This window comes from Gossypium hirsutum, chromosome D04, assembly GCF_007990345.1.
Source record: "Gossypium hirsutum isolate 1008001.06 chromosome D04, Gossypium_hirsutum_v2.1, whole genome shotgun sequence".
Lineage (NCBI taxonomy): Eukaryota > Viridiplantae > Streptophyta > Magnoliopsida > Malvales > Malvaceae > Gossypium > Gossypium hirsutum.
Window position 1 is genome coordinate 31,545,818 of NC_053440.1, and position 72,089 is coordinate 31,617,906.

The window sequence follows — 72,089 nt, forward strand, 5'->3', positions numbered from 1 at the left end:
TAATTCAATACACGTTATTTTCAGAACCATCAATTAAGTTATTTCCATAACTAATCATTCAACCACATCCATTTAATTTAATTAGTATTTCACAAGTATTTCTAAAGAACTAACTCACCTTATAATCTTACCATATGATGCAATGTTTATATGCAACAATTGAAATAATTTAGATTAAAGAAATACAAACCGTGAACTTCAAGCTATTCGTCGACAACCTTTTCTTTTCCTTTCTTTTTTGAGGGATCCGAATCGAGGTTAGCTACAAATTAAAACAAATAATACATTTCATCAATACACAGCCAAATCCACATTGAATTTCTAATTTATGCAACTTTTTCATTTTTATTCAATTTAGTCCCTAAAATCGGGACTAACATAACTTTCACAATTAACCTCAAATTTTTATACTAATATCACTTTAGACCTAATTTAACTCCCGATTTCTCATTTCTATCCCAAAAATTTTGAAATTGGTACAATTTAGTCTCTATAGCAAAAAATCATCAACTAACTTTACATTTTAGTCCTTTTCTCAATTCTAAACTTAAAATCTATCTCAGTTATAAACTTAAAATCTATCACTTTAACCCCTAAAACATCAACTATCTCCATCAATGGCATCATCTTCAATATTTAACTATACCGAAAAATAGGACATGGGTCCGCTAGCTTAAACATCCGAGATTTTAAAAACACAAAAATTACAAGAAAAGAGACTAAATTGACTAAACCAAATTAAAGCTTGAAATTAAAAGCCCTAAACTGTGCGTTTCTTTTTCTTCCTTTTCTTCTTGTTTTGAAATTGTGGAAATGAAAATAGAAAAGAGTTTTCTCTTTCATTCCACCAAGTTATCATCTTTTTACTTAATTAAAATTTTAATTCATTTATTATATTATTAACTAATGCTTTATAAAAGTAAGATACATACCACTAACTTAATCGACCATATAAGCACATTCACTAGTTATAATTCTCATTTAAGCCCTTTATACTAAGTTCTAATTATAATTCCTTAATAATTAAATTTTTGACACTTTTATGATTTAGTCTCTATATCTTAATTAATCACTAATTCGACAAAATTACGTAACCAAAATTCAATTCACTTCTAATATACCTCTGTAAATATTTAATAAAAATATTTATGAGTTCGATTTATGAAAATGGGGTTCTGAAACCATAAATTCCAACAGCACTAACTTTTGAGTCGTTACAATTTATATATTTATTGCTTCCATTAATATTTGTATTCTATTTTTACATCATTAATCTAATTATTTATATTTTATCATAAAAATTATTTTTTTTGTTTTTATATGCTTATTAAAAAATAGAAAAAACATAGCTTAATTAATTAATTTTTTAATTAGATCCTCACTTCAATGTTGCCCCCAGATGTGGACATGTTTTCTTAATATGCCCTAGGTTCCTACAAGCACTACATAACCTCGGTTGGTCTATCTTTTCCTGAATTTTCATTTTGTTGCATATCCGAATAGATTTTGATCAACCTTTTGGCTTGCAACGCAACTCAATATTCTATAGCAATTCAAATAGAACGTTCAAAACAAACGACCATCTACCTTCATTTAAGACCGATGGGAATTCAGACTTCCATGCTTTATATATCTATTTTAGTTTGTACTCTTCATCAACATACTTCATGCAGTTTAAATGTGTTAAGGCACATGCAGCAATTACATGTGCACATGGAAAATGAAGTACTTGAAATCTCCTCCAACCGTAGGTCTTTTGTTTTAGGTATACACAATACAATCCCCTGATGATACCCTCGTTAGGTCTATGAAACCTTGTAACCCGAAATATTTCATTTAGACGCAAGTGACCTATTGCAGACATAGAGTTTGCTCTTATTGCATTTTCTACCATATCTTTCCTCACTTCCTCGCACCAAATGTGTATGCCCTTTATCTATCAAACACATTTTTCCGCCTGCTTTGGAAACAAAGCTAATAAGCAAAAAATATATTTCTTTGACCACCGACATTATTGACAAATGATGTGTCCCCTTCAATATGGAATTTATGAATTCTGCTAGGTTTATTGTCATATGTCTGTATCATAGACCTCTATCATATGATTGAGTCCATTGTTCCTTGGGTATCCCATCGAGGTATTCATCATTTTTTTATTTATTGCTCACAAATTCTCCAACATTTCATGGAATCAATGTTGGATGAACTCGTACCCTATCAAAGAAAATAAAGAATATATCAATGAATGCAAATAATGTATATATTAAAGCATGATATAAAATATAATATTTACTACGTACCCATGTTAATAACTGACCTGCCACCAAATGTAGTAGTCAAGTCTGGTCAATTTCGCACTTAAGGACCTTATTTTCTAAGCAATTTGTTATTTTATATTTTGCTTTTAGTATTTAGGCCTTAGGATAGAATATTAATAAAATATGTGTTTTTTAACACATTTTGTAAGTATTGTGACCCAATTGAGTGTATAGAATGAAAATATAAAGGCCCAATTGATGTGGAAGCAGAGTGATGCATAAGCTTCCAAGGATGTCAAGGCACAAAGAAAAGACACAAGGCAGAATTTTGGTGTCGTGTCGCACTATACAAGGGATGTGGCGCAACATACGTTAACGTGCTGCCCAAGTTTATCAGGGCTATTTTTGTCCGCTCAATCAAACTTATATGAAGACCTGAGACATGCCGAAGACCTAATTTGGGCTGCCAACACTTCTATAAATAAGACATTAGGGGTTGAATTTAACTAAGTCGTTCTATACGCCTACAAAACCCTAGTAGTTTAGAAGTAGATTTAATTTATTTTCTTTTCAGCTTTTTAATACTATTTTGTTTTTCCTCTTGAAATAAGTTTTGATTCAAGAGTTTGCTTATTCAATTCAACTATTTCAATTTATGTTCTTTTGCATTTTTTTTATTTCTTTATTCCAATTGAAAGATTTACTACTACGTTCCCCATTCGAGATCAAATCCACGATTATTCAAATCTCTTTTCTCCTTCGAATCAATTATGTTCTTCACATTATTTATTCAATCAAGATAGAGATTATGAATTAATGTGTAGATGGGGATGTGATTAACAGAGGATTTAAGGTTTATTGATAGGGATTAGTTGGTACGAATTACGTGTGCTTAAACTAATAGGCTTGACAACCCTAAGAAGTTATCATAGGCAAGACGAGGTCAAGAGATAAGTCAAACCGAGTAAATTATCATTTATCCTGGCTCAGAAAGTGAGTTCGAGAGATAAGTGACTATCAACCAATCGATTAGTTAATTAGAGGTTGAGAGGTAATAATTGGTTAATCGATAGCTAATCCATCCTAAAACCCTAATATAAATTTAGTTACAAACTCTAAAGCGAGTTAATCTTCCTAATTGGTTTTTTTTATTTCTTTTGTTTATTTTTCTTTCTTTATTTATTTTTATTCTATCAACTTATTTATGGTTTATCGTAATATAGGAATCAACTACTACTACTTAGATTTATTTTTGTAAAAAGGTTTTCATTATTTACTCCATCCTCCCTTGGGTACGATCCTCAGAATACTTCTAAAGTATTTCATTGTACTAAACTATATTAAAATTTGACATGTGCACTTGCAGACATCATCGTTCTTAGCTCTTATATTTTTGGTGTGATATTTAACTATAAATGATAACTTATCAACGCATTGTCAAAATGTGTATGATTCTTCCGAGATGTAATTTCCTGAGTAATGTATAATTTATTCTTTTGTTGGCATGATGCATTTGTAGGAAAAGCCCCTCGTGCCATATAGTTTACAATACCAACATTCCATGGCATCCCATGTGTTACGTGTATTACCTGGCCTTGCTCAATTCGGAACAGCTACTCATCGATGAATTTTTCATTTATTGTCATTTCCCTTTCTTTCTCCATATCTGTTTCTAGCCTTGAGAGATGGTCTGTAACTTGGTTTTTTGTCTCTATCCTGTCTAAGATTCAAAGGTCAAACTCTTGAAATAGTAGTACCCACCTTATTAATTGGCCTTTTTTTCTTCTTCTTCATAGCATACATCAAGGTCGAATAATTAGTGTAAATATATACCCGATTCGCCATTAAGTAAGGCTAGAATGTTACTTACAACCATCAAAATTACTAATACATGAACCAAATCAGAAACACTTGGTGGGAAACAGGAAATGAAAATCGGCCCTTTTGCAAGAAAATGATATTAATATCAATACAAATTCAATAGGTCATCAACACAAGCAAAGCTAAAAATTTGACGAAGAGAAAAACACAACTAAACATACTTGTGAGGAAGGGGAACCCTCAAACAGCCAGCTAATCTTGAGTATGGAACAGTATCTAAGCGAATTAGGAGAAATAGCTTCACGAGAAATTACAGAACCAGTTGAGGAAAGGGTGGTCGAACAAAAAGATCAATCTTAGTTACTACAAAAATCATCCAATAGACTTATAACCCAATTTGCAGAAAAACCCGAAAAATTTTGGAATCAGAACTCAAGTTATGTGGTAAATAATAACGTTATACCCTCCATAACATTATTCCTGTTTAATGTATTATTTAAAAATGTTATGCAATAGCACTCCCTAAATCTATTGTGGAACAAAGACTATAAAAAAAGGTCAAGGTGGTCACGTTACTATTTGATTTTAAAAGGGACTAATCGTTACGATCTGTGGAAAGAATTGCTAGTGATCATTATAGGTCGAAAGGGTAAATTCAGATAGCAAGATAAACGAACAAAGGTAGAATGGCATGACGGATATTGAAGTAATACCAATAGAAACAAAACATGTGAGGTGTTCAAATGCACATTAATTGAGTTGACGGATGAGTCTCATAGCAAGACCTGACATCTTTAGTTAACTCTAACTTACTGTATATTAATGTATATTATACTAACCAATTAGGTGAAATTTTATTGACAGCATGCCCTAACCCCGAGGATTATGTAAAATGTTAGAAAATTATAAAGTGAGCTATTTAAGCCTAGTGTGAGTACTAACTTAAGTAGCAACATACATTTCTTAATAATTGCAAAATTTATATAACAACTCAATTTCACAAACAACAGTATCCATGATGACGTCAATACACAACTTTTTAGAAATCAGTTCAAAGTTTTCAGAAAAACGTTCCTACCTAACTCTGCTGCACACCATAAAAGAGTTTCCAAAACTCGTCCATCTAATAACACACCAATAATGTAGACAAGCCACTAGAAAATATAGACAAGCTGCCAGATACAAATATATATGGATAAGCCACCAGAATCGCAAATAAACTGCCAGAAAATATGGTTAAACCACTAGAATATGCATATCATTAAACTGTCAGAATATTCCCCTTTTCAATATCGTCTCAACCCCATGCATGTGATATGGCATATAGAAACAAATATTTTTAGTGGGCATGCTTAACATGCGAATCAAATTTTATTACGAGATGGTACAATGGCATGCTTAACATGTGAATCAAATTTTTATAACAGAAATAGTGGCATGATTTATTTTTCATGCTTATCCAATAATGCCATAAAATCACATAAAATGAGTGTCAAAACATAAACATGATATCTCATTCATCAATAAAACATACAAACACATTCATATCATCATGGATTAACTAGCTCAGAATCATTTACTTGGAAATCATCCTTTTTAATGGATTTATGATCCCTTTTGAATACATAGTTTATTCACATATAATCACATTTAGAGTACTTATAAAAGTATAAATCATATATATATATTACTTAGCAATTATTCATATAATTTTTGTATTAAGTTAGACCCATGTAAACGGAAAAATATATAGGATTTTTCCTATGTAATTTATCACCTCTTTACTTAAATCCATTGTTAAAACTAAGTAATTGTTTAATAAATTAATGAAATAAGTGAAAATATGAAATTAGGACATCGAAATTATTAAAATGTGATTTTATGCTTTATTATATAATTTTCATGCAATAAATGACTTATTTTAATTAATTTGAATATATTATTTTTTTAAGACATAAAGTGGGCCATGCATGATTAAATTAAATAATAAAATATAAAATTATATTTAATAATTCATTTTAAAATATTTCATTAATAATTTGGGTTTTAATTAATTAATTAAATTGGATAAATTTTATTCTTTGGTCCTCTAACTTGTTAATTTATTCTGGATAGGTCTGATAGCTTTGCTGGATTACAAAACCGTCCAAATTGGAGACCAAGTCAACCCAATATTTGGCTACACATGGCTGTCCATTTAAACCATTCTTTGGTTTAACTACACAAGGTCCTTGCAGTGTTGAAGAAATTAGAGATTTGCCCGAAGATTTACGATTGACCGAGTCTCAGTCCTGAGTTGTGTGCCATCCAAAATTACTTTAAAATCAAGCAAAAATCAAGTCAAAAGACACTAAGCATGGTCGACCACAATTTGAAGAGATTTGAAGAGGTTAACATCCACTATTTTTAGCAAACTATCCCCCTCTCCTCACCTATAAATAAGACCCTCTTATTCCTTCATTCATCATCCCTCAAGCATCCCTCAATCATTCCTCATCCATTCTCATCATTCATCATTCTCTCTTTTCTCCAAATTCTCTTAGTTTTTTTTATTCCCATGCCTAGCATCATCTCTTCATAGAGATTTTAGCAATTAAGCCTCTTAAAGAACCCTTGGTCGGCCACCTTGGAGAGCCATCAGCAAAGGAGCAAAGCAAAGGAACGAAGGAGCCTCCTCAGTTAGAGTCTTGGGTGACAGCCACTCTGAATTGGGTTTAATCTTTCTTTTCTTTAATTTAATATAAAGATGTTTGCTATGTGTTCCTTGTTCTTGTTTACAACAATTTTAGCTTAATTTTATTTAAGCTAGGATGATTGCTTTGATTAAATAATATTTATTTGATTCATGCTTATAATGTTTGTGCCTTAATTGATCATGTTTTCAATTAAAATCAAGTCTGTATTTCATTTATACGTGATTGAAATGCACCTAAATTAGATGAGAGATCCTGACCAGACGACGGCTAATGGACACATAATTGAAATATGCATGCTCAATTTAGATCCTGACCCGATTAAATTGTACGTTGCATAACAACTCTGACCAAGCTCTGTTATCTGAATAGTTTTTAGATTTATGTGATTAAATTGTTTCAAACCTGACACATCCCTGTTACCTCACATGAATGCTAAGAAACCCTTAGTAAATAAGGATCAGTAAAATGCGTATTTACTAAGTAAAGCATTCCGAAAGGACCTAATGTGGTTTCCAAACTCATGAAAGATCGAGTTGCCATAGAATGTTTTTCCAAATGTTATTAAGCATGTTGATAATAAATTGAGTTTAATTAAAGTAATTGTCCCAGTTTATTTATGATATAATTGTTGTAAATTGTATTTAATTTTACTAAAATTTATTTCATTCATATAGTTTGCATACTTAGGATAATTTGCATTAGGGATCATTGCATTTAGTTTAATATATCTTAATCACCACTTCTCAACTATATTGTGTTTTTATTTACCAAATTGTTAATATAATTTTACAAATTAAGTGACTTAGCACAAATACAATCCCTGTGGAGACGATAACTCGATACTTACTTATTACTTGATAACGACTGTGTACACTTGCACAAACCTACGCGTTACAACCCCCACTTGAATTTAGTAGACCAAATGCAACACTACACTCCTTCGAACACCCACTCTCATATCTAATTAAATCAATTACAAATTTGAGCGTGAAACAACAATCCATCAATAAAACGTTATTTTAGTTATCCCATTTTAATAAGAGGCAGTTTAATCTGGATTTCTAATCCCGCACTTATGCTTATATAACCAGAATCGGAGTCGTGATTCACTTAAAAAGTCAAGGGTGGTCCAAGTTGTTAGCAATCAGTGTTTCATCACACGAATAATACACGAGATGTTAATATCGAAGAAAAATGATATCTAATACTACTACTATATTCGGCCCTTAATAAAAATAATGGGAAAGAAGTGATGATTTATACCTGAATCATCCCATACCTAATACGATTGGGTTAGAAGGATCGACGGTTCATCGGGGTCTTGATTCGAAGAAGGAGTAGAGACTATAGGAAAATCATCATTAAAAATAAAATAATGGGTATAGGATTTAGTAACAATTTAAGAAAAATAAGAAAAGAGGAGTAGAATTTCGATTACGACTAGAAAGTTGAAAAATGGAAAATGAAGAAAAATAATGACCAACAATGGTGGTGGTGCAGTAAGGCAATGATAGCGGTGATGGTGGTGGTCCAGAGATGGTGTAGTGGTGGTCCGGTGGTGGTCCGGTGGTGGTGTGGTTAATAATTGGTGGTGAAAAATGGAAAAACTATGAAGCAAAAGAGGTGGTTTATAGGCTAAAAATGAAAGAAAAAGTGAGAAAGAGAGGAGCAATGAGGAGGAACGACCAAGAAGAGAGGAGGAGAAAACAAAATGAAAAAAATGAGAATAATGGCTACTATAGTAGGGTGGATGGTTCATGTAACACCCCTAACCCGTATCCGTCGTCAGATTAGGGTTACGAGCCATTACCTAACACAACACAGTCTAACACAGTCATTTATCACAATTCATGTCTACTAATCATATCTCATATACAAACCATACTTATTTTCCACGCAAACCAATTTCACAATACAATTCATACACTGAAATTTAACCAAGTCATAACCATTCTACTATTCAAATTTTGAACCAACTAACATACATCGAATCATATTCCATTATAACAAAACACATCTACCAACTAAATCATTAGTCAAGCCGAATCTTATAACCAAACATTATCATACATATATACCTTGAAACATACTTCCCAAAAGAGCTTATAACATGACTGAATAAACATAAAAATTAGTATCTCTAACAAGCCATTTTGCATGGCAACTTATATACAATTCAAAATTTGCCATAGTCTATACATTCCATATGTCATAATATCAAGCTTTCAAAATACCAAAATGGCGATTGATAGTGTGATGAAAATACTTGACGATCTCTGAGCTCGAGCTAGCTTTATATATCTATAATACAATGGAAGGATAAACAAAGTAAGCTTTGGAAGCTTAGTAAGTCATAAGCAAATAAATCATCTCAATGATATGTATAATTCAATTCAACTAGGTCGAATTGAAATAAATCTCAAACACATATACATTTAACTCTCTCATATAAATTCATATTATCCCATTAAGTACTAAACTTACCTTATTATTTTATGAAAATATAAACTTCATACATACCTGAACCATTTAGCTTAAATTCATATTCGGAATTGTTAAGAACACACGAAAATCATATAAAGCTCGTACAATGCCATATCCCGGATATGGTCTTACATGTTAACGCTTATCGATGCCACTGTCCCAAACTGGGTCTTATACGAATCATATACGATGCCAATGTCCCAAACATGGTCTTACACATTTTCTCACTTCAATGCCAATGTCCTAGACATGGTCATACATGAAATCACACCTCGGTAGTCCTAATATCATGACATCAGTATCCTATACATTTCCTAACATTCATTCAGAGCTTTCGACTTCGTAATTAAATCAATTCATGCACGAAATCAGTCATCCAATTCTCAAATCAATTCAGTAATATATATTTAAATCAATTCAAAAATATATAAAACATATACATTTGAATTCAAAAAAAATTATTTACTTATGAACTTACCTCGTACGGAAACAAACGATCGGACCAACTACTCGTCAACTTTCGATTTCCCCAATCTAAATTCGATTTCTTTATTTCTTGATCTATATGAATTCAAATTTAACTCATTTAATCACCTATTCATTCATTTTCATCCAAAAATACCTATTTGGAAATCTTTTCACTTTAGCCCTTAAAGTTTCACATTTATTCAATTTAGTCCCTATTTCACAAATACACAAAATTCACACTTCAATATAACCCAAGCTTAGCTGAATTACTATAGTTCCCCTAAAAGCCCAAAAATTTCATTTATTTCACATTTCAACCACTCAATTTGCATATTTCACAATTTAATCCCTATTTGACATTTTTGTCAAAAATCACTTTACAAAACATATTAATCTATCAAAAATAATTCATTTTCCATAATAAACATTCAAAAAAATCAAGGTATCATCAATGGAAACTCACAAATTCATCAAAAAATTCAACAATTAAGGCATGGGCTAGCTAGAACACGAAGCAACGATCTCAAAAACGTAAAAATTATCAAAATTCGAGCTCAAACCTTACCTTAATCAAGCTATGTGTGTGCCGAACCCTAAGTGTTCATCAATGGTGTCTTTCTTCTTCAATATTTGGCCAAGGAAGAAAAGATGGACAAAATTTTAGCTTTGGTGTTATTTATTTTATCATTAATTTACTTATTTACTATTTTATCATTAAAAACATTAGTAATTACACCAAATGTCACTCCACTATCATCCACTAACTCACAAATGGCCTATTTACCACTTAAGGATCTTTACTTTAATGTTCTATAGCTATTAGACACCTTTAGCTTATAGAACACAACTTTTACGCTTTACGCGATTTAGTCCTTTTTACCGAATTAAGCATTCAAACAGTAAAATTTCTTTACGAAACTCTCACACATATATAAACACATGTTGTAAATACCAAAAATAATATTAAAAGAATTTTTTAACCTCATATTTGTGGTTTCAAAACTACTATTCTAATTTAACTAAAATCGGGCTATTATAGTTCAAACTAGGAAAATGGGAGGAAATGGAAAATTGGAGGGACAAAGGTATGAAAAGTGGATTAAAGGGGACATGTGGTGTAAAAAGGGGGCTAAATAAGGAAGTTTGACTCACTAAATGAGGAAAAAATCTTCATAATATGGCAACAATAGGGGGACGACATAAGGGTGTTGACCAAGGATTTATAAGTTAAAATTTTTTTAAAAATTTATGAGGGCGTGGGGAATTGAACATAAGACATAAGGGAAATTAATTAGGCCCTTAACCACTAGCCTAGATTAGTTACTTGTTCATGAACTAACAGATTTAAAATAAAATATAGGGTGTGACAAGACTGCTTATACTAATTCCTCTCCTCGTCAAAATTTGGCGGATCCCCTTATTAACAAGCTTACTCACATTTTCATACCTTTCTACCATCTTTTCTTATCTTCGTAATTTGACAGATTCTCCTACTATTATGTTTACCCGTGTTCTCAGATGCGTTGCGATCATCCTAGTATGATACCCGTCGCGAGAGACATACAATAGTGTCCCTTTTTGTGCCCTGTCGGCTTCCTGGTTCACCATCCTAGCAAACTTCATTTGTTGCCATAGCCCAACTATGGTCTTATACAATATGGTGCCATGTTTTCTCACAGACCTTTGATTCCAAAGAATCAGTAAACCTCTTCTGAGGTGTCACCCCGAAGAACCTATATATCATTTGCATGGTGTCGCCCTGAAGGACTAGTCGATAACCGTCGTCGCGGTGTCACTCCATAGAGTTGATAGATCATTTTCATGGTGTCACTCTAATGAACCAGTAGATATCATTCCACAATGCCGCCCAACTCCCTTGAATCCATATTCCAGTCTGTCCATTCCTCTATTATGCCAATTATTCATATCTTTATCTACCCTGTAAGGGTAAACTCTATACTCCACATCTAATATAATCATGCATTTCACACAAATCAAAGTACTTATTACATAACACATAGTACGCCATTTATTTAAACATCATGTGATAACAATTTGACATTCAGTAATCATACTTACAAATATTCACATACTTGTACAGGGTTATGCATTCACAGCATACGATTGTGTCTCATTAAGTGGCTTACAGTGAATTGGAAAAAGATTTTGTAATCTACAGTGATGCCTCATTGAGTGGCCTTGATTATGTCTTGATGCAAGAAGGAAAAGTGATCGCGTATGCGTCTCCTCAATTAAAAATGCATGAATGTAATTATCCGACACACGACTTAGAGTTAGCTACTGTGGTCTTTGCTCTAAAGATCTAGAGATACTATCTGCACAATGAAAAGTGTCATATCTATATCGACCACAAGAGTCTTAAATACCTCTTATCATAAAAGAAATTGAATTTGAGACAACGACGTTGGGTCAAGCTTCTAAAAGATTAGGATTGTGTTATTGATTATCATCCTGGTAAAGCTAACGTCGTAGCTGACGCATTGAGCAGGAAAACAATCGTTGAATTGTGAGCGATGTTTTCTCAATGTACCAATGATGATAGGAGCTTGTTGGCTGAGTTAAAGGTCAAGTCGATGTTGCTTGATCAGATTAAAGTAGCATAGTTAGATGATGTGAAATTAGCGAAGAAAAGAGACATGGTTCAAAATGGTGCACTAGAAAGTTTCATTATTGATGATTGTGATTGTTTGAGATTTCAAAATCGAACCTGTGTTCCAAATGTTACAAAATTAAAAGAGTTGATACTTCGCGAAGCTCATGATAGTCCTTTTACTTTGTATCCTGGGGAACGAAAATGTATCGCGACTTACGAGAAGTGTATTTATGGCCAGGAATGAAAAGATATGTAGTTGAGTTCGTAGCTAAAAGCTTAACTTGTCAACGAGTTAAAGCAGAACATCAGGTTCCCACAAGACTACTTCAGCCCATTTCTATTCGTGAGTGGAAATGGGAATGCATCACGATGGATTTTGTAACAGGATTACATTTATCTCCGAGCAAGAAAAATATTGTGTGGGTGATTGTTGATTAACTTACAAAATCGGCCCATTTCATTACAATCAGGACATATTGGTCACTTCAAAAACTTGCTGAAGAGTATATTCAGGAAATTGTGAGGTTGCACAGTGTCCCTATGTCGATTATCTCTGATCGAGATCTACGTTTCACGTCGAGATTTTAGAAATAGTTGCATGAATCTCTTGCTACGAGACTCAATTTCTTCACAACCTTTCACCCGCAGATAGACGGACAATATGAACGTGTTATTCAGATTTTGGAATATATGCTTCGCACCTATGTAATCGATTTTGAATCAGGTTGGGAACGTTATTTACCTATGGTCGAATTCGTATACAACAATAGTTTCCAATCGAGTATTCAAATGGCCTCGTATGAAGCCTTATATGGTCGTAGGTGTCAAACACCTGTTTGTTGGATGGAATTGTGTGAAAGAAAAGTTGTTGGGCCGAAATTTATTCAAGAAACGGAAGACATTGTTAAGATAATCCGAGATAGATTGAAAACAGCTTTTGATAGATAGAAATCATACGCAGACTTGAAACGAAGAGATATTGAGTTTGCTGTTGGTGACAAGGTGTTTCTAAAAGTGTCACCCTGAAAGAAAGTTCTGCGATTGGCAGAAAAGGGAAGCTGAGTCCTCATTTTTTTGGATCGTATGAAATCACTGAAAGAGTAGGACCAATTGCATATCAGTTGGCATTACTAGAGGAATTACAGAAAATGCACGATGTTTTCCATGTGTCAATGCTTAGAAGGTATTGGTCAGATTTGTTTCACGTTATTTCCACAGAAGAAATTGATACTCAACCTGATTTGTCTTATGAAGAAGAACCTATCGAAATTTTAGCTCACGAGGTGAAAGAATTGCCTAATAAACATGTTCCATTAGTAAAATTTTTATGGCGTAACCATAATGTTGAGGAAGTGACTTGGGAACCCGAAGAGACGATGAGATCTCAATATCCCCACCTCTTTTGAGGTAAATTTCGAGGATGAAATTTAATTAGTGGGGGAGAATTGTAACGACCCGATAATCAGGGGTGTCGAAAATATATTTTTTGGACTCCGTTTCATAAACTAGGCTCATAAATATTTAATTAAATATTTACGAAGTTAGTTGGGCAGCTAATTCATTTTTGGATTAGTGAATTTTGTGAAATTAGGAATTATTAAGGTACATGGACTAAATCACGTAAGGGTTAAAAATTGAATTATAAATTGAAATAAGCTAAAGGGGCTAAAGTAACAATTAAACCATTTAATAAATGGTTGTGTATAGGTGGCTAAATATGGTTAAGTGTAAATGCATGTGTATATATTATATATGTTATATTATAAAGTTAGTAATAAAAATAATTAATTAATTAAATGAAAGAAAATTAAATGAAATAGAAAAGAAAGTGGATGCATGCAAATTAAACAAAAGAAAGAAAGAAAAAGGAGAAAAGAACGCACGACACTAGGGGTTTGGAAGTTTAAGCTCAAATAGGTTAGTGCAATTTAGTCTCTACGCTTGTAATTTTTATATTTTTTGAATCCCGGTAGTTAGGGCTCCCCTATCCATATTTTAATTTTTAGTATTGTTCAAGATTTTAGATGTTGACATTGTTGAATAGTTTAAGTATTAGGGATTAAATAGATAGATTTTTAAGTTAGAAATAGAAAAGGATTAAATTGTGGAATTAATTGTTGATTTTGAACAATAGGGACTAAATTGTGAAAAACTCAAAATTAATGGGTTGAATTGCAAAAGAGGAAGCTAAATGTGGTCTAGAGTGAAATTAGTATAAAAATATGAAGTTAATTGTGAAGGTTAAAATTAGTCTCGGTTTAGGGACTAAATTGAAAAATAAACAAAATATAGTGTGGAAATTAAAATTTAATGTGAAGTTGAAATGTGTAATATTAATGTGAATTAATTGTTTTATTCCGTAGCTAACGTCATACCGGAATCCTCGAGTAAAAAGGAGAAGGATAAAATCGACGTCGAATAGCTCAAAAATCACGGTTTGTGTTTCTATAATCCGAATTAAATAGTAGATTATTGCATATATAATTGTTTGCATATGGTAAGCAATTGAGGTGAGTACTTTGGTCCTTTGGGTTTGAATTAAATTCATAATTGAAATGAAATGGATTGATTTTGTATATTATGAAATATATTGGTTATGAATATATATGTATTGAGAAAAATGTGATTATTATCAAATTGAATATATGCTTATATGTGATGATATGTATTCATGAAATTGAGACATTGGTTGTATTGGAAAGTGAAATGAATCCCTGTTAACTGTATCGGGCTGAGTCAGATATAAATGGCATGCCATATGATAGGAAGAGTTCAGGGATTACTTCGACCTCGAGTCGATGAGGCACTGGGTGCCAATTTTCTTCGATTTAACCGATGAGAAAGTGGGTGTCAATTTATATAGCACTGGGCGCAATTATTACTTCGAATTTATCCGATGAGGCACTAGGTGCCAAACTGGTGTGTTAGTTGTATCCATCTGAGTCTATGTCGTGTTAATAGGGGAAAGTAAAATAATAATTTATGTGATTGATATTGAAATGACAAAGATGAGAAATGAATATGAGATGAGAAATGAAATATGAAATGATGAATTAAGATGTGAAACTTAAATGAATTCAAGTATTGATCAAACATATGAATCATGCCATTGCATGATGATGTATTCAAATGTTAAATGAAATGCCATTAATATACACTTATATATTTGAGCATGTGAAAATCTTAGTAGATGTGAATAATGAATGAGCAAAAATTATACTATTGAATTGAAACACATGAACATAGCTTACTTGTTGCATTTTGCATTTTAAATACTTATACCGAGTTTATGTTATTCGGATTATAGAAATACCACTGAGTTTTACTCAGCATGCAGTTTTGTTTTCTGTGCGTAGTCTAGGTACTGTTAGATTTATCCCTGACTCAGCATCAAATCAAAAATCCAGAGCTCAAGTGTGGTGATATTTCATTTTGTTATGGCATGTACCTAGGGAGTCTTTTGTTGATATTGTTTATAAGATGTTGTTGACTTAGTTGCTAGTGAAATGATGGTTAAATGTGTATATGGTTGTGGTTGAGGCTATGCTTGTATGTTAGCCTAGTTTATATTTAGCTATGCAATAGTTTAAAGTTTGGTTGCTTAGCATAATGCTTGGTATGTGCTTAGCTTCATATTTGGTAACTTTAGAGGTTGAAAGTTAGTTCAAATATGGTAAATGTGATATGAATGAAAGTCTTGAATGTTTGATGTGTTGTTGATGTATTTAAACATATAAAATGTGGTACCAATGAGGGTACATTGGTTAGGCATATTAGATGATGAATTTGGTGTATTTTGGGCATGTTTAATCGTGTTTTTAATAGGTTAAATGATTGGTAATTGAGTTGCTTAGTGCCCAAGTAACTAGGAAATGATAAACTTGAGTTTTAAGGTACTTGGGGTGCACACGGCCTGGCCACACGGACATGTGTCACACACGAGCAACACACATGGGCATGTGACCCAAGTCAGAGAATTACACGGCCTGGCCACACGGGCGTGTGACCCCTAAAATCAAAATTTTTGTAGTTATTTCCTAAACTTCCAGAATTGTTTCAAATTAGTCCCTGCCTTTTTTAACTACTTTTAAGGTCTCGTAGACTCGAAATAGGGGTTATAGGAGTCATTTTTATTCTGTATTGGGGTGGATCAGCAAACCTAAATTAAGTGCATTCCATTAACATCATCGAAGATAAATTAAAAAGATAATCGTAGATGGAGCATGGAGCATGGACTAATACTCTAATGCTAATAATTGGAATAGTCTTGTATGTATCCGAATTTCGACATTCAAGAAGGGATAAATAGTGATAAGAGTGTAGATAGTGGAAGACTAAGTTTAGCAATGTATAAATAGTGATAAGAGTGTAGACAGTTGAAGACCAAGTTTAGCATTGCATAGCATGAATCATTATTCGATTCTATAATATTCTAGTATGATGTGATCTTATTGTTTGTGACCTGCCACTGTATATTATATTGTTAATGGCTAGTATATATATGTGTAATTATGATTGATTAATTGTATGATGTGTTAGTAATGCCCGTGACCCTAATTCGACGACGGAGAGGGGTTGGGGGTGTTACACAAAGTTTATTCAATCTTAGAATCTAATAGCATCAAGCCCTTATTTTATCTATACATAAACTATTGAAAACCTACAAATTTACAAAAAAAAAGTGAGTGAGAAAGAAATTAAAAACACCATAAAAACAATAATACAACAAAATAAAAATGTACTAAATAATTCCATTATCTTTCAATTGATATACAATAACTAACAAAGAAAACAAATAACCAAGGACAATTACATCGTTACAATTCTCGACAACAGTGCCAACAACTTGATTGCTTGTATTACTTACAAAACAAAAATATTAAAAACTTTTAAGCACGATAAACCGCAAGCATGACCATATCAAATTTTAATATAGTAGTTTTACAAAGAAACACTCAAGCACATATTTCAAGGATCGTTCTTGCGCAGGGATTGATAAAGAATTATGAAATAGTTATATGATCTACTAGTTTAGTGATTACCAATCTAGTCAATTTAGGAATTATTAATCCAAATCAATTCAAATTCATGAAAGCTAATCTAGATTATCTACTGTATGAACTAATCTAGTTGTCCTCTTACTTGTCTTAAACTATGTAATTAGTGAAGTGATGGCTGATTGGTTAACTAGTTATTAATTAGGCTAACATACATGTCTTGATTAATTCAATTGCCATTACTAAGTAGAAATATCCTCTCGATCTCATCCTAACTTAAAAACTACCACTTAGGATCTCCTCTCGATCTCACCTAGTTCATAGCTCACCTTTTGGTCTCGCTTTTCAACATGATTGTGTTAAGACGCTACTCTATAAATTTATCTCTCTGTTTCACCTATCTAGATGTTCAGCTAGAGGCGCCAATTCTAGCTTAATAAGCATGGCAACACAATTAAACAATCAATTGATCATCAACATATATATTACCAACACTTAGCCACTAGCATTCTAACCAACCATCAATAAAATCTAGCACATCATGGTAATCACAAACAAACAACAATTATAAACAATCAATCAATATAAGGAATTAAGCACAAGTTTAGAAATGCTTAGTCATGGAGAAATGTCTAAATCAAAGCTAGAGTTTGCACCGATCTCCATTTACATTGTCATCAACAAGAAATAAATGAAGCAACTACAACAAAAAACAAAACTTCTACAAGTTTTCTCTACAAAAAATCCTTTTTAATCTGAAAATTCTCTCTAAAACTTCTAAGTTCTCTTTCTCTTTTCTAATTCTAATACAAACAAGTTTATATGGTAAGGAGCTAAATCACTAAGTGGTCTTTACTGAGAAATAAACTTTTCAAAAGCTGGAAGTTAGAATTCCACTAAAATGCCCTTGGATAACCATCACTTGATTTAAATCTACAGAGTGATGTCGTGACCAACAATATCACGGCGTCGCAAAATTGGTGAATGACTTCTCTCTGGCTTGGTTCAAGGCATTGACGTCTCGACCTCAAGATTCACATGTCACAACCTAGCGATCTAACGTTGCAACTTTAGCCTTTTCCACGTCACGGTGCCACCTATTGTCCACACCTTCTTCAAGCTAAGCTCATCCAATGTTGCAACCTCAAAGGTTTCATGTTGCGGTGTTGCCTTCAAAGCTCTATCCATTCATTTCCAAATAGTTTGTCAAGTGTGACCTAACTTCCATCTACATCGTGACCTCCTAGCTGATCATCTTAAGGCATTTTTAGATAGTCCTTCATGTTACGACTTAAAGAATCCTCACATTGTGATGTCAGTCTTTATTCCACCAACTTCCAAGCCTTGTATGCTTTGGTCTCCTAGCTTTCCTAAATAGACAAATTAAGCACCATAAGTATCATGAACCACCTAAAACTAAAACAACATCAAAAACACTAAAACAAGCATAAAGACATAACTAGTCCTACATGCAACACATTAAACTACTAAGCACTAAATGACTCAAATTCACTAAAAAAAATAAAGCTAAAGCAAGTATGACACCACCTTAATTGCATATGCCAATTTAGCACACATCACCTAGGCTGATCCAATTAAAAAAATTGAGCTTGAAAAAGAATCAAATCTGAAAGAGTTCGAGCTTTAAAAAATCTGAGCTCGAGAAAGCTCAAGCTCAATGAAATTTGAATACGAGCCTAAAAAAGTCCAAACTTGAAATAATTGAAATCCGAAGATAGCTTGAATTTGCTGGTTTGTCACCTTTACCTACAAATTGAAAGGTTTTCTTTTTCTTGTATAAAATAATTTTATTATTTTCATATGTTATTCATAATCGGATTGCAACCTTTTATATCTTTCTTTGCAAAAATTCCATTTAATTTAAAAATAAAAATAGTTATATTATTATAATTAGACTTAATTTTTTAATTATTAAAATGAATATATACATTGTCCAAGCACTTTAAACTTATTAAATTATAATTTTTTACCGCACATTATAAAACGGTAACTACAACAAGAGCTCTTTACATGAGAATTAAGACCACGTTTGGTTCGCTGTAATGGAATAGAGGCGTAATAGGTAATTCTTTTGTTTGGTTGAATAGAATGGAATAGAGGCATAATAGTATTCTTGTGTTTGGCTGAATGGAATAGATGTGTAATAGCATAAGGAAAAAAAGCTAAAATGACTAGAATACCCTTAGCAGAATTTTTTTTAGGTAGATGATTATTGTTATTGTTATTAAATTTTAATAAGATTATTAATATAAATAATAAATAATTTAATCATATTTTAACATAGTTGTTATTAAATATAATTTAATAAAAATATATAATTTAATAAAATTGTTAATAAATATTCTTATATGAATTTACTAAAATCATAATATATAATACTATAAAATATAATTTAAATAATTATTATTAAATATAATTTATAATCTACTTTGTTATTTTTAAACTGCAATACATATTTAATGTGGTTCAATATCATTTGTGGAACAAATAATTTAATTATTCTACAATAAAAAAATATTAGCAGTAATAAATAACTTTAGAATTATATTTTGCATAAACATAATTTTCATATACTAACAAAAGGTTAAATGAAATTCATGAAATTCTATGTCACAATCCATATGTTATACAGTTTTGCCACATCAAAAAGTTAGAACATTGTAATGACATGTCATCCCAAATATTACAAACAGAAAATGTTACGAAAATGTCATAAACAAAACCATAATTTTTAATGGTCAGCAAGAAATCTCCTGACCCATTCCAACCGTACATTAGAAGGTAAACTAAAGAAAACGAGCATTTCAGTTGAATGATCTAGAATTTTACTCAATGCTCGAAACCGCTCATCCACAGTTAAACCTTCTATTTCACATAAGGTTGGATATAAATTTGTAGTTTTTCTTGGATGGTCTGGAATTCTTCTGACCTTTGTTGAACTACCACATCGGACGCAATACTCCTACTGATTTGTTCGCCAATGGCCCGCATGTTTTCAGCCAATAAAGTGGCAGCATCATTAACTGAAGAAGAAAAATGACCACTTGCATCAGGATTCTTTTTTTTCCTCTTTGAAGATGAGGAACCCCCTTGGTTTCTATCTGGTTGCGGCTCCGTAGCAGAAACATCCATGTCCTCCAAAGAGACATTAGCATCGCAGTCATAGTATTCGTTTCTTTCTTCATTAATATCTGCATTAGGTACATCCTAAGCATTTATTTCTTCAAGAACGTCAGTGGCTGTTTGAGCGTCTTTCCCAGTCGTTCGATCTTTTGCGTATATGGTAGTAAGTTGGTCGTAGTAAGGGAAACTACGATGTCTGAACTGACCGGCTTCTTTATGACTCTATAAAAACGAGGAAATCATATTAGTTATAAGTTTGGTAAGAATAGGATAATAAAGCCTTGAACTCATTCTTACCTTTAAATAAGAGTCCCAAACTGCATCTTCAGCAACAACGACCTGCCTATGGTCGTCCCAACCAAAACCGCTATTGTTTTGGCCATTAAGCATGTCATACACTATTGACCAATCCCTTTTTAGTAACCTAATCCTTGACTCAATATTAGGTCTAGCCTTCAATATTCATTGGGTAAATCCTTTTCTAACATTTTTTCTAACTCGTTTAAGTAACCGGCTTTGAACCCCGTATCAGCGTTAAATATCCCAACATTGTGCAAGTCCACCATGCAGGAAACCAGTGTTACATCTTCTTCTGGAACCCATTTCCTTTTGGTTCCTCGAGATGATTGGGAAGGAACATTTGATTCTGAAACACCTGACATAATTATCTTAAGAAAAAAAAACAAATTAAAATTAAGTTTAATATCATGAATCAAAAGGTGAACACTTTATAAAATTAAAATTGAGTTCAATATCATGAATCACAAACTCAACACTGTATAAAATTATAACACATAATGAATGAAAAGAAATCAAATAATAATTCAACAAGTTTAGTACAATACAAAAAACACAAAAACACCACCAAAGTTTCACAAACTATATACATAAAATAACATAAACAAATTAACTCAAACTAATTTTCTCCCTAAACCTAACTAATTTCTAGATGCTTGTCATTTATCGAACATTTGGTTCGCTAGTTCCATCCTCCAAGTAGCCCAAGCATCCGATGGATGAATATTGACGATATGAGGTTCATCGTCATCTACCACATCACTAGGTAATCCTTCTCCCACCTCCGCTTCAATAGGATCAATACTCATATGGGTTCGAATAAAATTATGGAGTACTTGAAAAATTCTTGAGGCATGTTTGGTTCACTGAGACATGTTTCATATTAAAAAATTCTTGCGGAGTACTTGGCTGATAACCCTGATGCCACTCATTCAAATGATATCGTTGTCCTCTAAAAGGTGCAAGAAATCCCTCACAATTTGTGTATCCAGCATCAACTAGATAATAACAACCTATTAAAAAAATTAAAAATGATTAATTCCCCCCAAAAAATTGATCTTAATGAATAATTCAAAGTCCTCTAACTATCCACTTTACCATAAGGAACTTTTAGTCCATGTCTCCTACTAATGGCATCTCGAAGAACTCGTCCATCAGCAACAAAACCTTCCCAACCAGGAAGAACATAAACAAATTGCATTTCATGTGTACAAACACCTAGAACATTTGTTGCTATGTCACCTTTTCGCGTTCGATATCTAGGTTTATCAACCCTTGGAACCCTAATCTTGATGTGGGTTCCATCAAGAGCACCTAAGCAATTCTATATGACATGTTATAAAACCTTGAGTTAGGATACTAAATTTAAATCTAAATCAACTAAATTATGTACAAGCTATATATAAAACTCAGTCCAATACCTTAAACCATTTCCACCTTCTGTCTGAAGAATTAGCTGTAATTGGCTCCGCCTTTTTAAATAACACATCTTGTAAGCGTATGACAGCATTTAAAACACTATGAAATGATCTGCTAACAGTTTCCCCGGACCTATTGAAGTGATGCTTGATAACTCGATTTTTAAGGTGATGGGAAATGATATGTAAAAACATTGCTACTTGCTCATCAACAAGCATGTGCCTTGACGACTTTAATCCCCCTAACGTTTGTAACATCTCACATAGTTTGGAAAAGGCAAATCTATTCATCCTAACTTGTTCAATACAGGTCTCGTCACTAGCATGTACAAGCTTTTTCACATAATCCCGTTGTGCATAAAAATCTAAAATATAGGACCTAATCCTTGGTCTATAAGTATGTAGGCTATCGATGGCACCCAATGTAAGTAAAAACCAACTCGCAATTTTACATATTTCCAACCATATTGTCAATGCAATTCCAATTCTTTTACGCCTCACACTTTGTGCAATTAAAGGCAGACGAGCCATTACTGCAAGATATTAATGTGTTCCATATTGTCAAATCGTAGTAAAAGGGTCACATTTCTCCAATCATAATTTCAATAACAGTAAACTAAAATTAAATAATTTCATTGCCAAAGAACTTACAGTGATTGTGTGGAAAGAAGACGCTGAACTGTGGGTGGAGGAAGCAATCAAACAAGCCGCCTCAATAGGAAGTAATATCACACTATCAAAGAAAAATGAACAATACTAGTTTAGAATCTTAACCGTATTTTTTGACAACAATGTTACAAATTTAACATTAACAATGAATATTTTTTTTAATCAAGTTGTTTACTTGATTATATCTAATGATCCAATTTTCATATATCCAATAATTGTTTTCTAATCAAGTTATTTACTTGATTATATCTAATGATCCAATTTTAATATGTTATAAATATTTGTTTTTTAATCAAGTTGTTTACTTGATTATATCTAATGATCCAATTTTTATTTTATTTTATTTACTCATGATTGGATTAGGTTTAATTTATAATGGTTCAAAAGTCGATATATATGTAATATTATTAAAATAATATTTTTAATTTTGTTTGATACAAAAATATTTTTAATTAATGCGTTGTATATGAATATACACATTTAATTAATGCGTTGTATATGAATATACACTAGTGCAAGCAATCCTATAATTTCGTACAGGTCTCGTAATTACTCGATTAAAATTTTTGAACTACCTCAACTTAAGAAATTCGACCCCAAATTCAAAATTTTCAATACCAATAAAAATCAACTTATTACATCACCACTTGCAAAATATAACTATAAAAACATTACTATGGAGTAAGCCATAAAAAAACAGTCCAATTTACTGGAATTGCAACTATAAAAAACCTCTTGAATTGCAACTATAAAATACCTCTTGAATTGCAAATAGAGCTTCAGCTTGCCAACGATTTATGTCTGGAGCAAATCGGTAGCTAACAGTCCAATACCTACAAAAGTTCACATTGAACATCAATTTACTGGAATAACAGTGGTCAGATACACCAGGCGCAAGAAATTTAACAAGGGTGCTAATATACAAAATAATTTACACTTCTAAGCATTCAGAAATCAAATTAAAATCAACTAGTATTAAAATAATTATCACAATATTTGTAAAATTTATAATTATAACAAGTGGCAAATTATTATTTTGTCAATTAAAGGAGCACAATCCTTAACTGTCAGCCTCCTGGTCACTAAAGGAACACCAAGGTACCTAATAGGCAGCCTTCCCATGTTAATCCCAGTAATTATAAGAATATCCTCCATTTCCTCTCAAGAATCCCAGAAGCAAAAATTTCAGTCTTTGCAGGGTTAGGCTAAAACAAATTTAGAATCACATCAGGTAAGTGCTTTGTAAGTCATTTAACCAAAATCCTAGTGATACACTCACAAAAAAGCAGAACAGTATGAGATTGGCTGAAACTCCCTCATACACTATTTCTAACCTTGGGAACTAATACAATTGTGGTTGTATTAAAAGTCAAAAGGGAGAAGAGTAATAAGATTTGCTCATGTATATATTACACACTAAAACCATGTTGGATATATGCTTATATCAAAGCACTCACACAATTTAACATAGAAGAAGGTTACTTGACATAAATAGAATGTCCTAAAAACCCTCTGATTGATGCAAACTTACCTCTTTTCAACTTTTAAGGTATTCTAAGCCAAGACAAGCTAAAATAAGTTATCATACAATTTCATTTCATATCAATGTTATAAATAAATACCCTATCCTTAAGAATGACAATGCATCTTAAATCAGAAAATAATGATTCTAAAACTGCTATTGACAATTTATATATAAAAGAGCCAAAATCACCTAGAAGTTGAATCACTAGTAGATATAAGGAAGAAAATGAAAGTACATAGAAAAGAAAGCACTAACATAAATCCCAGAAAATAAGTTTCAACATATTGATATAAGTTAAATTTCTCTTGACAGACGATTTGATTTCAGTTTCAACATATTCCAAGCCAAGACAAGCTAAAATAAGTTATCATACAATTTTGTTTCATATCAATGTTATAAAGAAAATAAGTTCAAGGTAGTATATGAAAATTTCCCTTGACAGACGATTTGATTTCAATTTCAACATATTCCAAGCCAAGACAAGCTAAAATAAGTTATCATACAATTTCGTTTCATATCAATGTTATAAATAAATACCCTATCCTTAAGAATGAAAAAGCATCTTAAATTAGAAAATAATGATTCTAAAACTGCTATTGACAATTTATATATAAAAGAGCCAAAATCACTTAGAAGTTGAATCACTAGTAGATATAAGGAAGAAAATGAAAGTACATACAAAAGAACATAAATCCCAAAAAGAAACAAAAATTGAAACGAAAAGAAAAGGTCAACAATTCTGAAACAAACCAGCAATGAACTGAAACAAAACTTAACCAATTAAAGGGTATGGTCTTTACAATTAAAAGCATCTTACAGAGCATTGGGAAGAAGAAGACGAAGAGCTCTCCTTGTCTCTTTTCTATACACTTTTAACTGTATTTTCCCCGACTCTGGGATTTTTTGATTTGTCTGCTGAAATTGAAAAAAAAGGATCAAGAATCAAGCCATTACAACTTCTAATTCTTTATCAAATGAATTAAAGTTTTATTTTAGGAATATATTAAATCTTTGATCACGAAATTTGGGATTCATGGTTCAATTCAACTAGTTTAAGCCCTAGTTTTCAGAAACTTTAGATGCCAATTTTCAACGATTGTAAACAGAGATTCAACTAATTTGATGAATCAAGTCTTACTAAAACCTCATTTTAAAGGTGAATGCATGATTCAATTTCTAGAAATGTTGAATCTCTCATCATAGACATAAAAGGGAAAACACGTTGACAGAAAAATGTTAGGGCAGACAATGTTTACCTTGATTGAATTGTAAAGGCTTTCTTGAGGGTTTCTTTGGAGATACTTGTTGGGATTTGAAGAACAAAGTCTGTTTTTGGACTTCCCTACTCACTGCATTTGAAGAACAGAAGGGTGTGTTTGGTTCGACAAAACAATCAAATGAAAGTGAAACGGGAGCGGTGGAGGTCACTTTGCTGGCAGCTTCTGTTTGATGTTGGGAGGGAGAGTTCTGGAGGTGGATTTCGGCTTGGGAAGATGAGGGTAAAACAGGGCATAGAAATTCTAAGAATTCTAAACGGAAGCTAATTTGAACTTTGTGCAGGGAATAGAAATCGGTGAGTAAGGAGGAATACGTACGTAATGTAATACGCGCGTAATGGGCATTACAGCGAACCAAACATTGAAATAGGTGGGGCCCACCGATTCGGCGCATAATGGTATACCCATTACATCGAACCAAACAGAGTAAATGAATTAGAGGCATTATATCAAAAGCAAAGCTTGACAACCATTGGTGTTTGCGCAGAGTTTATTTACTTGTACATATTTCACCACTTTGCCATAGACACAAAACCATTTATTTTATTTTATCAACGTTTAAGTTTTCACTACTTTTTTTTTTATCCTTCATTGATTTAGTTCATTAAATGAATCCAAATTTGAAGTGAGTAAAGATAAAAAAAAAATTAGTGGCTTTGGGTAAGTTTAAGGAAAGAAAAGAAAGGCTGAAATAGATATCATAAAATAAAATGGAGAGAAGATTCAAGAATTCCTTTTATTTGTTTGTAGATCATGTATTCGATGGAAGTTGCTCATATGCTAAGGTTTATGAGCTTCTTACGAAGGATGTCACAGCTTTAATGGTTTATTTATCTTATCCTAATGATTTTGGGACTACATTTGCATAGAACAAACGAGCATCGACAAGACCTTCACTATGAATGGTTCAGGGAACGGTCCAAAAATTATTTATCCAACTCTTCATGATATATTTCAGACAATAATATAAATCAATTAATTTTATTAATTCATATTTCAAAATTGAAGCTTTTTGGATGTTGAATTACATTCCTCCTACCTGGAAATTCATAATGAAGAAATTAAGCACCTTTTTCGGGATAAAGAATCAGAAAATGTAGAATTTTTAATAAAATTATAATTTTCATTCTAAAAACAACACTCACTAAAATCTAATACAAATAAAAATTCATATGATAATAACAAATCGGCCTTGTTTGTGGACAGATTCAAACATGTATGCAAGGGCCACATTATGTAATAGAAATGATCACATGATTTATCATAAAAATATTATTATTTTAAGTTGTATTTTGCTCATTCTTTAAAATAAAAAAGATTAATTTTTATATATTAGATTAAAATTTTAATTCATTGTTATCAAAATAAATAAATAAAAAATTATATTAATTATTTATATTAAAAATTTTATCCATTTATACTATTAAAAATTGTTATTGTTAACGAAATAATTCGACAACACCATATAACATACAAAAATTAATAGATAAAATTTTAAACAAAAAGATCAATTCACTTATACATAAATACTAATTTAGTTATTTTTTAATTAGAAAGAATACAATGACTCCATATTACCTTTAGCCCCTACCTCAAATAATTCCCACGTCTCCAATTCATTTCTGATATGTTTTTCTTCCCAGAACAACCCCCGCTCCATCCATAAAACCTCGATAATACCATTACGTTCAACTAAAACTCAAATTGCCACCACCACCACTCTTCTTTACTGAGTGGCTTTGCAGTGTCCGCTTCTTCCCTTCCCGTCCTCAGCTTTTGTCGAAATTCACTCTTCTTTAATTTCTCTCTCTCTCTCTCTCCCTCTCTCTCTCTCTCTTTAAAATTTTTTTTTATTTTTTCTAATTTTCTGATCAACGATTCACATCTCTCCAGCCATGACTATGATGACGACTCCGCCGTTAGATGTACATAACACTCTTTCCTCTCTTCACTTTCAATAGTTACTTCAATAATTATTTTGTTCTTGAATTTCTCTCTTGGTGGATGTGCTTCAAGGGATTACTTTTTGTTTTCTCAAGTTATTTACTTTTAAATTGACAAGTGATTAATTTTTTACGTGAATTTCTTGCAATTTTTTTTCTGAATGCATTGAGATAGGGTTTTGATTGAGAGAGTTAGGGTTAGGATTTGGTTGTTCAGAGTTTTGATTGTTTTAAACTTTGGATTTTGGAACAGCAAGAAGATGAGGAGATGCTCGTGCCGCATTCTGACGTAGTCGATGGAACTCAGCCAATGGAAGGTTTGTATTTTTTTATAGAAATTTTTTAGTTCACTCTAATTCGCGTTATTGATTTTATAATCTTAGGTTGATCCGGAAGTTGGGTTTTTTTTCTTTTATTTATTTATTTATTGTAATTATGGAGTGATTTAGTATGGAGTAATAATTTGATTATTCAGGTTGTTAGGGTTTTTATTTTTTGTTGATTTTATGATCTTGATTAATTTAGTTGCTCAAGTTGAGCCAGCTAGTACGGTTGAGAATCAGCAAGTGGAGGAGCCTCCATCAATGAAATTCACTTGGACAATTGAGAATTTTTCTAGGCTCAACACCAAGAAGCATTATTCAGATATATTTGTTGTTGGTGGTTACAAATGGTAAATGGTGACTTTTCTTTGTGTTGCCATTATTGGAATATCTTTTATTTGGTGTGCTGCGGACTGTATGTAATAGATCTTCGGTTGTCGGGTTGATTCTTCTGTGCAGGAGGATACTAATTTTTCCAAAGGGAAACAATGTGGATCACTTGTCTATGTACCTGGATGTTGCGGATTCTTCTGCATTGCCATATGGTTGGAGTAGATATGCTCAGTTTAGCTTGGCAGTAGTTAATCAAATCCATCACAAATATTCAATAAGAAAGGGTATTCTTACTGTTACTGAGTTTTTCGTTTTGTTATTTATGACAACAGCATTTAATGGGAAAATTCCACCCTCTTTGTTCCTGTATATTGAAGTTTCAATTTAAAGCAATCTTTCATTGCCTAGAGAGAATTTGTTTATTGTCTTTTCACTCAATGCTTGATTGAGTATTTTGTTATATAGTGTTCATTCATTGGACTTGTAACAATCGACAAAGATTTGGCATGTAAACTTGTTTCAGTTGCACGTATTCTCTTTGGCTAGAAACAACTACAAGCAGCTCCATTATTTGATATTTTTTTTCTATTTATGGATACCTTTATTGTTTGTTTCACTTGGATGTTTAGGGAATTTGATTAGAAAGGGAATTGGATATTAAGAAGAATGTTTTAATAGTTATAAAATTCCAAATTAGAGAGATTTTAGTGATAATGAAATTTTCGTGGTGGTGATACTTAAGTTGACTTATTGCTCAAAAGGTTAGGTTCTTCCTTCTGTGATAACGAACATTTGGTGGTATGCAATCAAACCTGTTTTATTTCTTTCTATAGATTAGCAGTTTCCTTTTAATATCCTAGCTAATAATACTTTTATTGATTATTTTTATAATATTTAGACAAAAAGTTATTAATGGGATGTTAACTTTATTTGTTTTGCGTCCTTCCTCATTAACTTTCTTACACAAGCTTTCTGTTCCAAATTGGGTAATAAAATTACTTTTATTTTATGTAACATTGCCTTGTTCTATACTTCTACCCTTTCTCTTTTCAAGTAGGTTTATTTTCGGAGTTTGATTTTTAGTGACAATTCTAGTATTATGTTGGCCTGCTTTGCTTGTATCTAGATTTTGCTACTTTTATATTTCATTTTCTGTTGACCTAATCTATATAATGTTCCAGTTGTGTTTTAAGCATTCCTGTCATTCCTATTTTATGGCAACTAAGTAATATTGCTGAACTGAAAACAGTATGCTGTGGTTAAATTTTAAGGATGAAAGGGTTATAATATTGCAAGGTTTTCCAAAATTGTTAAATTCTTCCAGGATAGGTTAACATTTAGGCAATTTCTCCTCTGGATTGGATCATTTTATGTTGTGTTTATTACAAGCAGTTTTGTGTTAAGTGATTGGTGGTTGACATATAGCGGGGAATAAAGGAACTTGCGTGATAGTCTAGATTCGTTATTGTCAATCCTATTACATAGCGACCAAGTATTCAATATTAAAGTTTGTCCAGAACTTATGTACTGCTTTGTTTTTAACTTTCATTTGCAGATACTCAACACCAGTTCAATGCAAGAGAGAGCGATTGGGGTTTCACATCATTTATGCCTCTCAGTGATCTTTATGACCCTAGTAGAGGATATCTTGTGAATGATACTGTTGTTGTTGAAGCTGAGGTTGCTGTTCGTAAGATACTGGATTATTGGTCATATGACTCAAAGAAAGAGACTGGTTATGTTGGACTTAAGAACCAAGGGGCTACTTGTTACATGAACTCACTCCTACAGACTCTATACCATATACCATACTTTAGAAAGGTGATGGTGTTGTTATTATTCTGTTTGGCTTGCTCTTATACTCTTCAATTGGAGTGAAACATCTCATTTTTTAATGTTCTATTTCAGGCTGTGTACCACATGCCAACAACTGAAAATGATATGCCTATAGGAAGTATTCCTTTGGCTCTGCAGAGTTTATTTTATAAGCTTCAATATAATGACACTAGTGTCGCGACAAAAGAGTTGACCAAATCTTTTGGATGGGATACATATGATTCTTTCATGCAACATGACGTGCAAGAACTCAACAGAGTGCTGTGTGAAAAGCTTGAGGACAAAATGAAGGTGCTGTTCTCTCTCTCTCTTTCTCTCTCTGGGTGTTTGCAGTATCACGTTGTGTTACTGAATGCTGATTATTATCCTTTTCATTTTACAGGGAACTGTTGTGGAGGGGACAATACAGCAGTTATTTGAGGGTCATCATATGAACTATATTGAATGCATCAATGTGGACTACAAGTCTACAAGAAGGGAATCATTTTATGGTATTTTCTCTTTACTGACGTCAATATTAGTTGAAATACTGAAATGCCCTTTAAGAGCAAAATGTGAGTGTACATATTGTGTGGCAGACCTTCAGCTTGATGTCAAAGGTTGTCGGGATGTTTATGCTTCCTTTGATAAATATGTCGAAGTTGAGCGCCTTGAGGGTGACAACAAATATCATGCTGAAGAGCATGGCTTACAGGTTAGTTACGTTTTTATTTTTTTTTGATGTGATGAAAACTGGGCCTAAAATGTCCTTTGGCCCGCTTAGGGTGTAGAATAATGCATAGACAAGGCTGTTTTAACAATTTATTCCATGGTTAGACTTTATCTGCGATTTTTATCAACTTAAGCCATTCTGCTGGCACAAACTAAGGCATTCTGATTAGTTTAAATCCTAATGACATTTCTTAATTCTGTGCTGATATTCTGTTGTTCATTTCAGGATGCAAAGAAAGGTGTCTTATTTATTGACTTCCCTCCTGTTCTTCAACTTCAGCTAAAGCGGTTTGAATATGATTTTATGCGGGATACGATGGTGAAGGTCAGTGTTGGAAACAGTTTTTCCAAATCTGTTGGGTAACTGGGTTACTTTTGATACTGGTTGGTATTTTGCAATTTCAATCAAGGCTTTGGACTGTTATGTAATCTGCTAAGAAAACACTTCTACTGACTCCTTTATCTGCTGCACTAAATATGATCTATAAATTTGAATATTAATTCTTTCATATCGGCTAAACATTTCTGTTTCCTTGTTAAGTTTCCTTATATTCCCTTTCTTCAATGTTGATTAATGAGGGTTTCATAGAAGATCAATAAATTCTTTATATGCAAAAGCAAAAAATGCCTGGCTTTATTGCTTCTAGGAAAGAAAGTATTTTAATAGCCATATTTCCTTTCACAATTTTTTTTTACTTATTGTCTTTTCTTTGTGTGGTTTAATCCACTATTACCGTCTGATCTGGTTTAATGTTTTTCCAAATGTCACTTTTATGAAACTGATTTCCTATGATAAAAATTATAGTTTTTCTCTTTCAAAATGTTAACATATTTTATCTTTTTCAACAGTGGGAATGAAAATAAGTTGGCATTATGGAGTTTTTCATATGAATTTAGATACTATGCATGTTAGTTTTGGCTATTTGTATTAATAGTTTCTTTGTTTTGTAGATAAATGACCGCTATGAATTTCCTCTTCAACTTGACCTTGATAGAGAAGATGGGAAGTATTTATCACCTGATGCAGATAGGAGCGTTCGCAACCTTTACATGCTTCACAGGTATTAACTTCCTCAGGAATTTTCACTAATGTTTTTAATCTTTTCTTAGGTAATGCAAGTCAGTAATACATTGTTCTAGTAGTTTCCCTGCTTACCTCCCATGCTAAACGGGAAACTTTTTTTTTTCTTTTTTTGCATGTCCTGCTTTGGCTTACAGTGTCTTAGTTCATAGTGGAGGAGTACATGGTGGACACTACTATGCTTTTATCAGGCCAACCCTTTCTGACCAGTGGTAAGCAAACATTTTTGAATTAATAGTTGACTAATTTGATTACAATCTCAATGCACTTGTATACTATTTTTTTCTTGAATTTAAACAAGATTTTCTGAAGAATGGCATGATTGACGTAAGAACACATTTTCTCTAAGATGACTTTTCGTATTTTATTTTTCCTGTTTGGTTAGCAATTACATGAATATTGAAATAACAGCAGTACCAAACTCAAGGGTTGTTAAAGAAGTTAAATTTCTTTTGAAACTTACACTTGACATATGACTACTTTGTGAGGTTTAACTCAGGCACATCTTAAGATTAGTATTCAATGCCATCACATCTAATGATATTTTGGCATTTAGTATCAGGTGCTTTTGGATTTAATGTTGGCTTTTGTTAAAGCATCACATCTAATGATATTTTGGCATTTAGTATCTGGTGCTTTTGGATTTAATGTTGGCTTTTGTTAAAGTTTATTTTAAAATGGGGGAAAATTCATGTTAGGACCCTTTAATATATCTCTCTGTTTTGTTAGGTATAAATTTGATGATGAACGGGTGACAAAAGAAGATATGAAGAGGGTATTAGAAGAGCAGTATGGTGGTGAGGAAGAGGTAATTTTTCTATGTTCTGCTTAAAATGCCCCGTCTGTTTGTGTACCATATGTAAGATTTAATTGACTTTGTTGCCTTGTTCTTCATATTCATTAGTTGCCACAGACAAACCCTCGCTTCGATAACACGCCTTTCAAGTTTACAAAATACTCAAATGCGTACATGCTTGTCTACATACGAGAAAGTGATAAGGACAAAATAATTTGCAATGTTGATGAGAAGGACATTGCTGAACACTTGAGGGTAATTTTTTCATTTCCTTGAAATTGATGTGATCTTCCTAATTTTGACCCTGTTAATGACGATCAGTGCATTCAATGCAAATATCAGATGAGGTTAAAGAAGGAGCAGGAAGAGAAGGAAGACAGAAGGAGATATAAAGCACAGGCCCACCTTTATACTATTATAAAAGTATCTATCTGTTACAATCAAGGTTACAGCATTTATGGATATTCTTTTTTTCTTGCATTTGAGTGAATATAATTAATGCATTTAGGTTGCTAGAGATGAAGATCTTCTAGAACAAATCGGAAAGGACATATATTTTGATCTCGTGGATCATGACAAAGTTAGGAGTTTCCGCATCCAGAAGCAGACATCCTTCCTTGCTTTTAAGGTACCATTTCTGATTTTTTATTGCTTGTTTGCATGTATCGGACTTAAAATGTAGTCGACACAAAATAGCTGATCTGATTATTGTGGTTGATGACATTTCTAATTGTTACTCGTAATCGGAGCCTAACATCATTCGTCTGATTATCCATCTTGAACTTCAGTTTTCTTTTAAATGTCCTGACAGAATATTTCTTACATGTATATTGGAATCCAAGGATATGCAGTTCAGTTATCTAGTTAGCTTTTTGGGGATGGTGTTACAAGGGGAAAGTTTGGGAGTTTGCCATTTGAATAGTAGTCATGTTGCTGAGGAGATGGCATTTGATTGTACTAGGAGTTGGACTGCTTAATAACAAGATGTTAATCAAAAGAGAGTTTTACCTCTATTTGATTCTGAAGTCAAAGTTTGAAAATTAGACTGAATGCCTATGCATATAACATTCCTTAGTTATAACTATCAAGTAATATAGATATGTCTGCTTTAGCTTAATTCATAATCTTTAGTACCATAGTAGTAAAACAAATGACTTTGTTTCTATCTTTTGGATTTCTTATGGGTTTCAAGTTATTATTGTCTTTAATGTGTAATTTTCTGAGCTTGTTCGCAGGAGGAAGTTGCGAAAGAGTTTGGCATACCATTACAGTATCAACGTTTTTGGATTTGGGCAAAGCGTCAGAACCATACGTATCGGCCGAATCGACCATTGACCCCTCAGGAGGAGGCTCAATCTGTAAGTAGTTCTTTCTAGTCTTTGTGCTTTGCATCTTGTTTCTCTCATTGTTATGTGGAACATACATTTTCTGAGTTTTCTGCTTGTCTCTACTGAGATATCTTACAAGGGGGAATTCTTTGCTGGCATCTTCTATGGGAATAAAAGATTAGATGTGTTTCCAAATTTTTTTAGTTGAAGTTAAAGAAAGTATGTTGACTTAAACAATGATATATGATTGTGTCTTATCAATGTAGTTTGTTTTTCATCTGGCAAATATTTATTGTTTAGAAATGTTTATGGTAGGAACTTTACTAGGGCCAATGTTATAGGAAGCAGTAGCTGGTAAGGAGCATTGTTTGTTTCTCTCTTTGATTAATCCTGTGAGTTAATTGTTTATGATTGGTTAATTCAGGTTGGACAATTGAGGGAGGTTTCAAATAAAGCCCACAATGCAGAACTAAAACTGTTCTTGGAAGTTGAGTGTGGCCAGGTAATGTTCTATTAACTTCTGTTTTGAGTTTTTAAAATGGTAAATTTTTATTCTCTCATATTCCTTTTTCCCCTTTTGCTTGATAACTTCAGGATTTACATCCTATTCCTCCACCTGATAAGACAAGGGATGATATTCTACTTTTCTTCAAGCTCTATGACCCAGAGAAAGGAGAATTGCGGTATCTAACTGTTCCTCTTTTTTTGTATACTTTGTCTCATACTTCCTGACAATGCAATTTGTTCTTTCGCAGTTATGTTGGTAGACTATTAGTAAAACTTTCTGGTAAGCCAATAGACTATATAGCGAAGCTAAACCAAATGGCTGGTTTTTCTCCTGATGAAGAAATAGAACTTTATGAGGTTTGTTACTGCTCAACTGTGTGTTTGTATACACACCGCTATAATTTTCTTAACCAATTCTCCTACCTGGTGATTTTGTATCTTTTAGGAAATAAAGTTTGAGCCTTGTGTGATGTGTGAACACCTTGATAAGAGATGCTCATTCCGGTTAAGTCAGGTATATTTTTGTCTAGAACATACACCCTTTTAATGTAAATTGCCAGTGACACTGTCCTTGCTTGCAGATTGAAGATGGGGATATCATATGCTTTCAGAAGTCTTCTCCAATTCAAAGTGAAGAAGCATGCCGGTGTCCAGATGTGCCATCATTTCTGGAATATGTGCACAACCGCCAGGTATAGTCTGCTTAAACCTATTCATCTAATCTCTTTTTGATATTTTGCAGTTTATAGCTTACTGATTTTATTTTGGTAGGCTGATAGTGTTTTATTATACCCTGTGTCCTCATTTGTCTGAAGCAATAGAATTCCTCCACTTCCCCATTGGTATTAATTTATAGAACTGTAAATAAAGATTTTGAATCTAGTGCTTGAGAGAAAAAGAGATACCTGTACCCAGTTCTGTAATATTCTTTTAATTGATATGAGATCTTTCATTCTTTTAGGGTGTTAATTGATGAATAGATATCCCTTTGGTGTACTCACATTTCTTTCCCTGTTCACCAGTAGCTGCCACATGGAGTAATTAATAAACAAAGTCTTTTAGGAATTATTTACTTTCCTCATTATAAGACAAGGAATGATATTCTACTTTTCTTCAAGCTCTATAACCTGGAGAAAGGAGAACTACAGTATCTAACTGTTCCTGTTTATTTTGTATATCTTGTCTCCTCATACTTCCTGGCAATGCAATTTGTTCTTTTGCAGTTACACTGTGTTAACCATATCATATAAATGAAATCTATAGGACTTCGTAACAAAATCCAGTTTTTTTAGTAGAGTAAATACTTCTAACAATAAATACATAAATAAAAAAACCATCTTGGAAAGAACAATTTGCTAGTCCGAGTGAGAGATTAATGGAAATTATTCATGGTTGTTAATGTTTTGGAGGACGACCAACCAAATGAGAAATTATTGGAAAAAGATTGAAGGATAATTTTAATTTGAAAATCAGAATTAATTTAAATGGGAAGCTAATTGAATCTGGATTATTAGTTTGTCAGGAAAAGTTCTCAATTTCAACTCTGGCTTTCAACTCTATTTTTCCAAGAAATCTTCGGTAGATAGTAGAAAATAGAAGTCTTCTCCCCTCTGCCGGGCCTGGTTCTTTCCCCATTAGTGATGCCCAGAAGAACTTCCGCACCATCCAATCTGCTTGCAATCATCTTGTGTTGATCATTTTTTAATCTTAAATTTGCAATTTTTCTTTTACTTAATTTTACACTTCCATACATTTTCCATGTTTTCCTGATTGTTTTTCCAACCCCTATTATCTCTAAGAGAAATGTTCTATTTTGTTTTTTTCACTAACAACTACAAACAAATTGTTTCCTTCATGGTTTGTTTTGGCTAAAAGGGATTTTATCATCTTTAAAAATATTAGTATTGAGGTCTTTGAAAACAGCATCTCTCACTTTGCCTGTAATATAAAGAAAAGGTAAATTGATCTGTCTATACTTTCTTCAATTTTGGCTTATGGAGCCAGTCCTATCTATCTCATTTTTCTAAGATGGTTAATGGAGTTTCATGGGCTATTACGGGAAGTAGGTAACACCAAAACTTTGTTTATTTTTTTTAAATTACCTCGTGGTCGCTCTTGGTGGTGAAAGCTGATGGAAATGGGGCACATTTATGAGGCAAAGGATATTAATGATCATAAAAGGAAAAAGAAAAATGGTCTAACATGTCGAGAGTTGTTTATATTTATTGAATTAGCTGGTTACCAAGAAAGTTATTGTCAGTTTGATTCGTTCAAGACAAGAAACTTCTCACTCAGAGGCATTTACTATTGTTAACATGATCTTTTTTTTCATACACATAATTCAATTTGTGTATAGACTCTTTTAACTCGATAAGTTGCTTTTGTGATTTGATGTTACTTAGATTGTTCGTTTTCGATCATTGGAAAGACCAAAAGAAGATGATTTTTGTCTAGAGCTGTGAGTACTTCTGGTGCAAACTATTTTTCAGATTGATTATTAGCTGTCAGATACTTATACTCCAGTTTCTCTTTAACATTCAAGGTCAAAGATACATACATATGATGATGTTGTGGAAAGAGTGGCTTACAAAATTGGTCTGGATGATCCATCCAAAATCAGGCTCACATCTCACAACTGCTACTCTCAACAACCTAAGCCTCAACCTATTAAATACCGAGGAGTAGAGCATCTTTCAGAAATGTTGGTCCACTATAACCAGGTAGGCCCCGTATGGGTTTGACATCTTGCTATGTTTGTTTCATTTATGCAAAAGATACTTTGACTCATTTTTTTTTTTTCATTTACAGACTTCTGACATTTTGTATTATGAAGTTTTGGATATCCCTTTGCCAGAATTGCAAGGGCTGAAAAACCTGAAAGTTGCTTTCCATCATGCTACGAAGGAGGAAGTAAGTATAGAATCTGTAGTTACTCCTTCCAATTTCCTCTTCTTTTAGGGTCAATTGATATTTATGCACCTTCCTGTTATAATGCTTAGCATGATTTTCAGGTGGTAATTCACAATATTAGATTGCCTAAACAGAGCACTGTAGGAGACGTGATTGATGAACTTAAGACAAAAGTAAGTTCTTGCTTCTAATTTTATATTCTAAATAATCGAAACTAAGAAGAGATGGATAGTGTTATTTGTGATGAGGGACTTATTTGGTTCTGTTTTTGCAATGATTATTTCCTATTTTGTCAACAAATAACATTTTTCTAGCATCAAGTTATCATATAGAAAGTAACTATTGTACGAATATGCACTGAAACCAACCACAATCTTGCACATATTTCTTTATCATAAGTATGATGGATCCTTACAATGAAATATTTTGGTTTTTGTGTGTTAATGCATAATCTCCCCCTTCAAGGAGTTGTGTTTGGTAGTGTTTTCCTTATTAACTTCCTATGCAACTTGAAGTTCATAGTCAGTTAAAGCTGTGCTTTTCAATTCTGAAACAGGTGGAATTGTCACATCCAAATGCAGAGCTTAGACTGCTTGAAGTTTTCTATCACAAGATCTATAAGGTAGAAATTGGTCAACATTTGCTTGCTAGTTGTTGTAATTTCAGTTGTATGTATATATATAATTTTTATATGGTTGAATTTTAAGTGTTCTATGGAATGACAGATGCTGTAAACTTTTCTTGTGTGACTCATGGTTCATGCACCTCATTTTTTTCCAGATCTTTCCACCCAGTGAAAAGATTGAGAACATAAATGACCAGTATTGGACATTGCGTGCGGAAGAGGCAAGTTTTCCTTTTTCCATCCCTTTTTAGCTGAAATTTCATGGCTAAATTGCCCTTCGACTACTGTTGCTTTTTAAGCACATATATAGAAGGGACTGCTCTTTATTGAGATTATAGGGGTATAGTTTTGGAAGTGGTTCATCAACAGAAGTAACATACTCTATTGTTTCTTCCTGAGTAGACGTAACTGGCAGTTTGTAATATTCTTACCTACATTCTAGAAAGAAACAAGTAGAAAGGTAGAAATATCTTTGTCTTTCCATTGTTTGTGTGGTAGAGAAGATGGAAAAATGGAAAAAACAAGTAATTTGCTTTTCAATCAATGCTTGATAAGTTGAAAAATGAGAGGAAAGAAATAAAATTTTAGAAAATGCATAACTTTGTTAACTTAAATCTTACATGTTCTTTCCTCTTAACGTTCCAAATTGGGATTTGTTTTTATTCATGGGGATGGAAAATGATCTTTATTTTCTTTTCCCTCACTTTCCTTTCTTGCCAAACACTCTCAAAATTGATTTTCTTTTCTGTTTTTCATTCTCTTCTTTCCATCCATCCACTTTTCTGCTCTACCAAGCACCCTAAGAGTTGTTCATGACTAAATAAGCATCTCTGATCTTTTGTTATCGATGTCTGCAACATCTACTAATAGAACTAACGTTTCTTTTCCTTTTCTTTTCTTTTCTTTTTCTATTATCATTTTTATCAAATCTTAGATCCCAGAAGAAGAGAAGAACCTTGGTCCCAACGGTCGTTTGATTCATGTATACCACTTTACGAAAGAAACTGCCCAGAATCAGATGGTATTCAATATGAATGAACTGATAAATATGGATGATTTCTTTTGACCTTTTAAGATATATGGTGGAAAATGGCTATCCGTTTAATACAGTTTGGATGTTCTAGGAATTTATATTCTGTTTTTTCTTTTCCATTTCTTAACAGCAAATACAGAATTTTGGTGAGCCCTTTTTTTTAGTCATTCATGAAGGTGAAACTCTGGCTGAAGTTAAAGTGCGGATACAAAAGAAATTGCAGGTTCCAGATGAAGAGTTCTCCAAGGTATATCTTTATACATCTCTGCTATTCCATTCTTTTTTCCCTTTACTGCCATAACTTAAAATTTTAGCATTTATATCCTCTCACTTGAAGTTACACTTTTATGAAGGAATAAAAATCTAGACTGGAGGTCGAACCAGTTGGACCTCCGATTTCCCGTTTAACTAGTTAATTGGCTAGTTCAACCATAAAGCAAATTAAAAAATAATTAAGAAAATTTCATAAAATGTCATCATGCATATATGACTCACTACATGTATATAAGTATATTAACAACAATGTAGTGGTTCATATATGCATGATGACTATCTGTTGGGCTAAAAATGGAACAATTCCAAACATAAAAAATAATAAATTAAAGGTTCCGTTCTTTTGGCTTTTTCCTGGTTTATCCAGTTCCCGATTTCTCTATTTCTACTGGTTCATCAAATTGTGGTTAAACATATGAGGTTGAACTGCTGGACCAGCCAGTCTCTGGTTGAATTGGCCAGTCTGGTCTGATTTTTTTATCATTGCTTTTCAGGCATGTACACACACTATTATGAATATGGAATCCTGAAACCAGTTTTTGACTTGTCTCTCTTGATATTTTTCCCATTTCATTGTACAGTGGAACTTTGCATTCATGTCATTGAGTCGACCAGAGTATCTACAGGAGTCGGACATTGTGTTCAATCGTTTTCAGGTATGTATTGATTTCTTCTTCATTGTGTTTCTGCACCTTGGATCACTAATTTGTTATAAATTTTATATATTTACGCAAACTGACTGGTGTTTTAATTTGTGCTGTGTAATACAGAGAAGAGATGTTTATGGTGCTTGGGAGCAATACCTTGGGTTAGAGCATAGTGATAACACTCCTAAGAGGGCTTATGTAAATCAGGTAAAATGCAACAATCAGTCCCAACGTTCTATGCTAAGTAACATGCATATTCTAGAATATGTTTTAGTTGCCGTTTTTATTATTTATTTCTAATTGTATGTTGGTGGGCATATATAACAAATGCAGAACCGTCACACATACGAGAAAGCAGTTAAAATATACAACTAGGAGAAAGCTAATTTGATAGAGAGATTAGCAGGTAAGTTAGTTGATGTGGAGATAGCCTTTTCCTTACAAATGATGGCATTGTAGATATCATCATTATTATGATTATGGAGGAAACCGTTGTTGCTTAGAGAGAATTTATCCAGTAGGGTTTGATTATTGTTTTTTTGTAGGATAAAATAATATAATTATCAATATATGATATAGTTTTGTTTTCTTTCCTAATGTAATTTAGCAGAACATAGGAAGATTTTGACGGGATGAATATCATACCGGCCTCATCACATTCTTTTCCTTTGTTATTACTAATACTAGGAGAATTAGTGCTTAAGGATTTAAAGTGTGCGTGGAATGTGTACAGCTCCCCGTTTCTATGCTTAGTTTATGATATCCTACACTTACATGTCATCATTTCATCTGTTAAAGTTTACCTCTAGTTCTTGTGTCATATCATAAAATTCATTTTAGTAGTTCATGTACATTTGAAAACCTGACATTTTAATCCCTACATGAGTGCACAAATGGATTTGACAGTAAATTAAATATAAAAGGTAAAAACATTTTTGAAGAATGAGAAGAGATAAGAAACTTATTTTTCTGTAACCACCTATATTTGTTTTTTGTACATTTATAGTTTGGTTCATGTTACCTGCCACTGTCCTTTCATTTGTGTTTAAGACCAGCAAGCTCTTTAATTTGATTTAAGGTCACGTTAGTCACTGTTAAGTCATTATTTCATTAACAGCAGAGTAAGCGTGCAGAGATTAAAATGTTAGCTTTTCAGATGTGCAGTGACTAAAATGAAACTTTTTGAAATGGTACTAAAACTTGTAGTAAACTTTAACCAATTTCTACCTTGAGGAGTCTAAAATGAGCTTTTTGAAATGGTACTAGAACTTCTAGTATGCTTTAACCTATTTCAACCTTGAGAGCTCTAAAAACTTACGTGACTATGGAATAATTTTTTTTTATGTTAAATACAAGGTTTTTTTTTTGTTAAATTAAACCATGGTCATTCAACTTTATGTTTTAGTTATCTAATTATGAAAAATTATAATTGTCACTTTAGACTTAATCATGGGTCGGGTTACTTATCCAAGCTTGAAGTTTTGCATGAAATTTGAGAGGTTTGGACAAAAATATTAGGTTCGAAATGGTTAGGTTTGAAATGGGCTTGAACATTCAGGGCTTGAGTTCGGTCCAATTTGATCCGTTTATAAGTTTATAATATTTTATATTATGTTATTTTTATACATTATGTAATTTATAATACATTAAAATAATATTAAGATGACTATATAAAAAATTAATAAATAGAAAAATAGAATTATTAATATTAAAATAATATAATATAAATATTTGTAAAAAAATATTTAAAATAAAATATGAGCAAGCTTAAAATAAGTTTGGATTTTTTTTTTTGTAAATATGAATGGATTTGGGTAAAATTTTATATTCATATTTTGGGATTGGACAAGTATAAAATATGTTAATATTATGTTTAGATTTGACCCGATTTGGACCATGAGCACCTTTAGGTCACTCTAATTATTTGAAAGTAATTGTTTTAGTTTATTTTGTTCTCTTGAATGTTAACATGGTTTGTTATGTAAGTTTTTTTTTTCGGTGATTCAAATATAAAATGTTATAAAATGGTTATTGACGTTGTCAACCAAAACAAATTCTGAAATCTTGAAAAGAATAAAAAAAATACATAATTTAGTTTTTGGAAGTTATAAAAAATTTAATATTATAATCGCAACAATTTCTTGAAAATTTAAAATATTCATAAATCTAAAAGTAGCAAAATAAAATTTACCTAAAATTTCAACAAAATCTAATATATATATGATTAATTGTTAAAGCATAATCAACAAATTATTCTTGTTTGCAAATTGACATCATTATTTCCCCGCTTTGTATTATTAATTTAGTAAAAACATGTATTTTATGCTTTACTATAATTCTATTAATTTAATAGCTTTTCATGATAGTAATAATGACATAACCGAAAGCTACAAAGATATGATATAAAATAGATAAAAATAAATAAATAAATAAATAAAAGTAGTTCTCTCATTTTGTTAATTATCTTCAAATTGAGGATTATTAACAAAAAGAATTAGATGAGAAAAAAAATTTGGATATACTTTGTTCATCTCAAGTGAAAGAGAAAGGACCATGGGGTAGAAAGTTATGCAGTTGACGATAAGATTTTATGCATTTTTTAAAAAAAAAATTTAAATTTGATAGGTTTTATGAATTTTCAATAACTTTTTGTATAATTATAATTTTTTTAAAAATATTTTTTTGATTTTAAAAAATAAATTATAATTTTTTTATAATTTTCATATATTTTAAAATTTAACATTAAAAAAATTTAAAAGTACCATATTGATATTTTAACTATATTGCGCGGATTAAATAAACAATTAAGCTTGAATAAATATTTCTATTTCCAAGTTAATAGAGAGATGACTTAAATGAGCAATTTCGAATACTTAAGTGATCAAAGTATAAGCTTACTGATAATTGAGTGATTATATATCTCTACTTTTCTTTATATATTATTATCTATGAAGTTGATAACATCAAAAGTAATAGAAATAAATCATGTTATCCTCTACATCTTGAAAATTCTCTAGTTATATTCTTTTATTTAAATTTAAATTCATAAATATTTAAACGTGATTTTAATTTATTTTAAAATTAATAATATATAAATATAAAATTTATTTAAATTAAGTTGTTTCATTTAAGAAATAGTTTTGTTATTTCGTGCAATGTAGGAAACAATTGTGTATTATTATCAATAATACTTATAATATGATAAATATATTAAATTATAATATTTTTTAACAAATAAAATATTCAAAATATTTCTTAAGATAACTTAACCCAATCAAATCAATTATTGAATTATTTTCATTTCCAGTAATGATGTAGTTTATCAATTAGGTCAAATTTTCAATAGAAAGATAAAGTAATAGTAATATATGCATTGTACGTTTAGTTCATTGTAATGGAATATAATTATAATTGAATAGGGTTGTAATCAGTAATTCAATTATTTGGTTGAATGGAATGGAATAGAGTTGTAATAGCATTCTTATGTTTTATTGAATTGAATAGATGTTGTAATAGCATAAGGAAAAAGACTTAAATGACTAAAGTACCCTTATCAGAATTTTTTTAAGTAGATGATTATTGTTATTGTTATTAAATTTTAATAAGATTATTATTAAATATATTTTAATAAAAAATAATTTAATCATATTTTAACATAATTATTATTAAATACAATTTAATAAAATAATATATAATTTAATAACATTCTTAAATAATTATTATTAAAATATGAATTAAAAAATCATAATATATAATATTATAAAATAATATATAACCTACATTATTACTTTTAAACCGCAATACATATTTAATGTGCTAAAATATCATTAGTAAAACAAATAATTTAATTATTTTCTAAAATAAAAAGTAAAATATTAGAAGTAGTAAATAGCTTGAGAATTATATTTTACATCCAAACATAATGTTCATATATTAACAAAAAATTACATTGTACCATTAGCTTATTTGTCATAATCTATATGTTAAATTTTACATCAAAAGGTTAAAACATTGTAATGGCAATTCTATCATGTCATTATACCACCCAAATATTACATATACAAAAAGTTACCAAAACATCACTAACACAACCATGATTTTTAATGGTTAGAAAAAAATCTTCTAACTCATTCCAATCGCACAAAATAAGGTAGACTAAAGAAAATGAGCATTTGCGTTAGATGGTCTGGAATTTTGATCAACGCGCGGTAGCACTTTCTTGAATGACCATTTCTAACTTTTGTTGAATTAGCACTTCGAAGGCAATACTCCTACTTATTTCAAGGCCAACGGTCCGTATGTTTTCTGCCAATAACATGACATCATCAGTAAATGAAGTAGAAGAAATATGTTCACTTGCATTGGAAATCTTTTTTTTTCTTCTTTGAAAATGTGGAATCATCTTAGTTTCTAGATGGTTGTGATTGTGTAGCTGAGAGATCCATCTCATCCAAAGAAACACCAGCTTCGCATCCATAGAAATTGTTTCTTACTTCATGAGTATTTGCACTAGCTACATCCTTAACATCTATTCTTCAATAATATCAGTGGTTGTTTTAGCATATTTCTCAATGGCTCGATCTTTTGCATAGATGGCAGTAAGTTAGTCATAATAAGGGAAACTGCGATGTCTGAATTGACTGACCTTTTTTATGACTCTATAAAAAATGAGGAATCCATATTAGATATAATTTTGGTCAAAAAAAAACAATAAAGACTTGAAATAATTCTTACACTTATATATGAGTTCCACACAACATCTTCAGCAATAACAAGCTGTCTATGCTCGTCCCAACCAAAGCCGCTATTGTCTTTTCCACTGAGCATGTTATAAACGATTCCCCAATCCCTTTTCAATATCCTAATCCTCGATTCAAGATTAGGTTTAGCCTTCAACATAGCATGGGGTAAAACTTTTTCTAACATTCTTTCTAGCTTATTTAAATAACCGACCTTGAATCTCGTATCTGCATTAAAGGTTCCAACATTGTGCAAGTCAACCATACATGCAACCAACGCAGCATCTTCTTCTGGAACCCATTTCCTTTTGGTCCCTCAAGAATTTTAGGAAGAAACACTTTATTGTAAAAGGTCTAACATAACTATCTTAAGAAAAAACGCAAATTAAAATTACGTTCAATATTATGAATCAAAAGGTCGACTCTTTATAAAATTATAACACATGACAAATCAAAAGAAAATAAATTAAAGTTGCAATTTAACCAGTCTAGTACAATACAAAAAGACAATTTAAACACCACCAAAGTTTCATAAACTAGATACATGAAATAACATAAAGTTTACCCTAAACCTTACTAATTTCTAGATGTTTGTCATTCATAGAACATTTGCTTGGCTAGTTCCATCCTCCAAGTAGCCCATGCATCTGATAGATGAATATTTACGATATTCGATTCATCGTCATGTATCACATTACTAGGTAATCCTTCTCCCAACTCTGCTTCAATAGGATCAAGACTCATATAGGTTCGAATAAAATTATGGAGTAAACAATATGCAATAATGATTCTATTGTGCACCCTCACAGGATAGAATGATGGACTCCTAAGTATTTCCCATTTAAGTTTTAATAACCCAAAGAATCTTTCAATAACACTGCATACTAGAAATAAGCTAGAATCAACTGAATTAAGCCTTCAATAAGGTACCTTTTCACGTTCAATATCTAGGTTTATCAACTTTTGGAACTCTAATCTTGATGTGGGTTCCATCTAAAGTACCTAAACAATTCCACAAAAAATAGTTTAAAAACCTCAGGTTAGGATACTATATTTAAATCTAAATCAAATGAATTATGTACAAGCTATATATGAAACTAACTCCAATACCTTAAACCATTTCCACCTTAGGTTTGTAGAATTAGCTGTAATTGACTCTGCCTTTTTAAATAGCACATCTTGTAAGCGTATGACAACATTTAAAATATTGAGAAATGATCTGCTAACGGTTTCCCTGGACCTATTAAAGTGATGCTTGATAAGTCAATTTTTAAGATGATGAGAAATGATATGTAATAACATTGTCACTTGCTAATCAACAAGCATGTTCCTTGACAACTTCAATCCTTCTAAAGTTTGTAATATCTCACATTATTTAAAAAAAAAGTAACTCTATTCATCCTAACTTATTCAATATAGGTCTCGTCACTAGCATGTACAAGTCTTTTCACATAATCTCGTTGTGTATAAAAATCTAAAATATATTATCTAATCCTTGGTCTATAAATATGTAGACTAGAGACAACACCCAATGTAACTAAGAACTAACTCACAACTGTACACATTTTCAACCATGTTGTCAAAGCAAGACCAATTCTTTTTCACCTCTCACTTTGTACTATTAAAGGCAAACGTGTCATTACTGCAAGATATTAAAGTGATAGATATCTTCAAATCACAGTATAAATTAATCTCAAAACAGGATGCTAGTTGGATGTAGGAATCAGGAGTTCCCTGAAATCAAAACATAAGGATTTGTTCATTTTGCTATTGCAAACAAAAATTCATATCCACATAAACATGATTTTTTATCTTGTATCTTTAGAGATGCTATGTCAGACACTTTATTCCATGGTATTCTCATCTATTATGTTTACCACTTCTTTTCTATTATATTAGTGACTTTCTCCCTCATTATTTTCTATTATTTATAATCTCATACAACTTGAATCATTGTTTATAAGTATAACTTGAATGCTCCTTTTATTTTATACCATTGGATTGTACATACCTTAGGATATTGGAAACTCAATGGAAAAACCCAACTTAAAACATCATGAAATGAGTTTATAAATTTCACTTCTTCACTTTGAACAACTTTTTTTTGAATCAGGTAATGTGGAACTGGAATTAAGATTGAATGTGCTATCAGGATTGAGAAATTTTAGGCCTATATAGAAATGCTATCTATCTATGAGGAATTTCTACAAATTTTCTTTTAAATTCTAGTTATTGATGAAATGCCATGATTATGATTAAAACAATAAATGCCAAGGTTGAAACTTTAAGGGGTGAAATGCTATAACCAATTAAAAGTCAATAATTGCGATAATGTATGGTTCTATTAATTTGTCCATTTTATCTAAACTCCTCCAACTTTTATGTCTAATATAATATATTTGAACATGGCACCATGTGAAACATGTTTTCTGGTGTATTTTCCCACACCTAAATAGGCATATCAAACACATAATATGGTCAAATGACTGTAAATTGCAAGTCGCCTATATATTTATATAATACTATATACCCTCAGCAATTGTATATATTTGAATATTATATTAAAACATAAAAAAACACTTTTAAAATTATATAATTATTTTAGTCATTAACCAATTAAATTGGTGTTTGATTGACTCGTGATATTTAAAATATATTATCTATACTTATATTCTATATATTAAGCTTTTAACTTGGTATCATGAGTCAATTAAGCGCCAATTTAGTTGGGAAAAGATTAATATATTATTTCTTTAGTTGGTAAAATATTAATTACTAACTATAATTTTCTTCCCAAATCTCGAGTTTATCACTCGAAAACCCTTATCCCATGCCCTTCATAAAAAAAGAAACTGAATCCAATAGCTTATTTGACTCCACATTGCTCTTAAACAACACAAGAAGTTGTTAAACCTAGAAGAAGTACAAAAAAATTAGAAAAGAATTTATAGGGTATTTAAGTTCAAGCTTGGGTATTAAACTAGAGAAGCTAGCAAGGATAAACACCAGAGAGAAGCTATAAGAAGAATGGATAATAATTCATTATTCTTAAATGTCATCATAACCAATCAAATATAGTAGCAATTGAATTGAAAAGGAAAAAGAGTTGCAAATTTTCAATGAAAGAACAGACATATAACAACATTGTTTTAAGAAAATGGACAAACACTAGTGATGTTTTGAATATATATTAAAAAAATTGGAAAAATATATTAGAATGAATACAGAAAACAAAACTCTTCAACCACCTCACTAAAAGCTACTTGTTTGCAAACAGGAAAATGACTTGCTAACCATTTATGGATTAATGGGTTCTTTGTTAAAAATAGCAAAAACTTCATAATCAATTAAACAAAGAATGTAGATAGATCATAAAATTGAGAACGCAAGCTCACCTAATTTTTTTAAAAAAATCAGAAAAAATGAAAAAGAAAATGAGAAGAGATAATTACCGGCAGATGAATCGACTGTAAATTTGGGGAAATTTTTTGCAAATCAGAGGTTCAGATGGAGACGGAGATGACCCTTTTGGCAAAACACAGATTTGATTTTTCCATTTTTATAACTAAAAGAGGTAGAGAGGAAATCGAAAGGAATAACGAAAGAGATAAATGTTTACCTGAGAGAGGACTGCTAGTGGCTAGAGACAAAGGAAGCAAGGGAGGTCGGGACTGATTGTGGCTATCGGGCTGAGTGAGAGCTTTTCTGATGTGAGAAAATGGGAGGGTAAAATGGAATTCTTTAAGCATGAATCAACTATTCAAGGGGGATGAAACGGAATAGGAATGCCTCATATTCCATGCATAAACCCGTAATGAAATAGACCCGTAACAGGCATTCCATTGAATCAAACAATGGTTTGTGGTGGGCTCATACCAACCAAACATGGGATTAATTGTGATAAAAATTAAAGTGAGACTAATAAGATATAAAACTATGGTTATGATAATTTGGAAATGAAATAAATTTATTCAAGTTGGTTACATTGATTGAATTATTGATAGAGTCTAGAGAACTCGCATATAAATTTTTAAATGTTATTAAAATTTAAAGATGATTATGATTTATATTTTAAATTATAATTTTAATAGATTTATGATTATTAAAAGTAAAAATTAATGCTAAAATAATTTTATACTTTTAGCTAAATATTTAACTAATTCTTAAAAATAATTTTATAGATGATAAATCATGTGCTTTAAGTTAAAAAAATTTTTCTTTTTTATTATTATTTTGGGTGGGTTTCTTCAAAAAAAATCATATTGATTTTGGTGCTGGAATGTAGCTAGTGGATTGTCTCCCCTCCCAACAACGAAAAAAAAAAACTCTTCCATGTAGGCAGACAATTTTTTTAAGGGTAAACTACAGAATTAGTCACTTTTGTTTGTCTCAAATTACATTTTAGTCACTTATGTTTGAAATGTTACATTTTAGTCACTTACGTTATTATTTTCTTACGAAGAGGTCACTCTACCGTTAAACTTTGTTACCTCCCTAACAACAGTCCTACATGGCAGTCCAAATGGATTTTAAATGCCAACTTGGATATCCAATTGCTGGGATGAAAATAAGTTTTTAATTAAATAAATTTAATTTGAACTGCCACATAGGACTACTATTAGCTACAATGTTGAAAACCTATAGACTACTCCTTTCAAACCTAAAAGATAAAGGGAAGAGGAATAAAATTTCAGCCCCTTTAGTAAAAATCTCTGTACACCAATATTTTTTTTAAATCATAGTTTAATTAAGCTTGATTGACCAAATATTTCAAGATAGTAATGTAATTCAAGCCTCAAGCTCTAAATTCATGGTATCTGCGATTTGGAGCTCTGGTCAAGTAATTTCTAGGCTTTCTTTAAAGTTTGGATGCAAACAGGGATCAATCAGGGCTTATTTGGGTCAAAATAGGGTAAAAAGGGAAATGAGTGTCGTGACACTAACTGATGTCGCGACACCGAGAACAGATTACTCTAATTACATGTCCAATGTCGCGACACTAATTTTTGGTGTTACAACTCTTAAGACAAATTCCCAAAACATGTCGGAAACATCTAAAATCAAGTCTAGACTATCATAAATCAATTCATAACACTTCTGAACATTTTTAATACTCAAATTATGTCAAATGATCATTCAAAAAATTCATATAATACATGAATATATCCATTCATGGAAGATTATCCCAAGGTACAAGATGATATTAGGCACGCATGACATAGTTTTGGAACCATTTAGTTACTTTACAACAAAAATTCATATGGTTCTAATCCTATGTACTTGCCAATCTATTTCCAAAATCTAAGTTCCATACACTTCAATCCTTGCTTGAGGATGAGGATGGCCAACTTCAAAAGATGTCTTCAAAATGATTTTTACCTACGCGTTCAAAACAACGCGTTAAGCTTGTGAAAGCTTAGTAAGTACTTAGAATTATAACTTATCTCTTTATTCAATATAGTATATCAATAAATAAGTTCTACTAAAACCTACTTAAAGATAAAGATTGATATGGGCAACAAGGTTAAATAGCATCATTTCACTTACCACATTATCTTCATACATTTTCATTCATTAACCACTCACTTTGTCCATTGCATACTTGAGTGAACAAGAAGGGTATATGGAATACATTCACGAAGTACACGAGCATGTAAGTGTTAGATTATCATGAACACTAATAGTGTTAGAACACAAGCACGCTAAGGAATTCCTACTGGCATGCCATCTATATCCCACAAGTTCAAAACTTGTCTACAAGGGCTTTGACATTATTATAAATTCAGTATTCATCACAACCACAATCAAGTTTCATAATTTCATAGTCATGCATAACTTTCCAACATTTTACAATTTAGTCATTCTCCACACGCATATTCACGTAAACAATAACCATATTCATTTACTATTTCCTTGAATTATTCACACAGTTATTAAGTTAAAAATACTCAAATTTATGACACTAACACTTACATTAGCATAAAATTTCAAAATCCTAATTAAGCAAGAAAAATTCTAAAGTACTTACAAATTTGGTTAAATTGTACTTCCTTCAAGCTTTGTCTACTTGCTTTCCCTTGTTTAAACTCCTTGTAGATTCTTCCTTGTCTTTTCCTTCGTTTCATAGCAATATCATAAAATATAAGATATCAATATTCTTGATCCACAAAACTTTCATGCTCAAGTAATCGAGGTGAACATGTTTCTATTCCTAAATCATGAAGACCTTACCTTAAAACCTTAGTTTATCACATTATCTATGTTTTCTCTCTCTTCAAACATGTACTCCCCCCTTCTAACTTGAAAACTAAGCTTGCTAGGTTGTGGGTAACTTTGTTTAGCTAAGGTTTCTACAGAAATTTGATGGTTTTGATCTTATAAAGGCCTTTAATGGAGATGGAGGACCAAATTGTAGAAGAAAGAAAATGTATCTTTATTTCCAATGATGGTAACATGAATGAGGAAAAAGATGGAGAATTCTCTCCATCCTTCCTCTAAATATCTCTAGTATTTTAATAAAAAATAATTTATTATTATAACTAAAAAAACACTATCCTTCATACTGATCCACATGATCTTGGTGAAATTTCTCTCTATGTCCTCACATATTTCACCACTGATTCAATTTAATTATTTTGTACTTTTAATTTCTCACTTTGACCCCAACACTTTGTAAAACCTTAAATTTTAGTCTATACCTCGGATTAAGTTTTCTCAATACATTAGTCTTTTGAATTTTCTCTGGTTTCCTACCACCTTTTCCATTAGCACTTACAAATCATATTTTATTTATTCTGAAAAATTTGACTCTTAATTTCTCAAAATAATAATGTCACGACCTCGAAGTTTTCAAGGATTTTACATTTCTCCCCTCATTGAATAAAATTGTGTCCTCAAAAGTTTACCTGATTCAAACAACTGCAGATGTTGTTGTCTTATCACTTCCTCATTTTCCCAACTAGCTTCCTCCATATTATGCTCCAAAGTACCTTTACCAAAGTAATCTATTTATTCTTAAGCTTTTTAACTTCTTGGGTAAGAATCTTGATTGGTTCTTCCTCATACGTCAAGTCTAGTTGAACCTCAATAGCTTTTGGTGTAATAACATGCGACGGATCCAATCTATACCTTTTCAACATAGAAACATGAAAAACATAGTGGATTATTGCAAACTTTGGTGGTAATGCTAACCGATAAGCTACTGGTACAAGACACTTCAATATCTCATATGATCCAATAAACCTTGGACTTAACTTTCCTTTCTTTCCAAATCGAAGAACCTTTTCCCATAGTAATACTTTTAGAAACACCTCTCCCACACTATACTCAATGTCTTTTCTTTTAAAATTTGCATAAGACTTTTATATGTCAAAAGTTGCCTTTAAACAGTCTTAGATCAAATTCACATTTTTTTCATTTATTTAATCCATAATGACAAACCCATGTGGAGGATGTTAACAAGCTTAAGCGTTACACTTCAAGGACACCGATCAAGCCCATAGACCAAGCCATGTTTAATCAGTTGACTTGCGGTGCATTTTTGGAAGGGTTTTAGGCATTTCTAGGTCAATATGTCTCATACCGATTGAATGTCTATCTCTTATCTTCTCAATGCACTTTGAATCACTTGATTTTGGTGTTCGGGAACTCAAGTTATGATCGTTTTAGTGAAGACTGCGCAAGTAGAATTTCTGAACAAGATTATTACGGCAATTACAAGTTTCAGACTTTTAATTCAAGTTTAAATCATATTGGATTCAGTTTTTAGGTATAATTTTTATTATATATGAGTACTGTAATACCCGATTATGGCCCGGGTAAATGGCCCGAATTACAAAAGGGCCTGTAAGGCCCAAAATGAACAACGGCCCAAACTACAGTGACCCAGGAACGCCAGAAACCCTAGGGTTTCTCACCTTTGCCCGCAGCCACCTAGCTCCTCGCACAGCCAAGACCCGATCATACCTGCACATCAAGCAACAAACAACAAAAAAGGAAAGGAAATCAAATATTTGCAGAGTCAAATCAAACAGATTCATTTTTTTATTCTTATTTCGGCTATAAAAAAGCCATGGATACACTGTAATAGGGGATCGAAAAAAATCAATACAAAAAGACTATTATTTTCACAGCAAAGCGCCAAAGAGCAAAGATCAATCAAAAAGTCGAAAGGTTGATATTTTAGCATCGTTTTATTCCATATTTTCTTTTCTTTTCTTTTTACTTTACTAAAATACAATAAAACAAAAAAAAGTAAAGGACTTACTTTGGTTTACCTCTGAAACGCCGTTGGAACGGCCGAGGTTCGTCTCCGAGGACAGACGGCTAGGAGCCGAAGGGTTTCTAGTGTTTTTGAGGGTGTTTTTGTGGTTTCTTGAAAATTTTGAACCCCAATTTGGGCTTGGGAAGGTCGAGAGAGTCGAAAGGGTAATTTTCCCTTTTTTCGGCCACCGCAGATGGCGGTGCCACCGCCGAAAGTCGACGGCCGACGCGGTGGCCGACAATTGGCCGGTGCCGGACCTAAGCCGGACGAGCTGGGGGGGAGAGAACTGTTTTAAAGGTTTTTTTTGTTTTTTATTTTGAAAACGGAATGAAAATGAAATTTTTTAACTAAATTTTGGCTTATATAGCTTACTGAAAATAGCACCGTTTGGAAGGAGGTGGGATCTGCGCGTCGACCCGACCCGGACCCAGGATCTGCGTGTTTTTATGCAGAGGGGAAAATTACGCTTTTAGCCCCTCCGCCATTTAATATATTTCCAATTAAGTTTTTTTCTATTTTTTTAAATTTTACCCTTTTATTTATTTCAATTTCAATTTGGTCCAACTTGCAACGGCGTCGTTTTAGAGGAGAAAGGACAATTTCCTTTCCAGCCCCTCTGCCTTCTTTACGCGTTCAATATGGTCCTCCAGTCTTCAATTATTTGCGAATTTGCCCCAGATTTTTGTCTACATTTCATTTTAGTTTTTTTCTTCTTCTTTATTTTTTTAATTAATTGATAATGTAATTATTTTATATATATGTAATTATTATTATTTTATCTACATATGTATATATATTTATATTTTTTATGAATATTTTTCTATATTTTATTTTTCTAATAAATATTTTTGTATTTATACGTATATATTTATGTTTTTAAAATGATTAAATACTTACTTATTTTATATATATATACGTATAATTACGTATTTTTCTTTATTTTTATAAATACATTATAGATTTTTCTATATATATAAATGTTATAATTCTAGATTTTATATGTAAATCCACGTGCATGTTTTTTTTTAAAGTTCAATATATATATTATGTACCTTTTTTTTTAGTTCTTTCATTTGTTTATTAATTTGTGTTTTCTTTTATATTGTTGTTTATCTTGTTTATTTATTTGATATTCTTTGCATCGTCATTGTTTATTTTTTATGCATATTAGTTTCGTTTATTTATTTGTTTATATTATTTTTATGTCATTGATTTGTTTATTATTGTTGTATTTATTATTGTGGCATTTGTACATACAATCTAACATTACGTCATCTTTTTACTCGAATTTAAAAATAGAACTTTTCAAAATAGAGATAATACTCGTATTTAGGATTTTCAAGAAAATTGAGCCCTAACGTATTGGGTTCCGATTTTCTTCGTAAAATCGAACAATCGAGGATTGCTCTTTAATCAAACAAAATAAAACTTGTCATCGGGAATTCAATATGTTGTATCCTAACGTATTGGATGTGACACGTTGATTTCTCGAGATAAAGATTTTTTTAAAAAAATAAAGGAAATATTGAATGTTTGGGATTTTAAGAAATTGTGCCCTAACGTATTGGGCTACGATTTCTTCATAAATTTTAAACAATTAAATATTTTCTTAAATTTTATTACACGAGTTTTTTTGGACTAACTCATCTTGAAGAGAATAAAATGTTGTGCCCTAACGCATTGGGTGTGATATTTTTCTTTTTTTAAAATGAGAAAGTCTTAATAAATAATTTAATTTAACTAAGGATAGTATTTATTAACTCTCGACATTAAGACATTAATTAATCAATTTGGTACCAATTTTTGGGCGTTACGAGGGTGCTAATCCTTCCTCGAACGTAACTGACTCCCAAACCCGTTTTTCTAAAAACTCGTAGACCAAAGTCATTTTAGGTGATCCAATCACACCTTAATAAAAGATTGGTGGCGACTCCAAATTTCCATCGACAACTAATTTTTGTTTTTTTCAAAAATAGAAATGGTTTCGACAAGTACAATATTATATTTACTAGGTTTTATTATTTTATTATTTATTTATTCCAAATTTGGATAATTTTAAGTTATTTAGAAGTTTTATGTCAACAAGAAAGTTTAGTTTAAAACTACTTCTTATTTAGGTTAATTAAAGTTTCAGTATACTTAAGAGTTTTATTTGGATTTACTTAGCTAGCCTATATAAATACCTTTTCATCGTACACAATAAATAATTCATTATTCAATAACTTTCTCTTTTGAGTTAATAAATTCTCTTTGAGTTTTTCTCGTTAAGAATTTCTCTTGAGTTTTCTTTTAGAAGAGTTTTAACAATATTTTCAGATTGTGGGGATCACCTTCAAGCTTTTTCTTGCCAAGTTTCCTTTCTTGGAGGGGAACTTAGAGTTGTTTGAAGGGTGTTGTGGATTCATCTTGTTTCTAAGTGTGACGCCCCAAACCCGGCTGAAACGATCCAACCCGAATTTTAAACGTTACATTAGCCACTGAAGTGACTCTTCGTTTAAACCACCACAAAACACACCAACCAAACAATCACACCACACAACTAATCAAGGAATATTTAATAAAAACCTAATATCATGCTTCCATTGCACTACTCTGATCAACAATCAACAACAAGACTAATTCACAATTTAATATTTAACAGGAAATTACCTCGAAAAATTTAGTTAAACATACATGCATGCAGTAGGGTAATTTTAAAAGTCTATATTTTTAGGGACTTGAAAAACCGTTGTAACAGCCTGATTTTCAGTAGTGAAAGAACAGTGGTTTCGGGACCACAAATTCTGTCGTCTCGACTAGTAAATATTATTTTTAGAATATTTATGAAATCATTAGAGTCATATTAAAGTTTGATTAAAAAATTTTAACGTTTAGATAGTGAATTAAGGAAAAAGGACTAAACTGAAAAAGGTGCAAAATTTACTAAATCTTGAATTCCATTGATTTGATAGCTTAATTATGAAATAAAAGGGACTTAAATAATAATTAGTCCACTAGGATATTGATGGATAATAATAGGCTTTTAAATTGTGGATTTATAAGGTTATAATTTAGGGTGAATATGTAATTTAGTAAATTAATTAAAGGAATTCACCATTGATGGATAATAATTAGTCCACTAGCAAAATTTTATCATCTTTTTCATGCTTCTATCGAAAAACCTAAAGTAATTCACCATTTTTGGAGCTTCAAATTCTACAAAGCACAAATCCTTGCATGTGAGTGATTTTTTTACCCGTTTCTTGTAATTTTTATGTTTTTGAGACCATTGCAACTAGGTCCAGCTAGCTCGTACCTTTGTTTTTGAATCTGTTAAAAATTTTAGAAGTTTCCATTGATGAATCTTGATTTTTTTATGAATATCATGTATTTGAAGCCTTGATTGTGGTTTTTGATGATTTTGTAAAGTAATTTTTGTTAGATTTTGATTTTAGGATTAAATTGTGGAAATGTCAAAATGTTAGGGTTTGATAGTGAATTTAATGTTCATTAGGGACTGTTTAAGGGCCTAGTATATTTGGATGAAATATTTACTTGAAAAAAAAAGCTAATTTGATGAGTTTCTGGTTAAGGGACTAAATTGAAAAACTTGTAAAAGTTTGGGGTAATTGTGTAAATTTAGAAAATAAAAGGGTATTAATTGTAAAATGTATTGGAATGTGAAATGTAAGCTGATAATTGAGTAATTTTGTATTTTAGATCAAGATCCCATAGATACTCATGGAAAAGAAAAAATTATAGAATAGTCCCTAAACTTCTGCAACTACTACAATTCAGTCCAGGTAAGTTCGTGCAGTTTAAGAATTTAAATTCTATATGAATTTTTGAATTGTATAACATGGTATAATAGATATATTCGATTATTAGGATGAAAGGTTAATTGTGAAATGTTATTGAAATTGATGTTTAGATCGGTTTGAACGCGAGATAGAATACAGTCGAGATATGGTGTGTTATGGGGAATTGGAGTGGTGATGGTTATGGAGTTATGTATATATGTTTCCTGGGTACACTGAGGTTCAGAATTTATTACGAACTCTCGTGTTATACTCTCTGTTTTGGTGTGTTTCGGTTAGACTAGCTCTTACTAGCATTGGTGTGTTTCGGAGGGATTAGCTCTTACGAGCGTTGGTGTCTTTCAGATGGATTGGCTCTTATGAACATCTGGTGTGTTTTGGTTGGATGTTTTATGTACTCCTATCCGTGAGACGTTCATTGATTTGAAAATCTCGATAAGGTATCTTGTTTCATGATCTTGATAGAATTGTTATATATGCATTTAGTATTGAATTGATTATTGGTGATTTATCGATTGAGGTTGTGAATTATAGGAAATATTCATGGTTTGCTTATTATTATTTGAATTTTTGTACTTACTTCTGTAAGATTTATCGTTTTAATAAATCAAACTTACAAAGCTTCATTTAGCTTACTTGTGTTATTTACTGTTCTTGGATACTCGAAAGGTTGGACGATTGGACCAGCACTCAAGTCACACTATCCAACTTAATTCGGTAGTTTTTGGAATGTTTGTATTGGTTTATATGGCATGTAATAGGATTTTGTATTGTTATTACTAACGTTTTGGAATAAGTAAAATGCTAAGTATGATATTATGTATAAACTGCCAACTTATATAATGTATGTGATTGAGGTAAGGTTCTAATGCAAATATGAATAATGTGTGTCAATGATATGTTGTGATTGAGGTACCATGATAGGTACATTGGTTAGCTATTAGAATGGATGAAATGATAAGTTGTGTTTGATATTTTATTTTGTTGTGTAAATGTATATTCTTGTGGTATCAATGAGGATACATTGGTTAGGCACTTAGGATGTTTATTTGACATGTTTTGGTGTGTTTAATGTCATTTTGAATAGTTCATTTGGTTGGTAAATGGATTGCTTAAAGCCCAAGTAAGCTTGAAATGGTAAACTTGTTGTTTAAGGTTCATTTTAGGTTCACATGGCCTGAGACACGGGCGTGTGACTCAGCTGTGTGTCCCCTGTAGGTTTCATTGCATGCAAGTCAGGTAGCACACGGCCTGACACATGGGCGTGTGAAGCTATTTTGAGAGTTACACGGCCTAGCACACGAGCGTATAGGGCAATTACGAGAGTTACAATGCCTGACACACAGGCCTGTGACACGGTCATGTGACCTTATTCAGAGAGTTACACGGGTGAGGACACAACCGTGTGTCCCTATTTCGATTGTTACACGGCCTGAGACAGGGGCGTGTGTCTCAACTGTGTGAGTTACACGGTCGTGTGACCCCTACAGTCTAAATTTTCTAGCTTTTTCTTAAACTTTCCAAACGTTTCCAATTTAGTCCCAGATTGATTCTAAAGTAATTCTAGGGCCTCGAGGGCTCGATTAAAGGACGTTATGTATATAATTGAATGTAATTAAATTATGCTTGCATTGATGTATGAAATGAACGAATTAATGTTCCATTTGTACGGTAATGCTCCGTAACCCTATTCTGACGATGGATACGGGTTAGGGGTGTTACAACCGTTTAGTTTTAAAACATATAATTAGATTTAAAATGTAATATATATAGTAATATGTTGAGGAAAACTTCATTTCACAAAGTTTAACAATTGTATTGTAGGATTAAATGTATAGGCCTTATTTTGGAAAATTTATTAAAACCTATTGCACAACCTCATAACATTATTAATTAATTAGTTAGCAGACATTTAACAGTTTACATGACTTGACCAAATTTTGTGTTACATCTCATGCCTACCAAACACATGTTTGTATCCAAATCACACATAAAACATCTAAGGCTTACCTCAATGACTAGCAACTCTTCAACCTGCACTTACAAGTTAGTCGAACAGTTATTCAAACCAATTATCAAATAATCATAATCCATTATTCAATCATCTATCTAACGCAATGATAAAAGTTCTCAATTAAACCAATTAAATAGTCTATAGTGTCCAATTACAACCTGACAATTATAACTAAGTTTAATTCTAAATCTCATAATTTTGTCCCACATAGCCTTCCTTATTGGGTTTGGGAACACAATGACATACTCAGGTATAGCCTCGATTTGGATCACTTGGATGACTCACTTCCACACCTCTTCACAAGCTAAGTCACTGCAATATTATATAAAAGTGGGTGAGCTTATGAAAGCTCAGTGAGTGCTTAAACATACTACAAATAAACACATCAATTAGTTTAAAGGGTGACAAACTATAACAGTTCACATATTATTGTAGTCTACACAAAATAGTAACTCACACGACACAACAATTCTCATAAAATAAGCAGTGCACATATAATAAGTAATTCACATAAAATGGGTAGATAATATAAATTATCAATTCGCATAAAACATCTATTCATATGAAATAACAGTACATACCAAATGACAGTTCATTCCAATAAGCAGTTCATAACACATAACAGTTCATACAAAATAATAGTTCATACTACATCATAACTCATATATTTCAAATAATGATAAATTGGAATTTTTGTGATTATGAAACCCATAGGAGCCACTTATAAGTGGACTCTATCACCACACATTGGATAAACGGATCTCCAAAACACACCACATGACTCATAAAGTCATACGCTATCTCCATGTAAGTTTAGCAAGTATGCTCACACTCTCCAAACCCACCACGCTATCTACGGTGAATGGAGTTATGCTCGACATTCCCTTATCTCTCCAAAACATCTCCGAGCCACAATGCCCATCATAATAAAAAGGGTGATTAGCAGCAATCCAATGGCATGCCAACAATATCCAATGGTTCCATAAAGTCACAATGCCAACATATCTCTTTTAACACATTCACAATATTCAGTATAATAGGGCACACAATTAAGCAGAGCTCGCACAACATAGCACAGTTGTAATGCCCTGAATAATTTATTTACTTTTCTATAATCCTGATACAAATGTGTATCTGTTTCAATGGTTAAGTGTTCTTGGTGTGTGTATGAGGTATTGGGTTCAAGTCTCACTTTTGGCAAATTCTGTTATTTTCTTGATCCTATTCGTATCCTTGTTGGGTAGGCTTATGTTATATTGTTTGTAAACTTATATCAGAATAAGCCTATTGGTTTGAGTGGTAAGGAGTTAGCTTGTTGGAGGTCTCGTGTTCGAATCCTCATACGAGCGTGAATATTAATTTTTTCTCCGGTTGCCTAAGAGAGTTTGGGTGGAGTTAGAATTTTGGGGGAGTTGGAGGAAAATTAGGGATATGTTAGCATATTTTTAATTTTCTTTAATTTTTATTTGCTCTTTCAAAAAAAATTTCCTCCTCTGACGTTATTTCTATTTTTTTCTTTTCCCATTCTCGAACTTTTGTTTTATTTTCTGATTTCTGTCAAAATTCTCCTTTCAACTCATGGTGTTTTCACTTCTCGTTTCTATCATGCTGCTTCATAAGTAAGGGTGGTCAAGGTGTTGAGGGAGTTTTGATTTTTACCTTAGTTTCTGTTGATGTATGAGTTTAATTCGGTATATCGTTTTGTAGGTGCTCTTCAAGAAAATTGAGACCCTTCAGTTGCGTAGTGAAGTTTTGAGGCTGCCATTGTCGAGGGTAAGCTTTTGGATTATTTTAGTGCAATTTTTGTTGTGATTTTGTGTTGTGCTTAAGAGGTGTCTCAGTTGGATTTGTGAATTAAAGTTAATTGTGGGTGTTTTGGTTGACAATTTTAGGTACTGTTCACTCCGAGGGTGCAATTTCTTTAAAAACGAACCAGGTGTGTACCAAAAAAACGAGAAAATAAGGTTCAACGAATGACGAAAACTGGGACTATCAATGTCACACGGGCATGTGGTCGATCGTGTGCAACACACGTCCGTGTGACTATGGAGGATGTGGTCGTGTTCGAGACACAGCCGTGTGATGGTGAATGCGTGGTCGTGTGGGCTAGACGGGCTAGGCCAGGTTGGGTGTGTGGGTTTTGGACCAGGCTGTGTGCGCCACACAAGCAAGGCCAATTTGGGCATGTGGCCCACACAGGCATGTGGACCTAAAATTCTAAAATTTCCCTAGGGTCGCACGGGTCATTCTGATTGACTATGGGCCTACCGTAGGGTCGAAAAGGGCTAATCAAACCCTTTTTCATGTGATCTGATATTTTGATAGTCTGATCTGAGTAGAAAACTGATATGTATGTCTAACAGTACTGTTTAAGTACGTATATTATCTATACACAAGCATGTTAAGCATGCTAAATCTGTTATTTCTATATCTGTATTTTGTATCTATGTTTGGGGTGGGATTTGTATATGCGGAGGAAGTGATCTGTACAGTGACCTTTCACCTATATCCTAGCAGCTTGACTGCATATTATTTTTTATTTATCGCATCGACACTATATGGTGTGTAAGGATGGGTGGGTGTTTTTAACCCCACATGATGTGATGGGATGGTCGGAGATGGTGTGTAGAGGATGTGGGTAGGATTTTGTACATTTGTCCTGTTTATCTAATTCTAATATCTGTATCTGTTAAAGACTTAGGTCCAAATCTGTACTTGTCTGCACATCTGATTCTGTGTATGTTGCATGACTATCTCTATTGGGTTACACACTGAGTTTAAAAAAGCTCACATATGTTTGTCTGTTCTATTCAGGTAATCCTCAGACATAGGCAAGTCGGTGCAACGGAAGCTCAGCGGTGACCACTTGTCGAAAAAATATTATTTTTCTTATCCTTATTTACAAGTTTTACTTAATTTCTGGTTTTCAAAGAAAATTTTGTAATTTTTGGACTCTCTGGACTTTTGGGACTATTCATTTTGGATTTTTGGTTTGTTTGCGCCTATGATTTTTAAACTATGATGATTGACAAAATTTCAGTTTTATACGAACAAATGTTTTTGAAAAAACGAGCATGGTTTTGATTTAAATGATTTTTTAAACTTTCGCTGCGAGACATTTGGTTAACTTTGAAGGACAACATGTAACGGTTTTTGTAATGAATATATAAATGAATATGCCTAGTAAAACTTGGACATTTTTTTCTAATCACTATAAATGTTTTATGAAGTATCATCAGTTTCAAAACCCTTCTTCGTAACTCTCCCAGATTCGGTCATAACGTCTAGCCGGGTTTAGGGTGTTACTACAGTTTGCAATTCACAATTCGCAATAGAGCATGGTTCGCAAATAACATAACTTCCATGCAATATATATTGTACTCGTAATCATAGTTCACTCATCATTCATGAAATAGCTCACATAAATTATTGTTCACATATTTTATTTAGCATAGGACACGCAATAGCTTAGTTTACATGCAATACAACTTAAAATCTCACAATACACAATTTGGCAAATTAATATAGTTCGCCATATTAATACAGATCACCAAATTAATACAGTTCGCCATAATAATATAATTCTCCAAGTTAACACGGTTCACAATATTACACAATACACAAATATAATTGGCTCACACTACTGTTGAGCTTGCACTTAGCATTTCACGATAATATAATTTTGCACTAATCAAAACTCGCAATATCGTAAAACTTATAATTCACTTATGGATTCGTGCATGCATAAATGTACATTATCAATAAAATTCATATGTTATAAAAATTCATATTATAATATTTATTTTTATATCCGTTCGCAAGCATTACATAACCATATACGAATATATATTACATATATATACATACCTATTTAGTGACCTTTGTCACGTCAAATTTTACCAGACATTAAAAGTCCCATATACATTTATATATACTAGATAAAACAAAACCTATAAACATATATATTATATAATGAAACCCATGCATATAATATATATACAACCCCACACACTTATATATATGTATATTACCAAAACCCATTAATATATATACTATATATAAAATAAAGCCCATGTATATAAATCATAAGTTCATGCAACTTTTTCACCATTAAAATCGCACAGTGTATATACTCAACTATTCAACCAAAATTGTAAGGATTTGCAAAAGAAAGAAGTCAAGGTTCACATACCATAAGTTGGGGTTCGCGTATGTTACCTTAGCCTCTGTATAGGAGTTTAAATGTAGTATATCAAACTACTCACCTTAGTAACCATCGCCTTAACTACCATGCTCAAGTAAACTTCTATTTGCCTTTGTCCATGGTTGTAGAGGCTCCAAATGAATTCGCACTTTTCATACACATCAAACACATTACAAAGGCATTACTAACATCAACAAACACCATTAAATCATTCCAAAATCATAGATCAAAGTCTATTAACCTCTATACCGAAAACTTAACTAGTTTTGTCGAAATAGGTGTTTAACCACTCAAATCTCACTTCTAAGCTTAGATTTCAACTTTATACATCCTAAATTTCAGCTAATTACAAATATAAACAATCAATTTTACCCAACTTTACCGATTTAATTTTTCCAAAAAAATCAAGCTTATGTGATCTTTTAAAAGGGGGAAAACATTCAATTTGCTTAAATTCATTAAGGATTTGTTAAATTAAGATCAAATACCTTTTAATTAGATAAAAATGAGTTAGAAATCACTTTAAAACAAAAGCTTATCCAAGAAATACGAGATCTACCACTTTCAAGTCAAAAATCAACTTAAAATCAAGTGATATATTGAGATCTTGATTAAATCATTTAAATCTCGAATTAAAATAACTGTTCACTTAGCTTAATCATAAAAAGTTAGAATCTCACCTCAATTTTTCAAAATTGACGAGCTATAGAGCTAATTTGACCTAAAACGTGTGAAGATCTCTTGAGGATTTTAAGGATGAAAACACGAGTGCTCTTCAAAATTGAAAAGAGATTTTGTGTTTAGAGAGCTTAGGAATCAAAACGGATGAACTAATTTCGGGAGAAAAACTTTGATTCGGTGTTTGGAAAATTCTTAAAGAAGATGAAGAATGGGAGGGAAGGAGACGTGGAGGTTGATAAATGGGCAACCCATTTTTAAAAATTGGGTCATTTCCCATTTAACCACCTCTAGTTTCTTCTTTTTTTTCAAATAGGTCCTTACTTTTCAATTAAAACCAATTTTAAAATTATTTTCAAATCAAACCTTGTTTTTATAAATCCTTTTTCATCAAATTAATTCCTGGACACCTAATTTTAATTTCATAAGCTGAAGTTATTAATTCTAATTATTCTAATATTTTATTTAATTAATTCCTAATTATTTAATTATATAATCTAATTACGGTTTTCAGTTTACTAACCATCGATTTTGTTACTCGATTCTCCTAACCCAGTTTTCAGGATGTGACACCAAGGCTTTTTAGGACTTCTACATGCTATTTTTCATCTTTTCCATCTAACTTCTCTATATTCCTCTTTATTCTATTTTGTTCATGTTTAATTATTCAAATATTTAAATTATTTAATTGTTTTTTCTATCTTAATTATCTATTTTAATTTCTTCTTTTAATTTTTAAATTCTTAGATCTAGCTTGGATTTGTTTGCGTCTCAGGTTGTGTCAAAATCTAAGTTTCTTTCCGATCGTCTAGAGCTTTAAGTCGAATTTGCAACTTGGATAATTTACAATCTTCTTATCCGCACACTTTCATATCAACATGTAATGGAAATATGTATATAAAGTAAGCATTGGACCCTATACGAAATTAAGATATGTAAACAAGTCTCACGCACTTTCATATAAACATGGAATGGAAATATGTATATAAATGAAGCATTGGATCCTATACAAAATTAGATAGGTAAACAAGTCTTGTAAAGAAGTTGTTATGAACTTATGTTATCAGGTATTGTAGAAACAGTGAGTGACGTCGCAACGTCAGACCCCTAATATCATGACGAGAAATAGAAATTGAGTGACGTCGCGACCATGAACCTTTGAAGTCGCGAAGTCAACCCAATAGTTTTGATATTTTACATTTTAGTCCATAATTGGCCTCGGGTTACTGGAAGAGCTTTTGTAAGCTTGTTCAAACCCCAAAATTGATTATATAACATGTTGTAATGATGTAATGAACTTAGTAATATGTATAAACTGTTGATTTAAATTGTAGTTGAGGTCGTGTTTACTCTGGAAATGAATGTGGAATTCTATAGCTCAGACCCATCGATCGGGTCGAGTATAGGGTGTTACAAGCACCGAAGTGCTATATTTACAAGCGCGCTAAGGAATTCCTAATAGCATATCATCTGTATCTCACAAGTTCAAAAGTTGTCTACAAAGGCTTTAACATTATTATAAATCCAGTATTCATCACAAGCATAATCAAGTTTCATAATTTCATAGTCACGCATAAATTTCCAATATTTTACAATTTAGTCTTTTTCTCCACACATATATTCACATAAACAATAACCACATTCATTTACTATTTCCTTTGATTATTCAAATCCTCAAATTTATGACATTAACGCTTACATTAGCATAAAATTTCAAAATCCTAATTAAGTAAGAAAAATTCTAAAGTACTTACAAATTTGGTTAAATTATACTTCCATCAAGCTTCGTCTATTTGCTTTCCCTTGTTTAAACTCCTTGTAAATTCTTCCTCGTCTTTTTTTTTTATTCATAGCAATATCATAAAATATAATATATCAATATTCTTGATCCACAACACTTTCATGCTCAAATAATCAAGGTAAACATGTTTCTATTCCTAAATCATGAAGTTCTTACCTTAAAACCTTAGTTTATCACATTATCTATATTTTCTCTCTCTTCAAACATGTACTCCCCACTTCTAACTTGTAAACTAAGCTTGCTAAGTTGTGGGTAACTTTGCTTAGTTAAGGTTTCTACGAAAATTTGATGGTTTTGAGCTTATAAAGGCCCTTAATGAAGATGGAGGACCAAATTGTAGAAGAAAGAAAACTTATCTTTCTTTCTAATGATGGTAACATGAATAAGGAAGAAGATGGAGAATTCTCTCCATCCTTCCTCTAAAATATCTCTAATATTTTAATAAAAATAATTTAATTTAATATAATAATCATAATAGTAATGGTGATAAAAATAAAATATTATTATAACTAAAATAAAATATCCTTCATACTTATCTACTTGATCTTGGTGAAATTGCTCTCTATGTCCTCTCATCTTTCACCACTGATTTGATTTAATTCTTTTGTACTTTTAATTTCTCACTTTGACCCTAACACTTTGTAAAACCTTACAATTTAGCCTATACCCCGGATTAAGTTTTCTCAATACATTAGTCTTTTAAATTTTCTCTGGTTTCCTACCACTTCTCCATTAGCAGTTGTGAATCACATTTTATTTACTATGAATAATTTAACTCGTAATTGCTCAAAATAATAAGGTCACTACTTAGAGGTTTTCGAGGATGTTACAATGTATATCCCTATTGGCATGCCAACTGTATCCTAACTACATTTCTTTAAGTTTACTAGGGGCAAATTTTAATTAGCAACTTCAATTTCATTTTACCATCATCAAATCCACATATACATTGTAACACCCCGATAATCGACCTAATCGTCAGGTCCAAGCTACAAGATGACACATTTTTTGCTAGAGCAACTACAAACAATTTCATTCAATTTAGAACCATTATATATTCAAATATGAGTAATATATGCCCATAATATGCTATATGATTATTTTATACGAGCTTACAAGAGCTCTTTTGCTAACCTGAGATTAAATAGGACCAAATTGTAAAGATTTCAAAGTACCGGGTTGACATCACAACTTCGAGATTTCCTCGTCGTGACACAACATACTGACTTGGCTCATCGTGTAATCGCTTGTTTTCAATGGTACTGGAAATGTTGGTTTTGAAACCCTATTGTTTAATGATTGAGTCCATAAATATTATTTATTAATATTTACAAGTCAATTATAGTATTATATTGAACTCTAGTCTGATGAACTTATTAATTCAAAAATTAGTCAAGGTACAAGTGAATCAACTTTAAAGTTAGTGGGTCTCAAAAATGAGGTATCGGGATCTCATTTTCGTAAATCGAGCCCATAAATACTTTTTATCAAATATTTACAAAGTTATTATATAGGTGAATTAGATCTTGGATAAGTAATTTCACCAATTTAGTAACTAATTAAGATACAATGACTAATTGTAAAGAAAAAATCCGTAAAAATTAATTGTTATAAATTTTAGTTACTTAAAAACTAAAATGATATTTAAGAGACCTAAAATGGAAATTATGCCATGTTTTATGATGGTGGGCGGCTTGGTGTGAAAATTATTAGAATAATATTGAAATTTTATATTTTATAATAATAAAATAAATATTAAGTAAAAGAAAGGAAAAGATGTCATCATCTTTTTCATTTCTCTTTCCCATCACCTAAAAACAAAAATATTAGGGGAGAAGCCATTGTTGAATGCTCCAACTTTCTTCTTTTTCTTGGTAAGCCAAATCAAGTTCGTTTTTCATAAATTTTATGTTTTTCAGATCGTTATAACTCGATTTAGCTAACACATACCTTCGCTTTCAAAATTGTTAACAATTTAAAATGTTACCATTAACGATTGTTGAAGCTTTTGGTGTTTTTATATTAGCTTTTAAGCTTAGAAATAAAAGGGGACTAAGTTGTAAAGTTAAATGTTAGTTTGTGAGTATAGAGACTAAAATGAAAATATTGAATAAAATACAAAACCTTAGGTGTTTTGTAAAAATGAAAGAAAATGGGCTCATGCATATCATACTATGTTATTAATTTTCTAGAATTGATAAACTGAATTAAAATTATTATATAGATCAAGAATTAAATCAACAGGAAGCTAAGCATGGAAAAGGAAAAATTGTGGAGAAGTGCCTGGAGTCGCATTTATTGTTTTTCTGTTTAGGTAAGTTCATATGGACTTACTTTATTAATTATTGATTTCTTTGTATTATCTTGTTTTATTATTAGTTAGAAATGATATATATACACACATAAAGCTTTTGACATCCAATGGGTTAAATCGTAATATATGAAATATGTGATAAATATGAATAGATGTATTGTATTATATTGAATTATCGTGAAAATTATTGTATAAATGATTGGTGTGTATATGATGATATTATACGGTTTAAAATTTATTTGGATTGTTTTTGAAATATGAAAAAAGTGTATACAAGTACAGAGATTGAAATAGAATAAATACGACAATAGTACTGTGTGAAATTAGTAGTTATTTGAAATGGAAGATTCATAGATTGTTAATTGAATCATGTTACATATATATGACAATGTTATGATAGTTTAAAAGATTAGAAATGGAATCATGGCCATAGTGAACTTAGTAAACAATTAGGATATACATACAACAGGTAGTATGTACTAGTATCGGCTTTCATGCTATATAAATACAGCAAGTATTATGTACCGGTGTTGGCTATCATGCTATATACATACAGCAAGTACTATTTACCGGTGTTGGCTTTCATGCCATACAAATACAATAGGTACTATGTACCGGTGTTGACTATCATGCCATATACATACAATAGGTACTATGTACCGGTGTTGATTTTCTAACTATAATTCTTCGGGTGAAAGTATTAATTGAATGAATAAGTCTTTCAATTGCAAAGTTATAAGATGAGCATGTTTTTTCATGGTATTCAATGATTTAGTAATGTAAAGAATTATAAAGTGATTTACTTAACTATACATAACTAAGTTATTTGTTATGTGAAATTGCACAAGGTTGCCAAGGGTAATTCTATGTTTTATGTTATTGAAATTTCAACTGCTTATGTTATTTAATGTCGAGGTAAGTTAAGTTAAATTTTCGCACGAATTTCCTAAGCACTAGCATGCTTACGTGTTTTCATTTTCTTCCTTGTAGATCATTGGACAAGGTCAGATTAGTCGAATCGCACCAAAGCTCACACTACCCATCGTACGATTTGGTAGACTTTTCTTCATTTTGACCCGGTTATATATGGCATTTACATATGTCAAAAGGCTAGAGCTTTCGTTTCGCATTCTGTGCGGCCTTAGGCAATCTGTTTGTTTCAACTCATCTAAGTCAGCCTAACCACAACAAGTGAGGATTCCTTTAGAATTCCTCTAATGCACCAATTTGTATAGCGGAAGCAATTATACCAAATGAAAGCTAAAGACAACAGAAAGCCATAGAAAACTATGCACAAGAGGTGTTTGAGTAAATACTCTCAACTGTGTTATTTTCTTTCAAAGAATACAAGAAACAATCAAAGAATAAAGTGAGTTACAAATGAGGGGGAGGCTCTCTATTTATAGTTGAGCTCCTCCAAAACCGACAGTCTAGATCAAGTTACATCGACGGATGAGATTAGTCTATCCCTTAAATCTAGGGATTTACAATATTACATAATCAATTTACAAAATCTAATCTAATCTAATCTTACAAGATATGATACCCCTCAATATTCTAAGATTAGTTTCCCTATTTACCAAGGTAGTTTATCTTTCCAAATCAGCATCATTGGGCCACCCAAGCCTTAATCTGACAAGGTTCTCCAACAACTCATTGTATCTGGCCAATTCTCGTGGGCCAAATGATCCACATGTCAATGATAGACCTCCATGGGATACATTGTGTGCGATGGTCACGGGCTTTGAACTGCGGCCTGTGACATTCTCCCCCACCCATTCTCACAACGCCCTCATTGCGCCTTCAGAATGACATTGACTTGTTTGCCTCGGTCTCGTCTCAATGTCTTAGATTTTTCCTTCCTTCAGAAATTTTTCCTCGGCTTGCGTTGCCTCTTAACTCGAACCATCCCACTCGTTAGTACATCTCGAAAGCAAGAAGTTATGTCTCTCTCTTGCCCACATTCTAACTCACTTCGAATAGAATCCTCTTGATTCATACCACTTGGTTTCTAATTGCCCACAGTCCCTCAGTCTCCTTGTTTAAGAACTTCAAAAGGGCCCTTACATTCTTACCAAGCTAACAAGTTAGAATGCAAAACACTGTCAAAATGTTTGGAATGTACCTTTCTCACAGCATTTACTCAGGTCAACTGTCCAACTTGCATTATTACTTTCCTCAATTTTGATGCATAACCCACCTCTCCCAAAGGTGGTAGCTCCTCCAATGTGCCAACAAAAGTAAGTTTCATTGATCCTAGCTTCAAAGTTTGCATCGCTACTTCTTCCTCTAAGTCTGATGCCAAACTCACCTCTTCCATTAGTGGAAGCCTCGCCAATGACTCGACCAACTCCGTCGTTTTACTCAAATTGAGCCTCATTATTCCAGCTTTACTATTTTAATCGTAACTTTTTCCCTTAAGTTTGATGACAAACTCACCTCTTTCTTGGGTGGAAGCCCCTCCGATGACTCAACAAGCTCTGATGTTGCCCTTTCTTTGACCAGGCTTGCTTTGGACAGTTCCGCAACTTATGTGGACCACAGCACAAGAAACACTTTACTCGCTTCTTCTTGCTCCTCTTTACCCTCTTGGCTTTCCCTTGTTCGAACCAAGTTTCTTGGACTCCTTGTCTGACGCATTGTCCCCTTCGATGGTAGACTTCTTCGGACATTTTCCCAACCTATGCGAACCATGACACAATAAGCACTCTACTGGCTTCTTCTCGCTTTAGGCCTCCGTGGCTTCGACACTCCTTGCGCTTGAACCAAGTATTAAGGCCTTACCTTTCGACTTCTTCTTCTTAGAAAGCCCAAATTTCTTCAGACATTTATTCAACATATGTGGACCGTCAGAAAGAAAACATTTCAACTTGCCCCTCTTTTTGCTGGGTTTCTTCTCAACTCGTGGTTTCCCTTTGCCACCATCGTTGCCATTACCACCGCCATTATCATCTTCCTTGTGACTCCCTTCACATACGCCCCTTTCCTTGAACTTAGAAGACTCAAGCTTGACCACGTACTCTGCTACCATAATTGTAACACCCCTTACCCGAGACCGTTTCCGGAGTCGAGCACGAGGCATTACTTAGCTTATCTTACCATTTCGGAGCATAAAAACTAGGTTTGAAAATTTATTTCATTATTCGCAGCAAATCTGTCTAATCGCGCAGAAGTTACTAAATTAATTATAACTTGAGCTAAAGAACTCGAAATTTAATCCCGTAAATTTTCCCTGAAACTAGACTCATATATCTACTCACCATAAAATTTTTAGAATTTTTGGTTCAGCAAATTAGTACAGTTTATTAGTTAAAGTCTCCCCTGTGTCACCACCAGACTGCCCTGACCTCTAGTCACTAAAAATAAGTTTTCTCACTATAGGATTTTCATATGAAGTTCTTACTTGTTTCTATAGAAAATAAACTCATTAAGGAATCTAAGCATGTAAATTTCAACTCATAACCATTTTTGTACAATTTTTAATTATTTTCTAAACTCAGAACAGGGGACTCCAAAAACAGTTCTGACCCTATCTTACTAAAATTCACATATCTTAAAATATAAATTTCTTTTTTATACACCGTTATTTTTCCATGAAAATAGACTCAACAAGCTTTAATTACATATATCATTCACCCTCTAATTCATTTTATACTATCTTGGGTGATTTTTCAAATTCACGTCACTGTGCTGCCTGAATTCTGTTTCTTTGCAAAATTTTATCCTTTCATGATTTCCATGCATAATTTATCACCTAATCTTTCATAACAACAAACACCTTCATCCTTAATCATTTTAATAACCATACATCATCAAATACTTACACATCACTCATTAGCAAAATCATCACTACAAACATACAAAATAACTAAATCCCTATACATGCCATAACTTAAACGTGTTTCGATATAAAATACCGAGCAGTTGTAGTTGATAGTGTGGACGATCTCCGACTACTTTAGGATCCTTGAAGTAGCTTTACAATACTATAAGAGAAAGAGAAATAAAATAAGTAAGCATAAAGCTTAGTAAGTTTACTAGCAAATAAATAACAATATTTAACTTAAATAACTAAACTCAATGTCTATATCTCTAGTTTACTCTTTAGTTAATCTCATACTAGTTCTCTTACTTGTTTACTTAGAATATTTGTGTGCATAACTTACTCAATCCTTGCTGCATCGTTGAACATCAATTGATAGTATAATAAGTTCTTAAGTCTTACAACTTACCTGAGCTTACCATTTATGCTTTAAACTGAACTT

The 72,089-nt window shown here is 32.0% G+C and overlaps 1 protein-coding gene across 3 annotated transcripts; it reads left to right on the plus strand.

The window, feature by feature from the left end:
• The first annotated feature begins 27,278 nt into the window (after positions 1 to 27,278).
• LOC107899198 (ubiquitin C-terminal hydrolase 12) lies at positions 27,279 to 40,797 on the plus strand. Of its 3 annotated transcripts, none has more exons than XM_016824834.2 (32): positions 27,279 to 27,593; positions 27,865 to 27,928; positions 28,137 to 28,284; positions 28,394 to 28,551; positions 29,823 to 30,088; positions 30,176 to 30,394; positions 30,486 to 30,594; positions 30,682 to 30,797; positions 31,041 to 31,139; positions 31,766 to 31,875; positions 32,033 to 32,107; positions 32,625 to 32,703; positions 32,800 to 32,946; positions 33,034 to 33,114; positions 33,200 to 33,319; positions 33,927 to 34,049; positions 34,444 to 34,521; positions 34,614 to 34,702; positions 34,775 to 34,883; positions 34,972 to 35,040; positions 35,108 to 35,218; positions 36,929 to 36,984; positions 37,069 to 37,246; positions 37,335 to 37,436; positions 37,538 to 37,609; positions 37,993 to 38,058; positions 38,217 to 38,282; positions 38,996 to 39,082; positions 39,225 to 39,341; positions 39,949 to 40,023; positions 40,138 to 40,221; positions 40,348 to 40,797. In XM_016824834.2, exons 1-32 carry the CDS (start codon positions 27,564 to 27,566, stop codon positions 40,387 to 40,389), a joined length of 3,345 nt encoding a protein of 1,114 aa, XP_016680323.2. In that variant the 5' UTR covers positions 27,279 to 27,563; the 3' UTR covers positions 40,390 to 40,797. The 3 variants fall into 3 exon arrangements, with proteins under 3 accessions (XP_016680323.2, XP_040947195.1, XP_040947196.1); XM_041091261.1 differs by having other exon boundaries at positions 28,146 to 28,284; XM_041091262.1 differs by having other exon boundaries at positions 28,155 to 28,284.
• Positions 40,798 to 72,089: the final 31,292 nt, after the last annotated feature.

What these genes read in the sequence shown, in the direction of transcription:
- LOC107899198 (XM_016824834.2), top strand. Translation starts at nt 27,564, where the DNA reads ATGACTATGATGACGACTCCGCCGTTAGAT. An exon ending in GTTGTTGGTGGTTACAAATG is followed by an intron (nt 28,285 to 28,393) that starts GTAAATGGTGAC and finishes TCTTCTGTGCAG; the next exon opens with GAGGATACTAATTTTTCCAA. An exon ending in CCAACCCTTTCTGACCAGTG is followed by an intron (nt 32,108 to 32,624) that starts GTAAGCAAACAT and finishes CTGTTTTGTTAG; the next exon opens with GTATAAATTTGATGATGAAC.